At 43.0% G+C, this 72,089-nt stretch overlaps 3 protein-coding genes and 1 long non-coding RNA gene across 4 annotated transcripts; 2 read left to right on the top strand and 2 right to left on the bottom strand.

Annotated features, from left to right (window-relative positions):
• The first annotated feature begins 19,142 nt into the window (after positions 1 to 19,142).
• LOC103723079 (pollen-specific leucine-rich repeat extensin-like protein 3) lies at positions 19,143 to 19,889 on the top strand. The gene has a single exon (XM_008813885.4). The coding sequence runs from the start codon at positions 19,205 to 19,207 to the stop codon at positions 19,676 to 19,678; it is 474 nt and encodes a 157-aa protein (XP_008812107.1). The 5' UTR covers positions 19,143 to 19,204; the 3' UTR covers positions 19,679 to 19,889.
• Positions 19,890 to 22,240: 2,351 nt separating this feature from the next.
• On the bottom strand, positions 22,241 to 24,039 carry LOC120104039. Its single transcript, XR_005506440.1, has 2 exons — positions 23,863 to 24,039; positions 22,241 to 22,513 (listed from the first exon to the last, which is right to left on the bottom strand). It is a non-coding gene; the product is annotated as an uncharacterized LOC120104039 (long non-coding RNA).
• Positions 24,040 to 26,184: 2,145 nt separating this feature from the next.
• Positions 26,185 to 35,908, top strand: LOC103723077. The gene is made up of 3 exons (XM_008813884.4): positions 26,185 to 26,931; positions 31,890 to 32,077; positions 34,992 to 35,908. Exons 1-3 carry the CDS (start codon positions 26,265 to 26,267, stop codon positions 35,703 to 35,705), a joined length of 1,569 nt encoding a protein of 522 aa, XP_008812106.1. The 5' UTR covers positions 26,185 to 26,264; the 3' UTR covers positions 35,706 to 35,908.
• Positions 35,909 to 46,088: 10,180 nt separating this feature from the next.
• LOC103723083 lies at positions 46,089 to 46,381 on the bottom strand. Its single transcript, XM_008813892.2, has one exon. The coding sequence runs from the start codon at positions 46,379 to 46,381 to the stop codon at positions 46,157 to 46,159; it is 225 nt and encodes a 74-aa protein (XP_008812114.1). The 3' UTR covers positions 46,089 to 46,156.
• Positions 46,382 to 72,089: the final 25,708 nt, after the last annotated feature.

Below are 72,089 nucleotides of genomic sequence, written 5' to 3'. Positions count from 1 at the left end.
TAGTCTGCTCCCGGGATGATCATCGGGTTAGCCAGGCATCCGAGGGCCGAGCCTCGGGAGATTTCCACTCGTTGGTCGGCCTAGGCTGGCGCAAGCCGAGGCGACCGGGTCGGGGCTTCCGGCTAGTCTGCTCCGGGATGATCATCGGGTTAGCCAGGCATCTGAGGGTTGTCAAGCCTCAGGAAATTCCGCTCGTTGGTCGGCCAAGGCTGGCGCAAGCCGAGGCGACCGGTCGGGGCTTCCGGCTAGTCTGCTCCCGGGATGATCATCGGGTTAGCCAGGCATCCGAGGGCCGAGCCTCGGGAGATTCCACTCGTTGGTCGGCCAAGGCTGGCGCAAGCCGAGGCGACCGGTCGGGGCTTCCGGCTAGTCTGCTCCCGGGATGATCATCGGGTTAGCCAGGCATCTGAGGGTTGTCAAGCCTCAGGGAAATTCCGCTCGTTGGTCGGCCAAGGCTGGCGCAAGCCGAGGCGACCGGTCGGGGCTTCCGGCTAGTCTGCTCCCGGGATGATCATCGGGTTAGCCAGGCATCTGAGGGTTGTCAAGCCTCAGGGAAATTCCGCTCGTTAGTCGGCCAAGGCTGGCGCAAGCCGAGGCGACGGTCGGGCTTCCGGCTAGTCTGCTCCGGGATGATCATCGGGTTAGCCAGGCATCTGAGGGTTGTCAAGCTCAGGGAAATTCCGCTCGTGGTCGGCCAAAGGCTGGCGCAAGCCGAGGCGACCGTCGGGCTTCCGGCTAGTCTCTCCCGGATGACATCGGTTAGCCAGGCATCCGAGGGCCGAGCCTCGGGAATCCACTCGTTGGTCGGCCAGGCTGGCGCAAGCCGAGCGACCCGGTCGGGGCTTTCCGGCTAGTCTGCTCCCGGATGATCATCGGTTAGCCAGGCATCTGAGGGTTGTCAAGCCTCAGGGAAATTCCGCTCGTTGGTCGGCCAAGGCTGGCGCAAGCCGAGGCGGACCGGTCGGGGCTTCCGGCTAGTCTGCTCCCGGATGATCATCGGGTTAGCCAGGCATCCGAGGGCCGAGCCTGGGAGATTCCACTCGTTGGTCGGCCTAGGCTGGCGCAAGCCGAGGCGACCCGGTCGGGGCTTCCGGCTAGTCTGCTCCCGGATGATCATCGGGTTAGCCAGGCATCTGAGGGGTTGTCAAGCCTCAGGGAAATTCCGCTCGTTGGTCGGCAAGGCTGGCGCAAGCCGAGGCGACCGGTCGGGGCTTCGGCTAGTCTGCTCCGGGATGATCATCGGGTTAGCCAGGCATCCGAGGGCCGAGCCTCGGGAGATTCCACTCGTTGGTCGGCCTAGGCTGGCGCAAGCCGAGGCGACCGGTCGGGGCTTCCGGCTAGTCTGCTCCCCGGGATGATCATCGGGTTAGCCAGGCATCTGAGGGTTGTCAAGCCTCAGGGAAATTCCGCTCGTTGGTCCGGCCAAGGCTGGCGCAAGCCGAGGCGACCGGTCGGGGCTTCCGGCTAGTCTGCTCCCGGGATGATCATCGGGTTAGCCAGGCATCCGAGGGCCGAGCCTCGGGACATTCCACTCGTTGGTCGCCCACTTGTCGCTCGCCGCCCATCGGGGTTTCTCTGTGCCCAGCCGCGACCGTGTTTCTCCTCTCCTCCAAGCGTTGCCTGGGGGGAACACGAGAAGGTATTAAACGCTAATTAATGCCGTTACCTGGGAAATCGGATCGCCAGTTGCTGCTTGGTGAGGAGTGTTAGTTGAGCGGCCGCGATACGCGGGTTCTTCGAGGAGGATGCGGCCTGGGCGCGAGCGGAGACACGTGGACCTAGGGGTATACGTCAACCCGGATCGTCCTGCACAAAGAATGCGATTTAAGGAGAATGACGCTTAGGAAATCGCGGGGAGATACGCCTCGGGAGCCGGAACGGCTCCGGATTCAGTGCGCCTGCATTTATTGGAGCCACCCGTATCGGAACTACCAGGGGGCCGCAGCTTGGCTATAAATACAGGTGCAGGTACGATGGAATTTGCCAAGCCGGAGCTGCAGGTTGCCATGGATCGCGGACCTCCTCCTTGGCATATGACTGAGAGACTCCTGTCGAAGGAAAGGGGAGGCGCTCCCCTTACAACTTCAGCCAACTAGCCGTTTCATCTGGGATCAACAAGGAGGGTCTCCCCGGCGGAACTCCGCTCTAGGCGTTTCATCCGGGATCACATCTCCCCTCCTTGAAGTTCAGCCTCCCGGTTGAGCTCTGCGCCGGACGCTCAATCCGGGACCGCGCCTCCATATACTCTTCCCCCTTGAATCCCTTCTCTTCCCTACCACTGGGGAAGATGGGAATATCCTTTGGAGGCGGCGTTCCCCTGGGGGCAGCGGGAGCTTCTTCTGCGGCGGCTCCTCCTCTTTTTGGTGAGGTGCTGGATGGCGCCTCCGGTTAGAAGCACCCACTTCTGGTGGGACTGCAGCCGCCCTGGGTTGAGGGTTTGGGTCCCCACCTCTTCTTTACTTTCTTTACTCCCTAATTCCCCTCTGGGAATTCCTTGTAATCACACGAGCACGCCACTGTAACCAGAAATTATTGAAATGAAAAGTATTGCACCTTTTTAAATTGTCTTTCTGGCCTTGTTGTTCTACTGGTAATACATCCGCAGGTTAGCGGAATTCCAGCCCCTTGGAATTTCTCGGCCATCTAGGGCTTCCAACTGGTAGGAGCCAGTCGGTTTACCCAACGAACTTTATACGGGCCTTCCCAATTTGGCGCTAGCTTCCCACCTTCCGTAGGTTGAGATGCCTTAGCTCGCCTCAGCACCAGATCTCCAATTCTGAAAAGCTTCGGTCGACTTTGGAGTTGTAATATCGGGCCACCCTCTGCTGATACATTGCCATCCGTACCTGAGCCATTTCCCTTGCCTCTTCCAAGAGATCCAAGTTCCCTCGGAGTTGCTCTGAATTGGCCTCGGGTCGGTGCGCGGCCACCCGAGGCGAGGGGAGTCCGAGCTCCACGGGGCAACGGCTTCCGTGCCATAGGTTAGGCTGAAAGGCGTCTCTCCAGTAGGAGTCCGTTGTGTGGTCCCGATACGCCCAAAGACATTCTCGAGTTCCTCGACCCAAGCTTGCCCCGTCCGGCCGATCCGCGCTTTGATACCTTGGAGGATTGTCCGATTTGTGACCTCGGCCTCGCCGTTGGTTTGGGGATGGCGACACGGATGTGAACCGATGCTCGATCCCGAATTCCTCGCAGAAGTCCCGGAATGCTTGTTATCAAACTGTCGACCGTTATCCGAGATGAGGACCCGAGGTACTCCAAATCGGACAATGATGTTCTTCTTCACGAACTTCCGGACTTGTGCCTCCGTGATGGTGGCCAGTGGCTCTGCCTCCACCCACTTGGGTGAAGTAGTCGATGGCGACAATCAAAAATTTCCGCTGGGGCCGAAGCGACGGGGAATGGTCGAGATATCCATTTCCCCACTGTGCGAAGGGCCAGGGCGCGGTGATTGGCGCCAAGGGGACAGAGGGGACTCTCTGGACGTTGGCGTGGCGCTGGCAGGCGTCGCATTTCCGCACGTGGTCCTTCGAGTCCTCCAACAAGGTCGGCCAATAGTAGCCTTGCCTCATGATCTTATGCGCCAAGGACCTAAGGCCCCCAAGTGCGATCCGCAGATGCCTTCGTGGACTTCGCCGAGGGCGTAGGCCGCTTTCCGCGGGGCGGAGGCACCTTAAGAGGGGGGCGGTAAACGAGGTCCGATACAGCCTCCCTTCATAAAGTACGTAGTGGGCGGACTTCTTGACAAAGCCGCCGGGGCCTGATCTTCGTCTTCAGGAGGATTCCTTCGGCGAGGTAGGCGACGAGCGGGTCCATCCCAAGACGGCTCCGGATCAATTGCCATCACCGCTCCAGCCCCGTCAATGCTCGGGGCATTCCAGGGTCTCCAGGTAGATTGCCCCTCGGACCAAGTATGTGCGCTGTCTGCGTCCACTAGGCGGGACAACCTGTCGGCCCTGGCATTTTCGCTCTCGGGACCTGCTGAATGTCAACACTGCCGAGGTCGGGAATGAGTGTTTGCACCTTCCGGACGTAGCTCTGCATGGTCGGGCTCCGGCCTCGAACTCCCCCTCGAACCTGCCCGACCACCAGCTGGGAGTCGGTGAAGACTTTCAGACGCCGGATGCCGAGCTCCTTGGCGAGTTTGAGTCCCGCGACTAGGGCCTCGTACTCCGCCTCATTGTTGGTCACTGAAATCCGAACCTCAAGGCATACTCGGCTATCACTCCATCGGGATTGGTGAGGACCAGCCAGCCCCTCACCTTCAGGGTTCGACGACCCGTCAATGTGGAGCGTCCAGATCGGGAGATCGAGGCTGGTGTCTCCGGCGGCTTAGGTTCCGCCTCCTGCACAGTGCACTCAGCGAGAAAGTCCGCGAGCACCTGGGCCTTGATGGGCTGGTCGGGGCTGGTAGCGGATGTCGAACTCACCAAGTTCTACTGCCACTTCACCAGCCGTCCCGCATTCTCTGGATTGCTGAGAATCTGCCGCAGTGGTTGATCGGTCAAAAGGTGACAGAATGAGCCTGGAAATAGGGCCGAAGCCTCCTGGTCGCAGTCAGCAGCGCGAAGGCGATCTTCTCAGCCTTCGTTGTACCGCGTCTCGGCATCCCGGAGGACTCGGCTGATGTAGTATACAGGCTTCTGAAGTCTTGCCTCTTCCCGAACCAGTACTGCGCTGACTGCGCGTTGGGGAGACCGCCAGGTAAAGGTAGAGCATCTCCCCCTCTTGCGGCTTGGACAGCAGGGGGAGGAGACGCCATGTACTCCTGAGCTGGTCGAACACCGCCATGACATTCGGCCGTCCAGAGGAAGTCTTTTGGGCGCTTCAACACCTTGAAGAATGGTTGGCAGCGTTCGGCCGACTTTGCCACAAATCGTCCGAGGCGCGCGACCCTTCCAGCGAGCTCCTGAACCTCCTTCACTTTGGTCGGAGGGGACATATCTTGGATGGCTTTGATCTTGTCCGGGTTGGCCTCGATCCCGCGCTGGTTGACAATGAAACCGAGGAACCTCCCGGCCGAAGCACCAAAAGCGCACTTCGCTGGGTTTAGCTTCATGCGAAACTTTCGCAAGGTGGTGAAAGTCTCCTCCAGTATCTGCAATGTGCTGGTCTGCATGGCGGCTTTTTACCAGCATATCGTCCACGTTACACCTCCATATTCCGGCCGATCTGCTCCTTGAAGATTTTATTGACGAGGCGCTGGTAAGTGGCGCCAGCGTCTTTCAGACCGAAGGGCATTACCTTGTAACAGTACAGCCCCCGGTCTGTTATGAAGGCAGTTTTCTCCTCGTCCTGTGGAGCCATCATTATTTGGTTGTAGCCGGAGAAGGCGTCCATAAAAGACAGTAGCTGATATCCGGAAGTCGCCGTCGACCAGTTGGTCTATCCGTGGAAGCGGAAAGCTATCCTTTGGGGCACGCCTTGTTCAGGTCGGTGTAGTCGACGCACATCCTCCACTTCCCGCTCGCCTTCCGGACAAGTACGACGTTTGCCAGCCACTCGGGTAGCTCACCTCTCTTATGAAACCTGCCTCCAAGAGTTTGTCCTACCTCCTGGTCGACCACCCGGATCCGATCCGGGGCACAGTGTCTCTTCTTTTGCTTTACTGGTCGGTGGGTCGGGTCGACGTTTGAGGGCGTGAGAAACGACCTCCGGGTCGATCCCAGGTACATCGGCCGCCGACCAGGGCAAACACATCTGCATTGGCTCGGAGGAATTCCACTAACCGGAGCCGAGCTTCCAAGTCGAGGTTGGCACCGACCCGGACCGTGCGGTCCGGGCGGCCTTCTTCGAGGGGAACTTCGATTACGCCCTCGGCCGGCTCCCCGTGCCGCAAGGCCACTTCGTCTCTGGCGTCAAGTGACTCGACGCTTAGGGCCTCCATGGGCTTCTTCCCTTTGAGAGTTGCTAGGAAACACTGCGTGCGGTCGGCTGGTCACCTCGGACCTCTCCAATCCCGGCCGCTGTGGGGGAACCGCATGAGCAAATGGTAGGTAGAAACCACCGCGCGAAGGGCGTTCAGTCCGGGTCGTCCGAGGATAGCGTTGTAGGCCGAGGGGACACGGACGACCAAGAACCCGAGCCGCACCGTGGCTTCTGCGGGTGCAATGCCCGCAGTCACAGGCAGCTCGATGACACCTTCGGCCGAGGATAGCGTCTCCAGTGAATCCTATGAGGGGGGTGGATGTTTTGTGCAACAATTGTCGGAAAAGCCATCTTTTTGGGAAGGCCTCGTAATACAAAATATCAGCTGAGCTTCCACTATCCACAAGAACACGCCTTACATCATAGTCCGCCATAGTGAGAGAGATCACCATGGCGTCATCGTGGGGAGTCTGAACCCCCTTTACATCTTCATCACAAAAAGTGATTACATTTCCGACCCGCTGCCTCTTCGCGACGGCCACTCCTGATACTTCCGCCGAGCCCCCTGCGTTCCTCACGGGCCGAGAGCAGCCCCCAGTGATGGTGTGGATCACTCCCGCAACGGGTCGATTCTGCTCCCGAGGCTCCTGAGGGGCCGGGTCGGCTGGACGCGGGTCTGCGGCGGGAACGTCGGTCGTTTACATATCGGACCGAGACGCCCTCGGCGAATGAGAGCCTCGATCTCGTCCCGAAGCTGGAAGCAGTCTTCGGTATCGTGGCCGTGGTCTCGGTGGTACTCACAGTACGCCGAGAAGGCTTCCTCCCAGGGATCTTCTTCATCTGCCTCGGGACCGGGGAGGTCCTCCCGCCCCTTGACCTCCATGAGGATCTGGGCCCGGGGGCCAGGAGTGGGGTGTACCGGTTGAAGCGTCGGTGCGGAGAACGAGGGCGTGTGGCGCCGTGGTTCCTTGCTGGTGACGGGCTTCTGCGCCGGCGTTGAGGCGTCGGGCTCCTCCTCTGGGGTGCCTCTTTTCGCCTTTTCTTCCCGGGCTTTAGAGGGGCCTCGGCGGCCTCCTTGTTCCGGTGGGAGGCTGCCTCCTCGGCGTCTGCATACTGGTTTGCCCGAGACAACAGCTCCGGGAAGCTCCGCGGCAGGCGTTTGTCCAGGGAGAAGGTGAGTCTGCCCTTCCGGAAGCCTCGCTTCAGGGCTGAGAGAGCCACCTCCTGGCTCAAATTCCGGACCTCCAGTGTTGCCTTGTTGAAGCGGGTGAGATAATCCCGCAGGCTCTCTCCCTCGTTCTGCCGGACATCGAAGAGGGAGTCGGAGACCAGTCTTCGCCGGCTACTGACGGCGAAATGGCTGATGAAGAGACGGTGAACTGGTGGAAGGACTGGATGGAATTAGCCTCCAGGCCGGCGAACCACGCCCTTGCCGGGCCGCGGAGGGTCGCCGGGAAGGCCTTGCAGAGGAGAGGATCCGATGCTCCATGGAGGAGCATAAGAGTCCTGAAACTCTCCACGTGGTCCCGTGGGTCCGCCGCCCCGTCGTAGGGTTCGATCGCCGGCATTTTGAACCCCGGCGGGTTTAGGGTTCGCAGGATCCTTGAGGCAAGCGCCGGCTGGGAGGAGATTTCCAAGTCGGCGAAGGGATCTTTGGAGTGGCCCTTCAGGACCTGAGCTGTCTGTGGAGATCGTCCACCCGCCGGTCCAGGGAGCGCGACCGGTGGGTGGGAGACAAGGAGCGCGCGAGGGGGACCGACTGGAGTGCGGGCCCCTCGAGGACTGGGGTGTCTGAGAACGCGCCCGGGTCCGCCTCTCGTACCCCGCGCAGCTCCGATGAGAAGGTCCTGGCAGAATGGACCGCACTCGAGAATCCTCCCGCGCCGGCGCTCCTCTCCATGGGAGAGGAAGGAGCGCGGGTTGTGAGGAAGAGGCGAGTGCTCGGGGAGCAGCGGCTCCTGAGCCCGCTGCGGCACCCGAGAGATCACACCCTGCAGATTCTGCACTGCCTCCGCGAGGGTGCGAACCTGCTGGGCTAGCTGGTCGAACTGAGCAGGTTCGACCGTCTGAATGGGAGGAGAAGCGGTGGAATGCTGCTGAGAGTGTGTTGGGGACGCAGCAGCCTCCCGGCCAGAGGCGCGAGAGGCTCCGCGACCGGAAGCATTGGAAGCTCCGCGACCACCTCGCCGTGCCATTACGATCGTTCTGAGATTCGGCCCTTCCTCTAGCGCCAACTGTTGCTGGTGGTCCAAACCGAGAACGATTGACACGACGGTGTGAACGGGGTTCCGCCTGAGTTGTCTTGGTTGGTGCTGGTTGCGCTCCACCTTCCGCCAAGGAACCTGCAAACAAGCCTTGCACCACCACCAGGGTGGTGATGGCCCTCGACGGTCAAGTCAGAGGAGATTGGAGGAGGAGAGATGATAATCACAAGTGGGAGAGAGTGCTCTGGGAGGTATTGCTTACCCCCCCCTTCTCCCCCCAGCCGCATATATACCTGGCTGGGAGGTCTCTCAGGGGGTTTGTCGTCGTGGGGCACGATAGAATGGCCACTGACATGGCCGTTACGGGGCGTCGTGGAGCAGCGCTGGGTACGGTCATGGCAGGGCGTAGTGGAGCTCCGCTTTGTACGGTTGATACAGGAGATCGTGGGCAGCATCGGGTACAGCCGTTGCAGGGAGTAGTGGAGCAGGAGGCGGCGTGCCTCTGGAGAATAGCCTGTCGTTATCAAAAGATCTCCGACTCGGGGTCGGAATGCTGGATCATAGGGCAGCCGACCCGGGGTCGGGCTGCGAAGCCGAGGAGGTCCGACTCGGGGTCGGAGTGCTGGATCATAGGGCAGCCGACCCGGGGTCGGGCTGCGGAGCCGAGGAGGTCCGACTCGGGGTCGGAGTGCTGGATCATAGGGCAGCCGACCCGGGGTCGGGCTGCGGAGCCGAGGAGGTCCGACTCGGGGTCGGAGTGCTGGATCATAGGGCAGCTGTAGCTTTCCTGGATACGCGTGCCGATCACGTGGGGCATGGCGGCTCAATTCCCCCATAACAAACACAATGGAGAATCAGATGGAAATAGGATAAACAAGAAAAAAGATAGTGAAACTAGTTCTATTCCTACAAATTTATATGATTCTGGTCGATGGAAAATAATTGATACAAAATTTAGAGATCTAATAGTGGAAAGAGGTCCAATTAGGGATTATGATTTTCATTTTCCTAAGGATGAAAACAATAGACACTTTTCTACGATATATTATATTCGTAAGTTACCTAATGGTGAAAAACATGATAGAATATGGTTAGTGTATTCGAAAGATTTGGATAGAGTATATTGTTTTTGCTGTAAATTATTTGATTCAAAGTCTAGCACGAGTCAATTAGTCAATGAAGGAAGTAGGGATTGGAAAAATCTAGGTATCAAGTTTAAAAGTCATGAAACAACTAATGAACATATCATTAGCATGAATAGGTGGATTGAGTTAGAAGTGAGATTGCTAAAAATAATATAATTGATAAAAATCTCCAAGAACAAATAAACCAAGAGAAGGATCATTGGAAAAAAGTTCTATTTAGAATTATTGCTGTCGTAAAAAATCTTGCAAAAAATAATTTAGCATTTCGAGGAAAGAATGAAAAGATCTATCAAAGCAATAACGGAAATTTTCTAAGTTTTATTGAAACGATTGCAGAATTTGATCCAATAATGCAAAAACATATTCGACGCATTCAACATGGTGAAATTTACAATCATTATTTAGGTCATAATATTCAAAATGAATTGATTCAAATGTTAGCATCTGAAATTAAAGCTATAATACTTAAAAAGATTAAAGAAGCAAAATATTTTTCTGTAATATTTGATTACACTTCTGATGCAAGCCATCAGGAACAAATGACCCTAGTTTTAAGATGTGTAGATACTTCAACATGTTCAGTAAAAGTAGAAGAATATTTTAATACACGAATTGTCTCACGCTGGGAGAGATATCCACGAGGTAGTGAAAAAATTCCTTGGGTATAAACTTACCTTCATGTGAACCTGGTAAGAGACGAGCAATTGAGTTGGGTGAAAGCATTGACCACAAGCCACAGCCGAAGTTCTCCAATTGACCCGAGAACACAAAAGGTTGGGCGGGCGCAATCTTGATTCAACGGCAGAGGTGCACGGCCCCATTTCGACCGTCGGCAAGCAATGGTGCCGATGCCATTTTTGTTTTTTTATTGTGAAATGAGACAAGCCATGCAAAAAAAGAGCTCGACCAACAACCATCCAAACGTGCACAAAAATTACTTGTTTTTTTTAGTTAAAAATATGTATCAAAATGAATACAGAGAGTTAGGTGATGCAACTTGTTCAAACATCGGTATATTCGATTAATAAAATACATAAAAGTCTTGATGTAGACGTAGTCCCTTTTGCCCGTAACATCGTTATTTGTTTATTTCTTAGTCCTAGTTACTTATCAAGAATGGAGGTGAGATGATTTGCGAAGGTACTAATTAGCATAATTGGTTCAATCACATAGAAGTGGTTATAGTTGCCAAGAACTATTTAACACTTCACTCAAAACAATGTGACTGTCAAGATACCGCGCCACCCCACGTCATGCCTGAATTGCAAAAATCTTGCTTAAACCAAGTAAACTAACGCATGATGCCCGTGCCTATAACTCCATCAAAATTTGATGGTTCTTGGCAACACTTCTGCTTGATTGGCCCTTTTTTTGGGGATAGGAAAGGCTTGCAAATCATGAGCTCCGTAACAAGGAACATTCTCTCGAATATTTTTAACCCTCTATAATAGAAGAAATATTGAACACCTCGATCTCGGATCAAACTAACCTCGATGTAAACCGAAGTAGATAACTTCGACCCCAGTTGAGAAGCCAACCACTGAAGTGAACAGCTTCGCCTCCGACCAAGAAACAAATCGACACGTGCCAACAAAGACTGACAGTCCTGGCAATCGGCCGTCGTGTCAGTGACTGGTCGTTGCAATAGTTCTGCATCTGGCGCGCGGTCAGTACCGTACACTGCCTATGCTGAAGCTGTACTACAGGTTGCCATCTGACCCTCATACATGGTAACCCAAGTAACGACAAAACCGACTTCCCTATATAAAGGGCTGGTTCGGAGGACGTTAGGTATGCAATAACAAGCACTACGCAATATTATAACCACACCCCGCTGAAATTTCCTTTCCTTCATACTATTGCTTTCCTATTCAGACATAGGCATCGGAGGATCACCACCGAAAAGTCTTCGGTAAGAGGACTTTCTGTAGGCCATCATCAGAGGAGACTAGTGTCCGATGCCTCAACTAGCTTGCTCAGCTCGTCTCCAACCATCCTTAGGGTCGCTCGAGTTGCACTTCGACCTCAGTTCGAATTCTATGACAACAGATTGGCGCTAAAGGAATGGCTACTCCTCAGCTACTTTGATACCAAGTGAAGGGAGAGTTCATCAGCATGAGGTCGCAAGGAGCCTGTGGTGCTCGCATGCCTCGCAGCACCGTGCTTTGGCCTTCCGAGAATCACTGCAGAGCTCGAAACCTGCTCCGCTGGAACAATCCACCGTGCTAGTGGACAATGAGAAGTTCAACCTACTCATTTAATAGGTGCAGGCACTAATCGTGGCAGTCTAGAGCATGCAGCAGATAACGGTGCGAACAGGTGTAGGTGTTGACCGCGGCGGTCCAGGGCCTGCAGTAGATAATGACGGAGCTGGTCCTGCCGGAATCTGGTCAGCCTAGCTACCACTCTCGGTCGCCGGTGCGCCACATATGCCTAGTCAGCCATCGCTCTCAATACCAAGATTCGGAATGGTTTGGCCAAAGCCGGCATACTCAACAGAGCTATCTTGGCTGAGATGGGAAATGATGTACTTCAAGCCCCCAATTCGGTAAAGACTCTTGTTTAGAGCCTCTTACCTCCTCGCCACACGGATCCCCCACCTTAGTGGGATGCCGATCTCGATAGGAGAATTGAGGAGATGGGCTAGCCCTCAGAGGACTGGCTCCGAGGGTGAACAACGACCTCAGCTTCTCCTTGGAGCTTCCTTTCTCCTGGCAGATTATGAGAGAATCGATCCAATCTCGATTCAAGATGTCCCAAGTAGAGCCATAGCCCTCAGAGAATAGGCTCCAAGAGCGAACAACGACCTCAGCTTCTTCTCGGATCTCCCCTTCTTCCAGCTAATCATGAGGGAACCTATCCCACCTCGATTCAAAATGCCTCAAGTACAGCCGTACGATGGCACCTCAGATCTACTAGATCACCTGAAGAGCTTCAAGGATCTTATGATGCTGCACGGAGCCACCAACGACACGACTCTATCCATCTTTCGAGTAGCTCGCTCGCCTCAGCTGAAAACAGTGTTGCAGTTTGGACGCGCTTCTCAACATCAAGCAGAGGAAGAAAGAGTCCTCAGGTACTATGTTAGCTACTTCAACACGGCGATGTTCGAAGTTCGTGACATAGATCAGTCGATCACGATGTTGGCGATGAAGAGCGGCATGCGCCTATCGTGCTTCCTCTTCTCTTTGGAGGAGCGCTTTCCAGCCAACTTCGCTGAAATATTGGCCTAGGCAGATAAGAATGCCAATGTAGAGGAGGCCATGGCATCCCATCGTGAGTCTGCTAGTAGGAGATGTCTTCGGGGAACCAAGAGGGGGTGCGAGGAGTGAAGGGAGGTGAGGAGTGTTTCACCTTGGCACAAAAGGAACTCATGAGGACCTAAGAGCTCTCCTCGAAAGTTTAAAAGGTACACTCCTCTCACCACTCTGAGTTCTCGGATCTTTATAGAGATTGACGGCTGAGGCTACCTGCGCACCTATCATCATATGAAGGGCCTAACAACTAAGAGAGACTAGAAGAAGTACTGCTACTTCTACTGAGACCATGACCATGACATCGAAAAGTACATCCAGCTCAAGGACGAAATTGAGGTACTCATTCGACACGGGCGGCTGGACTGGTACCTTTTGATCGGATCTACAAACTCGACCTTAGGGTTGAGCTTCACTGTCTCTCCCCGAGGTATGGGCACCTCGGGGGAGACTTCAAAAACTGGGGCCTCGGCGGCAACCTCGATGGTAGCTTCAGTTTCAGGGGCTGAGGAGGACTCCACCATCGACCTTTTCCTCTAGGTGGTCTCTTCCTTGGCGGTCGCGGCGGACCTCTTCTTCATTTCCATTTTCTGACGGATTAACACGAGGTTGGTCATCATGGCAGTGAGAGCTACAAAACCGAGGATAAGGTCAGAAAAAAGTATGAGGAGGTAGAAAGATAGAAAATGTTCAGAATAAGCTTATCCTGAGGGTCAGCCGGGCTCAGACTGACATTGATCAATGCCTCCTTCGACAACAACTACTATAGGGTAGGAATCCCGGATCGAGATTGCAGAAGCTTGTCCAATGTCTCTTGATCGTCACCAAACAACCTTGGGGGTCGATTCAAGTCTCTCCAAAGTGTCCTCCACACGGTCTCAAACCGCCATGGCTATTCGGAGGAACCAAAGAAAAATCTCCTATCCCAATTGTGGATAGAGGAGGAAGTACCTCGGAGCAACTGGCGGTCTTTTCGAGGAGAAAAATACCACTAGTTGTTATCCATAGGATGCCTCTTTAGAGTGAAGCATCCTCGGAAGAGTTAAACCGAGGCTCGAATATTCCAAAGGAAGCAAAGAGAATGAAAGCCAACTAGAACCAGCCAAGAGTTCGAGACCAATTGGGTCAGAACGAGGCTGGAAGATCTCATCAGCTGGATAGAAAAGGAGGGAGAGGAAGTCTCAACCCGACCCCTCAGAGTCTCCTTATATAAGCTGAGCCAAGAAGGATGAGGGTTGGTCACCCAGTCATCGGGACCGACAAGCTCAAAGGTTTACTCGTGGGATATAAATGCTGAGTTCGGATGAGGTTTATTTCCTCTTGCATAAGAATGGATACTTCACAATCCAGGCCCGACCGAACCTTGAGCTCAGCCTCACACGGAGGTGATGACTGCCAAACGCGAGAAGAGTGGTCGGACAACCAACTCTTCGTCGAGGCGTTGACCTCGACTCCACTCATGGTAGAAATCACAGAGAAACAGAGAAACAAAGGTAGAGGCAAAGAATGGCTTTAGCGACAGTTGCACTAGTATGGCAATTAATACACGATCCGCACGGTTATCGCCAAATAGTAATCGTGGGGAGCTGTTACTATGCGGTTGAATGCACAATTATCCATTACTATGCAGTTATGGCCCTACTTGATAATCAGGTAACGAACGTCGTGTCACGCCCCCGCCTGCGCGAGGCACGTGAGGCACCCAGTGCCCACGTGGGGCCATATGAGAGGGGAAATACGAAACTCCCCTACCAGATATTGTTCGGTTCTGAAGCTTCACGCAAGCATCCTTCACCCCTCCCCGGATTTGTTTTCCTTCTAAAACGCGTCTACAGGATTTGGCCTCATATGCCCGGCTCTGGAACAAATCTTTCCGATGTGAGACTATTGGATCTCACACCCTTCTCACCATCGGACAAGAACCGTCCTCGGCTCTCATACCAAATATCACGCCCCCGCCTGCGTGGGGCATGTGAGGCACTCAGTGCCCACGTGGGGGCCATATGAGGGGAAAAATACGGGACTCCCCTGCCAGATATTGTCCGGTTCTGAAGCTTCACGCAAACGTCCTTCACCCCTCTCCGGATTTGTTTTCCTCCCAAAATGCGTCTACAGAATTTGGAGACACCCGCCTCATATGCCCAGGCTCTGTAACGAGTTTTTCCGATGTGGGACTATTGGGTCTCACACGTCGCTCTCATCCTATATATGTAGAGATAACAGGAGGACACACAAGTAAGCAATCTACTACTCCTTTGTACTCATTTTCTCTTTTTTTTTATACTGTTGCTCTAGATCTCTGACATCAGCATTGGAGAATCCCGCCTTCCACCTCGGTTTCTGAGTACCTTGGTCCCATCTGGTCTCAGCGCACTTCGATTCCGATCGACCTCAGCATACTGCAGGCAAAGTCCGACCTCAATCTGGAATCTAGCAGCAATAAGTTCTATCCTTGCTATGATACATGAATTGTCTCACGCTCGCATAGATATGCACGAGGTGGTGAAAAAATTCCTAGGATATAAACTTACTTTCACATGAACCTGGTAAGAAACGAGCAATTGAGTTGGGTGAGAGCGTTGACCATAGGCCACGGCCAAAGTTCTCCATCTGACCCGAGAACACGGAAGTCTTGGTAGGCGAAATCATGATTCAACGGCAGGGGTGCACGATTCCATCCAAATGGTGGACCTTCACTCATTTCGACTGTCGGCAAAGCAATGGTGCTGTTGTCGTTTCTATTTTTTAATTGTGAAATGAGACGAGCCACTCAAATAAAGAACTCGACCAACAACCACCCAAACGTGCGTCAAAATAACTTGTTTTCAGTCAAAAATATGTATCAAAATGAATATAGAGAGTTAGGTTATGCAATTAGTTCAAACCTCGGTATATTTTATTAATAAACTAAATAAAAGTCGCTATGTAGAAGTAGTCTTTTTTCCCCATTACATCGTTATTTTGTTTATTTCTTAGTTCCAGTTACTTATCAAGAATGGAGGTGAGATAACTTGCGAAAGTACTAATTAGCATATGTTTCAATCACAATGGGACTGTCAAGATACCGCGCCACCCCACATCATGCCTGAATTGCAGAAATCTTGCTTAAACCAATTAAACTAACGCATGCTACCCGTGCCTGTAACTCCGTCAAAATTTGATGGTTCTTGGCAACGCTTATGCTCGATTGGCCCTTTTTTGGGGATAGAAAAAGCTTGCAAATATTGAGCTCAATAACAAGGAGCATTCCCTCGAATATTTTTAAGCCTACATGATAGAAGAAATATTGGACACCTCGATGTCGGACTAAATTGACCTCGACAATCTCGGTATAAACTGAGGTAGACAACTTCAGCCCCAGCCGAAGAGCCAACCGACCGAAGTGAACAGCTCTGGCTCCGACCAAGGAACCAATCGACACATGCCGATAAGAACGGATGGTCCTAGCAATCAGTCTTCGTGACAGTGACTAGCCGTTGCAACAACTCTTCTTCGGTGTGCGGTTAGTACTATACGCCGCCCACGCCGAGGTCGTAATTTTGGCTGCCACCTGACCACTGATGTAGACTAACCTAGGTAACGACAAAACCAACTCCCCTATATAAAAGGGCAAACCGAAAGATCTCAGGTATGTAATAACACGCACTACGCGATATCATAACCACATCTTGCTGAAATTTTCTCCCTTACATATTGTTGCCTCCTTATTATGACTTAGGCATCGGAAGTTTTTTCGACGGAAACTTTATGGCAAACAGACTTTCTACAAGTTGTCCCTAGAGGAGATCAGCGCCGGACGCCTCAACCAGCCACTCAGCTCGTCTCCAGCTAAGGATGCAAATGGGTTGGGTTGTCTCGTGACCCAATCCAACCCAACTCGCTTAGACTTGAGCCAACCCATGTTAAAGAACCTGTGGGGCTGGTCGGATTCTAAGATTGGACCCATTTAATTTTTCAGATCGGATTTGGGTTTACTAAATTCGGACCCGATCCGACCCGATCCATTTGATTTTTAGGAGAACCTTGGGTTTCCAATCTTATGACCCGAGCCGACCCGAACTCGAAAAACTTGTTAGGCCCGTAAGCTACAAGGGTACTTGAGTTAAGAGTCGCGATCCATCCACGCTCCTCCGCCTTCGTCCGTGCATGTCATTTGGTTTTTGAATCGCCTCGCGCCGAATCTCTTGCTACTTTTTTTTGGGGTAATTACTCTCTTACCGCTTTATCGCCAAACTTATGGCGCCAAACCTTTCCGCCGTTCCGTAATTTCTCATCAATAAAAAATAACCAATCGTCCCACCATCTCTCACCATTTTTTCTCCTATTGTCTCTCTCTTTCTCCAATCTTTGAAGAAATAGTAGTAGCTAGGGGTGGCAATCGGGTCGGATCGGATATAAACGGATCGGGTCATATGCAGGTCGGGTCAGAAAATCATAAATCTGAACCCGACCTATTTATTAAACAGGTTAGGAATTACAACCTGAACCTATCATGTTTAATAAATAGGTAACCCGACTTGACCCGTTTAACCTGTTTAATAAATAGGTAACATATTTGCCCAACCCGACCCGACCTATTTAACTTGTTTAGCCTATAAAAAAATAATTCGAAAGCCACCTTAGCCGAATCTACTGAAATTAGCATAAAACCAATTCTAAAGATGAAAATAGATGATCAAAACCTCCAAGAGTTTTAATTAATCCGATAGAATGAGGTTCACATCTAAATGATCACAAAATTAGACACCAAGATCGCTACTGAACACAAAAGTTAAAAAAAAGACATCAGACAAAAAATCAAGAAACTAGCACAGCCGCACAAGAAAACCTTCTCTGGAAATCAGATGAAAAAAAGAATCAAATAAATCACCATCGAGCACCAGAATCAAATTAGAAATCAAAAACCATGAAAATGGAGAAGTTACCCTAAAGAAATGCCAAAACTGGGCATGAAATGAAGGATTATATATCAAGAATACAAAGAAGAAGCAAGAAGAAAGGAGAGGGGGGGGGGGGGGGGGGGGGTGGATCGCTTGTCTTGGAGTCTTTGGCTACCGGTGCCGCTGTGCACCCTGGGCGTCGTTCTCGTCCTCATGCCTTGGAGGATCCAGAGGTCGTCGGGGGACCACTGGAGATCGTCGATGCGGCCGGAGAGGATGCGGAACTCGTTCTTGAGGACACGGTCGCTATGGCGGCCGCAGATCCGGACAGTGTCGGAGAGGTCGGCAAAGGCAACCCACTCGCCATTGGGGAAGAAACGGGCAACGGTGGCCTAGGAGCTGTGCTCGCCATAGATGGATGCCTCCAGGGGGGCATCAAGGCAGCAGATGATCACCAACCGGCAGTTGGTGTAGACGATGGAGTTGGTCTTGGGGTCGCCGGAGATCAAGATCCCGCGGCCCTGCTCCGTCAAGGGCGCGCACGCGTTCGTCTCCGAGAGCTCCGCCATTCGGTGATCGACGAGAGATGGCAAAAGAAGAGTGGACTAGGAAAATATAAAAGAGCTAGGGTTTGTGAGGATCCTGCTGATTATAAATCATCTGATCGAGATGGATAGCGGCAGATCAAATTACGACCTAAATGGGTTAAATGGATCAGACATCTAAAATATATATCCAACCCAATTAATAAACAGGTTAAACATGTCAACCTGTTTACGATCCGAACCTGTTTAGGCCAAACCCAACCCCGGCGACCAAGTAAAGGTTCTCCAGCCATGAGCCCCAGTATCTAGCCTCGCTCCATTCCGACTCCTCTGAATCCGAGTCCAAGGAAGAGGAGGTGCAGAAGCAGGCAAAAGATGTTAGCATCATCGTTTCATTGTCGTCGATTGGGTCCGCTCAAAAGAGGAAGAGGGTGAGGAGGCTCGGAGATGAGTTTGATTGGACCGTAAACCCGGAGCCAGAGGCCGGACGTGGAGGAAGTGGAACTTGGTAAGGAGCCTACTGTCGCTAGGAAAGGGTGTGTGGAGAGGAGGAAGAGAAAGGATCTTCTCTTTCTCTCTCTAAGTAGAAATTCTAATTTGAAACCAAATCTACGAAACAATCAGCACAGCTAGACAGGCTACGCTTTCATTCAATCTCTCTCTTAAGTTTTTCTAGAAGAGTTATCCATTGAAAGGTTGCAGCTCGGTGTCTGGGTCAGCTGCATCACCGAATTTAGGAGGGCTTGCGCTTGTCAAATGATACAAGAAAGCTATTGGAAGGCACAATGCAACCTATTACTAGTCCAAATTGGGAATGCCATGGATGTATCCAGATGCAGACCCACGAAAATCACGTGATCACGCAACATAGGCCCCACATAATCGCCTAATCGGTGCCGTCCATTCCATGTTTCTAGATCGTCCGCCGCCTTTGTGGGTCCCCCCCTTGTACATTCCACGAGACGATGACTCGCCCACGAGCAGCCCCGGTAAGCTCATTCCAGGTAACGCCGCACCCAGCAGCTTGCCCGCGAGCAGCTAGAGACGGTGACACGTATGCGTCAATGGAAAAACTAGTAAAAATAAAACGTCACGCCATGCCTAACTACCAAGCCACCACATCATCTCTCAGCCCCCTCCTTTTGACTAGTAGCTCCAAGTGCTCGTCCAAAGAGCCGCCACGATGACGTGACCGCGGTCCCATGCCGCAGTTCCACCTCTCACATATCGACCCTTTTAAAGCAAGAGAACAGGTGAGAAAGTAGCCGGCCAAGGAGAACTCAATACTCACTTTCTCTTTCTCTAGATATGCCAGGGGCTACGGAAAAGCAGGCCAAGACGCCACCCTTCCAGGCTGCGCTCCACTCGGTGCAAAGGCCACCGGCGAAGCCGTGGAAGAAGCCCGACCACCCGGTGCCGCCCAAGGTGTACCGAGTCGACCCCCGAGACTTCCGCCAGCTGGTGCAGAAGCTCACCGGTGCACCGCAGTCCACCCCGAGGCCTCTCAAAGACACGGCACGACCACCTCCGCCGCTCCTGTTGGCCCCCAGAAATCCCCTGCCTCCGCCACCGCCACCGCCACCGCCTGTCTTCGACAATCGTAACTACTTTTCAATAGAGTCCCTAAAGCCAATGGAGCAGAAGGCTGTTTCCGGCTACCAGTCTCCGACCGGGCTCGCGGGGCTTTTCTCGCCTTCGCCGTATCCAGCATGGTGTTCGTTTCCTCTACTGAGCCCGGGATCCATTGCGATGCTGGAGCAGAGCAGTGGTACTGTGCTTTGAGCATTGGAGACTACGTTTCTTTTTGTTAATTAGTTCAGGAATTCAACTGTCCCTCTTTGAGCAGAGGCCTTGTTCTGTCTCTCTGTCAGCCCGCATATGTTTATTCTTTTTTTTTCTTTTTAATTTCTCCCTCTACTAGAAGTGGATGTATGTTGCAGAAGGGATGAATAAAAAAGAAGCCCCAAGGACTTTTTACTGGTGTTCAACATAATTACTGATTATAGCATTCACACCGGATGTGATTATTTCACAAGGAATCAGCACTCAGCCAATAATCATAGAACCCATCTTCTTGATTGTTATTTTTTAGACATGATGTGTCCAAGTTAAATAATTTTGTTAGAAACTTAACAGACAAGTATGAGAAGAGAGTCAAAACAACTGAAAAATATCTTAGGTCTCCCTAGGTTCATTTGCCAATGAGTTTGTGTGGGTTTTGATGGTTCACAATAGAAGTGATGGATACACAGATTACTGAAAAGCATAAATCACTAAGAAATTTGAAGGGCAGGCTATTGTAAGGAAGTAAATCTGTTAAACCAAGTGTTTTTGGTTGATAAGAATTTATAAGAAAATTGGAGACAGGAACTACTACTAGTAGATTAGGATGGTTGCTTAGCAAGCTATTCAGCAAATCACTGAGACAAAGTGCGGGAGAAGCTCATCTCAGCCCAAGCTTGCAGCGTTGTTGGTCATGATGTTTCACAGAAAATGCACCCACAAGCCATGAAGGTTTTCTTGGTTTGTTCCATCAAGCAAAATTGCAGGCTTTCTGAAACTTAGGTGACCTAGACTTTGGGATCACAGGGAAATACGAATCCACCAAAATCAGAATTATAAACTGAGAAGTTTCCTCAAGGTTGGCATTTGGCATAATGAACAGTTCAAACAAAGAAATTTTCAGCGACGATGGTTTTCCATGACAATTTGGATCAGTTTTATGATTTGCAAAATAAAACATTCTATGATCGAATGCCACGTTTCCTGAAGACTTTGCTCCTTTATCTGCTCTTTTGTTTTCTCAATGCAGTCTTATTCTCCTGCTTGAGTATTTTAATTGCTAAAATGGTTTCAATGGACAGTGACATCTCACACAAAGAACATAAATAATTTAAGTTGTTCCTATCCAAGTTGCAGAGTTGTGCCCTAAGAATCATCATTTTTCACTATTTGAATTAATTCTGGTTGCATGCTCAAAACCATCCTTGTCTGTAATTTGGCACCAATTTTTTATCTTGAATAATGTCTGCCCATAGATATATCATCTATATTATAACTTGGTGCAGAGAAACCGCTGTCATTGAAGCTTTTCTAAGAAGCAACTATATCGTCGACAATGACAAGTAATAAAGATGAAGCAAGCAGGATAACTAGTACTCTTCGAAGCAAAGCATCCTTTGCTTCAGCAAGCTGTATAGGTCACATCCTTTGTAATCCTCTTCTGCACTGACATATATTGCAAGAGACATAAAGTCATGCAATTGGATCAAATCCACTCAATACAAAAAATTAGTTATGCCAATCCTTGATTAGTAAGTCTGACTAATCTTCCAAGTAATCAATTACTTTTCTCTGGTCAGGTGACTGATTGTTTTTAAAAATAATTCTGTAAAAGCTCATCTCATCTAACCTTCACAAAACCTCAGGATAAGCAACTTCTCAAATTCAGAGCAAATTGACAAATGAAAGGAACATAATAACTTGGTCTTCTAGAAAAAAACAGTACAGTAACTTTAAATAACCATCTTACATCTTGCAATGCTAAGCTGGTATGTGAATCACACTGTGGGCAAAACCACTATTGCTTTTACGACGAACAGATTCCCTAGCGACGTTAGTTAAAACTATTAGCTATTATGAAAATGTTTTATCTGCAATCCACCCTCACCTGCCAAGAATTGTCAAATAATAGGTGCAGTATTGAGACAGTATGCGGCATCACCAACTTCCTACAAGATTGTTTGTCAATAGATAATTCAACAAATCATCATAGTCTGCCTAAATATGATTTCCACACTTTCAAGTGTATGGTGTCTCTGCTATGTAACCATCCATAAGACAAACACAGCAATTCGAAAATTGATATTATACATACCCACTATTCACTTATTATGCACAAGAACAAAGTCAAAAGGATGGCCTAAGTGCTGCAGTCAATATTTTCCTATCTGATCAAAATATCATGTATCATAACCACCTATATTAGCCATCCGGTCAGGATTTTATACTATAGTGAATAAGGTGGTGCACTCCTCAAAAATCTTGTTCAATTGCTACACTTGAGGGCTATTGAAGTCGATGGCCCCATTTGGACTGCCATGAATTCTCCGATGTGATCGTATGCTTTGGCATCTGAGAAACTGACTTATATTTAAGGCTGGCAATTATCAAATGGCAAACACAACTTCTGCTTGTATTTATGTGTCAGTTAGTTTCCTTGAAATATTATCATATCAGTTCACAAAAGACAGCATGACTTACAGAGGGTTGATCAATTCTAGCAGGTTTGAGATTTGGGACCACTGTTGCCAGATCCTACTAGGCATGCAAAGCAGAAGCAGATTAAAACTTAGAAAGGCCAATCCAATCAATTTTGCAAGTTGCAAATGTTATAATATCTGACCATAGGACAAGATGGCCCACGCCCCAAGGTAGACCAACAAACATGTATGTTCTCTAAAAACTAAACATACATATCTTCTATGATTTCATAATGCTCGTTAGAAGAAGAAATTTTAGTCAGCATAGGAAAGCAACATCAATTTTCACACTTAGGAGGACACTTGAGGAAAGAAGACTCCTGGCCAAGTTTCTCCATTTGGGGTGTTGAGTACTCTTCAAAAGTATAATGCAACAAAAATAACAAAAATCAGTCTGTTAGGTATTAGACCAGGAGTAACATATGCCAATAAGCATGAATTTAATAAAGACACCTGAATATTTTAAACAATTCATCAATCTCGGAATCTTCTGGGAAAAATGGTTTCTGATTCACCATTTCAGCAACAATGCAACTGACCACACATCAACAGGCATGGAGTAATGCTGAGATCCAAGTAGGATTTCAGGTGCTCTGTACCAGAGTGTCACTACCTCATGAATAACCACCTATATGAAACACTTTCAACTAGAAGGTAGAAATTTTATTTATCATGAACGGTCAATTTCCCATTGTCATTGTGATTGAGAAAATTGTTTCAATCGAATGCAAGTTTAATTGCAAGAAACCAGTATATGCGTTAGATTATAACCAAGTTTTGCATTGGCTTTTGTTTGGGATGGACCCCAGCTGAGGATGAACTAGAGGTACAGGATAGAGGAACATAAAATGATAGGGAGGGGAAATTCATCAACATGGAAAGATTCTAATCAAAACAAAAACCCCCGATATAGCAATTTTAGGTGTTTTATGAATTTTTAATACATAACCAAACACAAAGTTGTGCAAAAACTTATATTGTAATATTAAGATATACGCAAAAGCACAAAGCCCCATGACCCTGCAAAACATCCAAATGCACCTCGAGAAAGTAATTAATCTAGCTGTTACTATTGCTCCACCAACAAGCCTGATCTGGATTTATGTGATCCACTGGTTCATGCCACCATCCTAATATCAGATTTATATAGTTCATAACCTTTTACATAAAATCATTCCCTATGCACACACAAATAAAAAGAAGAAGAAGAAGAAAGAAGGAAAGAAAAAAATAAGGAACATTCTAAGTAGTCAGCAAACAAACAAACAAATGGTATGCAAGTTGGAGGTTATTTGGAAAATGGGACTGGAGAATAGCACAATTGACCAAATTTTGTTAATCAAGAAATTATTTTTAACAGCTAAAGTTTCAATATAGGGGCTAGGAAGCATGAAGACAGCCAAAAGTAACAGACACAGCTTTAGAGATCTACCATGGTTCTTACTCAAGATTCACATGAGCAATTTAAAATGTACTGTAGAAAGACAGATGAACACAGAAATCAATGAATCTACGAATGGCTGTCTCAATCTTGCATAGAAATCCTGAAATCTTTGAAAACACTACCAAAGACGTTCAAAGAATTCGGGAAAATTGGATTAAAAGGGAGAAGATAAAACAGAATCTAGCTTCCAGGAAGAGCAATAGCAACAAGATAACACATATAGTGGGACTCAGAAGAGCTTGAATTTTTGGATCGGTTACCTGTGTCGAGTAGAAGCGAAGCAGTAACCCATGGAGACGGCTCTGGAATTTGTGAAAAGAGGCCTAGGAGATGCATTGTAAGAAGAGGGGACCAAGAAATTATCGTATGGAGCCCAACTATTTGGCAACTTAACGAGAATATTATTTTAAAGTCTCACTTTATTACACATGGCTCCCCAAGCAACCAGTTTCATGGAAATGCTTCAAGGCGCCGTACGCCCAAACTGCTGATTTGGCACTTTGTACCAACCAATCCATGCGTTTGGCCACAAATCCTGCAAGTTACATTAGATCTCTCTTCAATTTTACAATAGAGAGTGCAAATCACTTACGGTTTAAACTATCAAAAAAAATTTGCTTATTGATTCAAAAAATCTTTGCTTTAGCAAGTTCCATGCGAAGATGGCTTACTTTGCTTGTAGTCTCTATGTCAACTATAATAAGGACTTGTTTCTATAAATCTTTGCATTTGCAGGTTCCATTTGAAAACTGCAAATTTTGCTTGTAGTCTCTATATCAATTATAATAAAAACTTATTTGAAAAATCATATTAAATTTTTGAATTGAAACAGAACTTTTAGTATTACAAAAAATTAGGTCTAGTCTAGTCCACGTTGACCTTGCCTCTTCCAACCCATTCTCACAGTAAAAAAAAAAAAATCTGATGAGATATTTTTCCTTTTTATAGAATTCGGACTAGTCCACTCCGATAGCTTTTATGCAAATATAGACCTAACTCAGCTTATTGCATAGGATTATCTAAACATGCCCTAAAGAAAATAATATATATTTAGTTCCAAAATAAACTTATAACTCTTTTTACAGTTTTCTTGAGTCTCTTATGGAGACCATTATCTATTTACACTTTTTTCAAATCAACTATGTCAAGAAAAAGATTATTTTCTGGATTCCCATATTAACCTTCTAGGTGCTGACATTAGCAAACTATATTTAGAGATTGCAAGCTCTTGCAGTCTCCATATGGGATATTTGCCGAAGAAAGTCTTTTGGAGCTGCCTAACTAAAAATTTGCCAGTTGCTCATAATAACAAGCCTATAACTAATAATGCAGGGAAGTTGTAGTCTTTATATGAAATACGGAGGGAGAAAAATCAATTAATGCTTCATTGTTTAGCATCTAATTACTCAAATGCTCCTATATTAGCAAGGATTGTACAGAGATTGCACATGTTTTAGTCCTTGTATAATTTGCTGCTAACTTGGAACTACTAGATGGATGGTTTCTTTCTATATTATTTAGCAATTGGTTCGATTCTAAATTCCCAAAAGGAAAATCTTGTCCAATTTTAGATCAAGTTTGCAAAACACATATTATTTTACAGTAAAGTGATATGGAGATGGCTGTACTAAATGCAAGAAACTAATTCTATACATAAGGCAACGCTTAAGATGTGACTCCATCCACTTCATACTTAAAATTTAAATAATATTTTTTTACATAATTTTGGAATTTTATACCCCCTGTAGAAGAGAACAAGATGAGCGACACCAATTGTAATGCACACAAATTACATGTCACATCCTAAATATATATTTAGGAGTGCAAATGAGTCGAATCGGGTCGGATCACTCCGACCCAATTTGATTGTTCGGTTTTTAATTTTGAACTCAGATCCGATTCGATAGAAGATTGCATTCCGCAGGCCCAAATAAGTTTATGGATTCGGATCAGATCGGATCGGGTCGTAGGATTAAAAATCCAAATTTATCCAAATTTCAAACGGATCGAGTCGAATCAGATTGAGTCTGAATTTAGTAAATGCAGATCTGGCCCAAAAAATAAAACGAGTCTAATTTTAAGACCCAACTCGGTCCAACAGAACCTCCAAAACGGATCGGATTGGGTCATAAGACAACACAACCTGCGGCTTACTAATATTATATTACTTTACCGTCTTCACGGTTACCCAATTGAGACCGCATATATCACAGCGCAGATCATCATGCAACTTGGTTCGGCCGATCAGAAGGTCATGATCTTCCGAAGTTGGGAGATCGGTGGTTGTGGTACATCACAGCGCCCACTCTGTGCTGATCTTATGTAGTTTGCCCACGCTCCAATCCATCCATCGCCGGAGGAACAGCATTATCTTCTAAAGAACCGCATAAAACGTCCCATGCGGGGCGCGTTTTCCCATCCATAATGACGCCCCAACTCATGCGCTAAGATTGATGCTATTCCAACGGACGGGATGCGTTAACTGAACAAACCGGACGGCAGACAACCTCATACGCATATAAATGTTTACGCAAGCAGACGCGTAAACCACGTTTCGCATCCACCGCAACGGCGGTATGAATATCTCCACAGTCCACACGCCCCTCGGCCAAGGCTTCCCTTCCCCGTATCGAAGAAAACGAAGGGGAGGAGGAAGACGAAGATGTCATGGCTGGCGAGGTCTCTCGTGAGCTCGCTGAGCTCCGATCATGGCGACGGTGACGATGAGGAGAAGAGAAAGGAGAAGGCTGAGAGATCGTCCCGAGAGTCCCCGTCCAAAGAAGCGGAATCCGACGAGGACCGCCCCATGGAGCCTGGAACCCCGACGAGGGGTGTCAAAGAGGACCTCTCCGAGCTCACCAAAACCCTAACACGCCAATTCTGGGGCGTAGCCTCCTTCCTCGCCCCGCCGCCGGATTCCCCGAACCCCAACGCTCCAGGGACGGATTCCTCGCCCTCCGATGGCGGCCGGAGTTCCGATTTCTCCGATCCGGCGGCCTCCGGGTACTCCGGTGAGGCTGAGGCGGCGGAGTCTCCGAGGATCGCCGGAATCCGGAGCGATTTTGCCGAGATCAGCGGGAAGTTCAGGAGCGGGATCTCGATGCTGTCGAATGCCAAGGCGGTGACGGAGATCTCCAAGATTGCGTCTACTTTGCTGCCGTTTGGGGCTGAGGAGGAGGAGGAGGAGGGGGAGGATGAGGAGGAAGAGAATTTTGAGGTTGGCGCTGTGGGTATTACCGAGGAGGTCTTGGCATTTGCGAGGAATATCTCGATGCATCCGGAGACGTGGTTGGATTTCCCATTGTTTCATGATGACGAGGGTTCCGATGGTATGCTTTCCCCCAATCTATTTCTTGATATTTGGACATATCAGTCCTATCCAATGTTATGGTTCTGTGGATAATTAAGCTTGGATGTCTTTGAGTTAATTACATGGCATTAGTTCACATTGGCATGAATCTAGTTGAACCAAATTTTCTTCTCTGAGCTTAGTTATGACCAAGATTCCAATTCTATGTTTTCCCTAACTTACATTTTGAAATTAGGAATGATCCAATTTGATTTTTGCTCTTGTTGTACCCCCTTCCTGACTCAATACCTTGCCGATATTTAATCTAGAATGTCTATGAGGTTGTGTTCATGGTGTTATTTCCCACTGGCGCGAATCCTGGTCAACTAACTCAATACTCTTTAATATGCCTTTTTTCTCCTTATGACTATTTAAACATGACTTTTCCCAAAAAAACATATGTTAACATCCATCTTTAAGATTCCTATGTTAATCAAGATAAAATTAAAGCCTCAAACTGGTGTTCTTCTGTGAAGTGGAATCTTAAGTTAGGTGGCATTTGTTGAAATTGGCAGATTAGTTTAATAGGGACCTTGTGCAATGCTGTGATTTAAGAGAAACACCAGACATCTCTGGATTCTGTTTAAAGCAAGGACTTCTGTCCGATGGTGGATCCCCTCCTTTGCCCCTCCGCACGGCTCTCTAGCCCTCTACTGGTCGGCCTCTACCTTCCTCTCCCTCTCTTTGCCTTCCTCGCTCTCTCTTTTCTCTCTTTCCTTCTCCATCTCCCTCTCCGTCACTAATTTCTTGTTTTGATTGCCGGAACCGTTCCGGTCTGCCGTCGATACGGCTCGGTATGCTGCGAATCGGGCAATTCGGAATGGTTCCACTGACCGTGGTTTAAAGATACACGAACCTTAAGATCAATAGCCCTTGTAGGAGATATGTATTGCTTGTATGGATTGGCAACACTAGATGTTATGCTCATGTTGGTTGGGGTTTCATTTTCTAATATGGCTTTCAGAAGGGATTAATGCCCTTGTGCTATCTAGCACTTGCTTGTATCTAGGTGAAATAGGAGTAGCATTGCTGTGGACGTATTCAATTAAAAGTTGAGAAATATTCTTTGCATATTCATGTAGGAGGAACTTGCTTTGCCAGGAGATTTAGAATTTCATTCCGCTTTCAGGTTCTTTAGTGTTCTTTATACCTAATCATATTCACATTATAAGAGCTCTCTCTCTTTCTCTCTCTCTCTCTCTCTCTCTGATGTGATGATGAGTAAATGGCTAGAAACTATGGGACCTTTTGAGCCTTTTGATTGTGTTGGAATATTGGATGCTTCTGAGCAATGTTATGTGGACTTGTAACATGAGTGTCAAGTATCCAAGTGTCGAAAAGAATTCGACACTAGAATCTTTTAAAATTGGACATGGGGACATTCATATATCTCAAGTGTAACTAGGTATTGGTGTATGCTTATAATGAATTATGAGCTAGATATGTGCCACTTAAATTCATGAAGTTTGATAAAGTCTTTATATAAGTGCGGAAAATAGACATGTAATAATAACGGCATCAAGATTAATGATATGAAGTGCTAAAAATTGTCATGAAGTGTCCCAAGTGTCCCAAGTGTCCCAAGTGTTCAAGTGCCCTAGTGTCTAATATGTCAATAAACCCAAAATAGTGTCCCAGTAACATTGCTTCTGACAAACTGAAGTCTTCGACCTAATGAGCCTAGTAATAAATAGGCACTTGAAATAATTTAACCAAAGTTACGTTTAGAGATTTTATGGTTTTTCTTTCTCCATCTTACTAAAAACCTTATTTCTCAACTACAAGTTACGCTACCAGCATAATTCCTAATGTTTATGGAGGATCATTTCTTTAACTAGAATAGTGTATAGAAGCAAGTTTCTCCACAAACTAAAGCATGAGTCCTCTTTTCTTCCCATGAAATTGAGTTGCTAGAAACACCTCAATCTTAGGTAACATCTCCTTTAGATTTTGAATGCTTTTTAGCATGGGCTGTTCTAGTCCAAATTCTGAACCATGAAGCTTTGCTTGCTATAGAAGACACCCTCAAGATCATCCATTCTATTGAACATAAATTTTCTTGTGCTCTTGACTTGGCACTGAGTCATCCTTGCTCTTTTACCAGGGGTTATGCAAATGGTCTACGCTTGGGCTTTCGCTAAGCTTTTCCAAAATTTTCGATAGGGCATCCAAACAACAAAACCTAAACAATGTAAAATTTGGCCCGTAAATTGGCCCATTTGCATCCTTCCTTTCATGGTGGTTTGAAGGGGTGGAAGGGAACTTTGATTAGGGCACACTAAACATATTTTCTTGTGTGTGATGAGAAGTTATTAATTTTGTGGGTGCTCCTCTCGAAATAATGTTGTGGTGCTGAAAAAGAATCATTGAAAAGCTATATCAAGTATTTAGAATATGGTGATGCCATTGCTTCTTTTTTTTTCCTTTAATAATCGTGAGGATCTTTGTGCGCATGTATTTACTCCCACATCAATTATGCGCTAGGAAGATCTTTAGTAGTTATATAGGGTCCATAAACTCAAATAACACCTTTCGGTTAGTCTTTTTGGCTAAAGGTCTTGGCTCGTTAAAAATGATATTAAAACGAATTTGCCCATGGCCCATGTGGACTAGGAACATTGTAGCACGGGCTTTTTGGATACTAATCATGGGCCAATCATAATGTTTATAATTGGTGTTGTTTACAAGTGGATTTGATTGGATTTGGGATCTTAGCCTGGCGAGGATATTATAACTTAAACAAGAAAAGTGTGTGAGGATTCGTGTGGTTGTGTTTAGTCCCACATTGGTTGTGCACCGGAGAGATCTTAAGTATTTATTTAGGGACAAGGAACCCAAATAGTACCTTCCAATTAGCCTTTTTCGGTGAGATCTTGGGTTGTTAAAAATGGTATCTGAGTGACCTGGCCAATGACCTATGTGGACTAGGGGATGTTGCAACATAGGCTCTTTTTGAGTTTGACTATGGGAAATCATGTTATTAGTAATCCTTACTATGGCAATGATACTAGGTTTTTTTTTTTTTTTGGGGGGTGGGGGGTGGGGTGGGTAAGTGGAGATCCGTGTGGATATGTCTTTAGTCCTACATTGATTGTGTGCTGAGGAGATCTTGGATACTTAGCTAAGAAAACTAAACAACTTCTAGCTAGCCATTTTGTGAGAGGTCCTGCGTTGTTACAATAACTAGCTGAAAGTTTTGTGATATCTAAATTCTGCAATGCTTGTATTGTTTTGAATGACTTCAATTATTCTTTTGAATTGGCAATTTAGCAATGATTCTCAAACATTTGATTTGGTCTGCCTTGTGTCCAGGAATTACAAGCTTTCTAATAAATGAGAAAGGGGAATGCGTAAATCTTACATATTTGTGCCTATATATGTACTGGCATGTGTATATAATGAATAACTAATTGGAGCATTTTCTTTTTAATTCTTTTGATTTTTTAAGTCCTTTACGAACAATTGTTGCAGGGAATGGGTTGCTAATATATAGAATTGTTTAACCTGTCTTAAATAACCTGCTTTGCGAATGATTCACCATGTATTTGAAACTCTTACTGATCTGTAATTTTTTTTAAGTTAAGGAAATTATCATCTGATGTTTACCTTTCTAGTTTTAATTGTGATATCCTTTTATAAGTAAGAAGAACATTTAATTATAGAGTTCCCTCTGGCAATTAAATAAATGGGAAGAACATTGTTACAGTCATTGCTCATGTTTAGTTGCCTTACTGAATTCATGTTTGCTTAACCTTTTCATTGAATTTAATCCTTCTAAGATACTTGCAGTTCTTTCTCATGAAGTGCTCAATGCAACCAATTTACATTTTTGTCCTTCTTAAAAGATTGTCTATTGAAGATGTTTGTAGATAGATATAAGAAATCTCCATGAAACATTGGATAGTTATTTGGATCAAAAAGGAGAACAAAAGAAGACAAGGGAGTCAAAGATCAGTGCAGAGAGTCAAGATGTAAAAGCTTAGATAACAATGAGGCGGCAATGGCATATTCGTGACTGAACCACTTTTTTTATTTCATAGATCTTCTCGCTCAATTTAATTATGTTTGCATAGAAGTTCGATAAATTTTGATAAATTCTAATACAACCTATTGCATTCTTTCAAAAGGCTTATTTGAGATTCGCCCCTAAGCACCGCTAGGCCCCCTGTCTGTCTCCCACAACCCCCAAGCACAAAAAATAAATAAATACATAAAAGCTTTCACCCTCATGGTTGGGACTATGAAATACATGACATATACATCACATAGGGACACTCATGCAAGGTAGACACACCTTGCACCATATGGCTATGTTTATGTAGGAGGCATACACATCAATTGGATTGGTTGTTTGATAGATTTGGAAAAAAATGGGATTGATCTTTTTTCTTTGAAAAAAAAGATTATGAGCGATCTTGTGCCAAATGCCAAGCATGAACATTTAGTTTAATCATAATGATATTTGACATCTGGCATACCAGATGTGTAAGTCTTGTTAGAATTGGTATTGAATCCTGGTGCAATACCTGCTTATTTGCCATGATTATTTTCATATGATTTTTCATAAACTTTTAAGTCCTTATTGAAAATCTGTGAGCTTTAAACCTCAGCTTATCAAGAGTCTACATGCATCCACCTTTTATGCCTCCCTTTTCTTTTCAAACATTGGTGCATCAAATCCATTTACGTCGATTTACAACTCATACATGTTCTTAAATGATTAACTAATGATTCATGATGGAAGCCTTCTAGTTAGTTGCAATTTTTATCAACTTGAATACAGTTACGTATGAAAATTATAATTGTGCTGTTATTTTTGACATAATCAGTCTATAGTATTGGTGAGAGATAAATATTGATCAGCCAAGTGTATGTTTTGGTTTATCTTTGCTTCGTGGCAAGAATTTTTTTATAGGTATTTCTTTATTCTTCTTTTAGATTTCGAAATGTCAGATGCTCAACAAGAGCATGCACTGGCCATTGAACGCCTTGCACCCAGATTAGCTGCTTTGAGGATCGAGCTTTGCCCGAGTCATATGAATGAAGGATGCTTTTGGAAAATCTATTTTGTACTTCTGCATTCTAGACTCAATAAGCATGACGCTGAACTTTTGTCAACACCTCAGGTAGGTCACCTAGTCTGTCATTGTTATCATGATTCTTTTAATTACTTCTCAGCCTATGGTACTTTCAGTACAATAATTGCAATTCATTTTGTATAGATATATGAATTAAACCATCACAGCATTGTATTCTTGGTTTTTGAGAATGACCTTGGAGGGATTTGTTGAATTTTTTTTTTTGTTGACGAAAAGCATTTACTTATCATAGCTTATTTTATTCAGTCATACGCAGTGATGGTGCAAAATACTTGGTTAGAGCAAACAAAATGAACATTAGCAACATGCCTTGATTCTCTCTATTGTGACTGTCTATATTGTCCTTTATCAGTGGATATGTTCCAGCATAGAAATATCTGCAAGATTGCAGAAAGATATTCAGCTACCAGACCATGCCAAAAAACTGTTTTTTCTTTTGGATCTAGATTATTTTTTTTGCTAGAAACTAAAGATGTCTGGAACACTGCTATATGATTTTGACTTGGTTGAATTAATTTAGTATGCTAACTCATACTTTGCTGATAGATAAGTGACAAACATGGTCACTACATAATTGAGCAAGTCTAATACACAAATTAATATGATTACTATCGAAAAAGAAATATATATATATATATATATATATATATATATATATTAAAATAGTTACTATTTCATCAAGCTTTTCTTCCAATTAATAGCTTAATAAAATTTCTTCTTCACAACATCTTAGAGAGACAGGGTCATCTATACATGAATAGATTTTAACTCTCAATTCAAAGTTAAGAACAAATGAAATTACAGGAAAAAGTTTTTTGCTTTGAGTTCAAGAGAAAGCCACTTGTTGGAAGGGAAAATAAAGAAAAGGAACGAAGAGAGATAGGAGGGTCAAGTACCCTTGCTTGATAAATTCAGCCAAACCTGGTGGGCATCTTAGTGAATATATGATTCCTGTCGGCTGAGTTGTCAAAATTTGCATTTATTGAACCTATATAGCACGTATTGCACACTCTTAAAGTGGCCAGTTGGTCATAAGGTGCTTTTATTTTTGTTCACATTTTATTTTTTTTTGTGGAGGTAGAGACCTACTCTAAGAAGGACTTCATGCTAAGGTTTACTTTTGGAGAAAATTAGTAGTGGTGGTCATGTTAGGGTGTACTGTGAGTTAGGAGTCAACCTGGAACCTAACCAATCCTGATCAGTTCTCATTTTTCAGGAACCAGAACTGAGCCAACTGATATTGGACCCAGTTCACACCAACCAAGCTAAGACCAGGTTGGTTTTTATTGGTGCTGGGTTACCAAAATACTAAAAACAGGCACATTTTTTTTAGTATATGATTTCTTATTCAACATAATTTCTGCTTATTTTTTGTAATACAATTGTAAGTCATTGTATCATTTCTTTCATGATGATATAAGGTTGGCAATTTTCTACTCTTTACCAACTTGAACCCATTTTGGATTTGCACTCGAACCAATTTGGACCCATTGTGGATTGAGTTTATAGTTCTTTGTGTGAGCATTGGGTTTCAATCGATTCTTTCTGCTGGAAATTTTATGTTGTATGGATTCAACTAAGCAGTCATTACTTGAAGGCTTTGATCTTTAACTGCCAAGTGGGATCATCCCAGCAACTATACTTGCAGGGCAGCTCAAGTTGATCAAGATATTGTTTAGATCTTCTCATTGGAACGACTGGAAACCCTCTTTCTCTAAAATGATGCTTGCCTCCAGAAACCCCTGCTCTTTGTCCCTTTCTATTCAATGCTGATGATTTGTCAAGCTTTGACCCTGCTTGGTCCCTTGATATTAGATATCTAGAAATATGCTCTCTCTCTCTCTCTCTCTCTCTCTCTCTCTCCTCTCTCTCTTGCCCGCCCCACTCTCTCATCCCTTGAAGTGGATCAAGCAAAGTTTGTTTTGCTTTTCATCACTTTTTTCCCTTGGAGCGCTCAAGGATTTCATTACAATTCCTTATCATTTATTTAATGCTGAATCTAATTTTGAATTTATTTTTAATTCCTCTCAGATATATTTTTCCCTTTTCTTTCCTTTGTTTGTATGTTTGTCAAGCATGAGAAGGTTTTTGGTTGATGTCAGTTGAACAGTGCTGTAAATAGGTCAGATTCATGTCAGTGAGGAGTTTCAGGTGAAAAAAGAATCAAGATATTAGAATATACTATTTTCCATAGTATTTAATCAGTGTAATGAAAGCCAGTGTGAACTGTAAAATTAAACGAGATAAAAAGTTGAACCACTGTGTTTCTGTCCTGCTTATTGGATTGGCCAAGATTTATCTAATCACAACCAAATTAACCAGTGTCAAACCATTCACTGAACTGTTTGTCTTCTATCATGAGTGGATTTTCCAGGTCATCAGGGAGACTCTATTGGCCAGGTCAAACCGTTGAGAATAAGTGGCCTGAAAAAGCGACTCTTTTAGGTGTGCTGGTGATGGGCTGGAGGGTTATGAGGCGTAGATATTAGAATATAAAATTCTCCATTGTATTTACATCAGTGTAATGAAAGCCAGCATGAACTGTAAAATCAGACCAGCTAGAAGTTGAACAAATCTGCTTCTGTCCTGCTCACTGGATTGGCCAAGATTTATCTATTCACATGACCAAATTAGCCACAGTGGCAAACCATCCACTAGACTATTTGTCTTCTGTGATGAGTGGTTTGTCCAGGTCATCAGATAGACACTATTGGTCAGGTCAAACCCTTGACAATTAAGTGGCCCGATAAAGGGTTATGAGAAGTAGAGAGGTGATGTGTGGTACTGGAGCAGGAGGGTGAAGGTGCTGGAGCTAATTTTGGATGTTTATGTATCTTTCTGATTTTTATGCTAAGTATGGATCTTGCATTAAACTATCTCACTTGAGTGGCTATTGTACATAGATATTGTTAACATGTTTCATTGTCTCGTTTGCATGCAGATCATGGAAACAAGATCAATGTTGTTACAGGATCCACAGAATCGGACAAAGCCTGGATCTGAGAGGTCTGGAAGGGAGACATCATATAGGAAAGAGGATGCTGCTTCAGTTCCAATTGAAGACAATGTCATAGGACCATCAAAAATAATCAGTGAAACTGCACCATCCAAAGCACCCTCATTTGGAGAATCCACTTCCGATCCCTTGGCGGATGTTGAGACTGAAAAGCACCCTGTTGCACCCTCATTTGGAGAACCCACTTCTGATCCCTTGGCAGATGTTGAGACTGAAAAGCACCCTGTTCAAACAACTGAGGTGAAAATTATTGACAAGTCTGTCATTGAAGAACAGCCACCTGTGCAAAGTAAGACGAAGTATTTGCCTACTGAGACATCGAAAGTCGTGATTGAGAAGGACGAAGAGGATGGTGATGACTGGTTGGAAGAGGATACGGGTGAAATGGGTGGCACGGGGGGTGCTGCTATCCCATTAGGACATGAGGAAGACGTATCATTCAGTGATCTGGAGTATGATGATGATCGAGGCACACTTTCAAGCACCAAGGCCCTTGATGCAAACAATCCTCGAACTGAGGACTCTAGAGGCTGGGTTCAGCTAGGCCCTGGGGCCTCTTCAAAGATTGATGACTCCACTTGCCTGCAAACCAAGGAATCCAATGATTGGCTAGATGTTGAAGATATTGATGTGGAATGATGGAATATCATTTCTTTGGAGTATGTGTTGTGAGGTATGGGCTTCTATGTCTATTAAATCTCCCTGTTCTATTTATTATTGTGTCGTAATGTGGTTATGACCGATGTTCTGTATATAAAGACCTTTCTGGGGTCTTGTGGATCTTTCTGCTGCAAATTGCATATAGTTTTTCAGTCTCTCTCATGTTTCTTTTGTGATAATCAGTGATCTCATTCTGTTCGAATAAAATGTAGGCACGTATTGATCTTGGTGTCAAGAAAGATTTTGACCAGATAGGGGATCCAGCACTCCACTTCTTGAATGCATACATTATGTGCCATTGTTGCTATTTTTTGTTCTTTTTTATTTCATTAGACCTGGCGTATTCTTCATTTATATGACTGGCATTGTATTCTGCTGCGTGATCCTGTGTTTCCAAACTGGAGCTGAATTTTTTGCGGTCTATCACTGAAGTTTTTGTTCAAAATCCATCCTTGGAACTTACAGATTTAGGGGAAGAAAAACACCCTCACATACTTGATCAGTTGGAATGTTCCATTCCAAGTTGATTTTGCAGACTTCAGGCAGATTGGTGCCTGGCGACCTCCTTTTTTTTTTTTTTGTGTGTGTGTGTGTGTGTGTGTGTGTAATAAACGGCTACTCATTCATTTAAGTCTAATATGAGTACAACTAGCCACGTCACGGGAAAGAAAAGATAACAAAGCAACAGGAGCATCTGAAGCAGACGTCCACAAAAAGTTCCCGGCATTCCGGGCCACAAAAAAGGTGACCCAGTTTGCGGCCCTGTTCGCCTCCCTAAATACGTGAACTGCCTGAAAGCCGCTCATTAGCTGAGCCATCCTGCGAGTCTGGTGACCATCACCATACCTGTTCGCCCTCCGAATCCAGTTGATCACCACCGCAGAGTCTCCCGCAAGGTACACCCGTTCAACGCCAGGTACCTGCCTGGCGTAGGATAAACCCTTCCAGGCAGCCCGCAGCTCCGCCCCAACTACAGTAAGCCCTGGTGTACGCCGCCCTCCTGCGGCAAGCATCCTACCACAGTGATCCTTGATCACAAATCCTACCCCTCCAGTCACACCATCCATTGACTTGCTGCCATCGAAGTTTACTTTGAGATAGCCAAGGGGTGGGGGTACCCAAGAAACAAGGGCAAAGCGTAGCGCTGAAACAGCGTGAAGAGTGCCCTAGGTGTCCCTAGCCATCTTAGAAGAAAACACGGTGGCAGCCTCAATAACGTCCCTCGCGTGTCGAGCCGCTCTATCCACCACCATCCTCGGAGGCGACCGCCTCTCCTCAAAAATGCCAGCGTTCCTGTCCAGCCAAATGTGATAGAACAGGTATGCTCTCAGAATCCCATCCACCGCCGATCTAGGGCTACGCATAGAGTCTCTCAATACCTGCACAAATCCTGCGCTGAGGCCACCGCGTCAGGTAGAGAGACCGGAGACCTCCTCCATATCTCTCGGGCCCTAGGACACTGCATAAGAACATGCTCGGTGGTCTCCACGGTATCACCACACGCCTCACAGCACTGAAGGACCCGCATACCACACTGGGCTAGCATACTCCTAGCAGGGAGGCAGCCCCAAGCCACCTTCCAGATGAAGAGTGCCACTCGGGGATGAATCCGTAGCCTTTATATCCAGCCACCTGCAATCTGTCGAACTGGCGCCTTGCTGAACAAAGCGTGAAGATCTCTGACCCGCACCTGCGCCAAGTAACCTATCAGACTCCCCCCAGCAGGGACTGGCAGGGCCAAAACCAACTCCGCCAGCTGTTCCCCAAACGCCTCCCGAATCATCCCCACCCTCCAAACCCCCCTCTGGGTCCAGTAAGTCGCTAATCCTACACCCTGCTAATCTCGCAGAGTCCACCATGGTCGGCATGCGGCACATCGGCCACTCGGTCACCCAACTGTCCTCCATCACATCTATAGAGCGACCATCACCAATGGCCCATTTGATCTCCGGAAGCACCACCATAGCCCTAGCACACATCTCTCTCTAGACCGGGGAGTGGTGTCGCCCGGCTCGCCCCCCAGGTACCAAAGCACCATACTTGGCCCTCATCAGTGAGGACCACATACTCTCGGGCTCAAGCACAAATCTAACTGCATGCCTCGCCGCTAATACCTCCCGTCTCGCCACCAAAGATTGCACCCCCAAACCTCCAGCATTGATCGACTGACATACAACCTTCCAAGCCACCAGATGGATCCCGCCTCTACCACTGCTCCTTCCCCAGATAAAATCCCTAAAAACTTGCTCAAGGGACCTCAGAACTGCCACCGGAATAATGGCGTGGGATGGTAGATAAATAGGGACTGAGGTAAGCACAGAGCAAACCAGAGTGATCCTACCCATCATAGAAAATGTGTGTATCTGCCAGCCCTCTAGCCTGCATCTGATGCTGAGCTCAAGGGAGATGCAGTCCCTAATCCTCAGACACCGGCCACATAGTGGAACTCCCACATATGTCATCAAGCCCACCTGCTCACCCACTCCCAGGACCTCCAATATAGAGTGCTTCAGCGCCGGTCTAGTCCTCGGGCTAAACGTAACAGCTGACTTGGCCAGGTTGACCGCTTGACCCGACACAGCACGGTAATCTCGAAGAATTCGACCTATCGTCTGGGCCGCCTGCCTAGACGATCTGGCTAAAAGCAGGCAATCATCCGCAAAGAGCAAGTGAGAAATCGCAGGTGCCCCCTCCACCGGTCTGTAAGCCTCCAACTCCTGACTGGCCACTGCCTGCCGTAGAGAACTAGACAGAGCATCCGCATATATAATGAATAGTAGTGGAGAAAGGGGGCAACCCTGGTGCAACCCCCCCCCCCCCCCCAATGATGTAAAGAATCGGGATGGCGTGCTATTCACCAGAATGGCAAAAAAAGGAGTACTAATACAACCCATAGCCCACCTGATCCATGTCTTATGAACCCCAAACCCCCGCAGAGACTGCTGCACAAAGTCCCACCTCATCCTATCATAGGCTCTCTTCATGTCAAGTTTGATCCCCATCAAGCTCCTCCTCATCGGAGCCCTACCAAGATCAAACATAAACTCTTGAGCAATAAGTACATTATCCGATATACTCCTCCCCTCCAAGAAAGCCCCCTGCTCCGGGCTAATGAGCCTAGGAAGAACATCCCTCAACCTGACAGCAAGAATCTTCGTCGTCACTTTGTACAAGGTCGTGCAGAGGCTAATCGGACGAAAATGACTCGGCTCCGTAGCATCCTGCCGCTTCGAAATCAGGGTGGTGAAAGTCCTCTGCCACTCAGCCGCCATCACCGCCGTGCTAAAAAACTGTTGTATAGCCTCTGTCACGTCTCGCCCAACTATCATCCAATAACGCTGAAAGAACACAGGTGGGAACCCATCCGACCCTGGAGCCTTGTCCCCCCCAAGGGACCACACTGCCTCCCTGATCTCCTGCTCCGATACCGGCCTAATCAAAGCTATAGACTGCTCCTCTGTAACCCCCACCTCTGGCGGCGGGATATCTGCTAAGTTTACATCTTTGGTCTGCTCTGTCCACCTAGCCCTAAAGAAACTCACCAAAATCCTCTGGATCACATCCGGGTCCTCTGATTGCTGCCCATCCTCATCCCTGATAACTCTGATTCTGTTCTGATGCCTCCTAATCACTGTCGCCTGGTGAAAAAAAACTGGTATTTCTGTCCCCCTCCATGATCCACTGTACCCTCGCCTTCTATCTCCAGAATATCTCCTGCTGTCTGAGGAGGGCATCATGCAAAACCAATAGTGATCTGAGCTCCCCGACCTCCTCATCCAACAAACCCCCTCTCGAGCCTCCTGAGCCTGTAAACTGGCAATGGCCACCTCTGACTCCTCAATCCTCCTAAAAATATCACCCACCTCCTCTCAATTCCATCTCCTCAGCCTCCTCCTCACCAACTCCAATATGCGGGACACCTGATACATAGCATCACCCCTAACTGGAATGCTCTATGCCTCCCTCACCATCTCCCAAGAGCGTGGATAACAGAGCCACAGCTTCTCGAATCTGAAAGAGGGTGCACTGGAACATATGCATCTGTACTCAATAATAGAGGGCTGTGATCGGACGCAATCCTAAGCAAGTGACTTACACGGTGATCCGGAAAGCTCTGGACCCACCCAGCTGTCGCACAGGCTCTGTCAAGTCTCTCCCAAACTCTGGCCCTACCTGCTGATTGTTGCACCACGTAAACCTAGGGCTCGAGAATCCCAAGTCAATCAAGCCATTTGTGGTCAAAAAATTCTGAAATTCCTTGACCTTCCTCTCGTAAGAGAAAGGCTTACCTCCCATCTTCTCCTGAGGATCAACAATACAATTGAAATCACCGGCCATCAACATAGGGTAGCCCTGATCAATCAACTGCAATGCCTCCTCCTAAAGCCTCCGTCTCTCCCTGAAGTCCGTACTAGCATACACCGCAGCAAGAACCCAAGGAGCGCTAGTGCCCTCCGAGATCACCATAATCACCTCTTGGTCACAAACATGAAAAATATCCAGTCTACATGAACCTTGCCTCCAAGTGACAATAATTCCACCCGACAGCCCATGAGACTCCACTGCATAGAAACCCCACGACCTGGGGATCGCTCTCCTAGCCTTCTAAAGGCCCTTGGCGACCTCCTTTGGAGGAGGCAATAACACACCAAGCTTTTCTCAAATTTCTTTGGATAAATTGGCTCAAGAGGAACTTCCCAAAGAAGGTGTGACCTCTAACTCTTATGTTGTTTGTTGCTTTTGCTTGGGTGTGTTGGAAGGAGAGAAATGTCCGACTATTTCTTAACAAGAGATGCTCGATCGCCTTTGTTGCACTAGAAAGATTGCATTTGTTCAAGGACTGGTCCGGTCTTTGTGATCACAACAACCTTCTCTCTGAGTTTGGCAAAGTATGGCCAAGAGCTAAAACGATAATGTCTAACATCTTGGCTGATTGATATATTGGCCATGCGGCTCCTTAGATATGTCAAAATTTGGCTCTGTAGCTTAACTATAAGATTTTCTTATGAATAAATGATGGGTGGTCACCTACCTCCCTATTTCCTCCAGAAAGAATATAAAAATAAAATAAAGATGAGAACAAGAACGGCAAAGAAGCACTGTTGGAGACAAAAAGGCAAAGTGAGGATCCTCGTTCTGACCAATGAAGGAGAGAGGTATATCAGCAATGCTCTGCTAGTTCCCGGCCTGAGGCAGAATTTCTCAAGTTCGGGTCATACGATACGAAATAATACTCTCTCCAATTTGACAAGAAGAATAAGATCAAGAGCTAATCAAGCACACATGTAGTGTTTCGTGTGGAGAAATGGCTGACGTGGAGAGTAATTCATATTGTACATTTAGACAATGCACTAGTAACTTCTCATGAGGATCAAATTAGCAAAAAAAGAAGCTAGGGACAGTTGCATGTTTGTTTGCCAAAGCTTAGGATGTGGCAGCATCAGGCACAGCATGTTAAGCTATTTGGCTAGAAAAAGATATTTCAAGGCAAGGGGGAGCAACAGGACTAACATATTAGAAATCTCTGAGACAAGAATTAACAAAACTAATAGTAAATAATCCAGTAGCACACAGCAGAGCTTCTTCGCTTGACTTGCTGGTTTGGATATCTTTACCTTAGTGATGTGGAAAGCTTGGAAGAAATCATGTTTAGGCTAGGATTCTCAAACTGAAGCTTCTTCAGATTTTATTGCAGAGTAGTTTCGCAGGAATTCTCAAAAAACCTCATAACAGAATGAAGCATGTTGCAGTCAAGTGCCACCTGATAACGTTAGGAGCAAATGGATATAATATCCTTATGAAGGTGAAACCAAGATAAGACTTCGAGATAATCTTAGAGAAGTGTATTAAGGGGGGATATTAAGGAAAATAATGCACTTTCTAACAAAAGGACTTATGAAAAAGAGTAAATTACAAAAATTCCTTTAAGATTTATATTTATTATACTTATACCTAATAATTTGTAAAACCTACACTTATGTTCCGGTTAAATTAATAGTGTTACTGAGTTCGGTTATCTTATATGAAAAATCAAAATTGCTTTAGAATGGGAAAGAAGATGCATACATTTTTTTTTATATTCTTGGATGGCGGTTATGTCACGTAAAATTATTTTGATTATTTTAAATTTTTTTTGATGTGATATTTGGTCCCATTTAAAATTAAGGGTTTGACTAACATTTTGATAAATTATGGATTAACTTGTTAGACAAAATAAATCTCAGAAGGGTGAGCATAGGTCTTTTTCATACTATTCGATATAATTATAATTTAATTCTAATTTTATAAAACTTTTTATAATTTATTAAAAAAACAAACTAGATAGTGTATTAATAGTATCATAAAAGATGTTGTACCTTTTGGATAGAGATTTTTGGTGATATTTAGAGCAGTGATCCCTAGAATATGGTTTCCAGGAGATTTTAAAGAGCTGAATGATGCCTATGAATAATTTCAAAGGGAATCTACTGGGGACAGTATAACCTTCATGCAAAAGACTTTTGTGTCATCCATTTATAAATCTCATCCTATATATTTTTTTAAAAAAAATGTGCCTAAAAACATGGTAGCCTTATCCATCTTCGGAGGAACAGTGAGAATAGAAAAGTTTGGAAGACAAAATTAAAGAGAAAGAACATCATATATATATATATATATATATATATATATATACACACACACACACACACATATACATACATACATACAAACATATGTACAAACATATATCCGCAAGATTAAGTTTGACGGTTGTTAGATTCTTGATGTAAACTAACAAAGCAAATGTGAAGCATTAACTTCGCATGGAAAGGATGACCTTGACTATAGTTATTTAATATCCGTAAGTAACCACTTCCCACTTCTATGAAGGAAAAGGGAAAAAAAAAAAAACCCTCCCATTGCTCTCCTTTTTCTTTTTCTTTTTTTTTTTTTTTTTTTTTTTTTTTTGCTTGAAACGGGTTGTTCAGACAACGCGTGTCCGAATACACCCAAGAACATCAAAATACAAAATCTCGCGTAGTGCCAATGGCAACTCCCGCTCTCCTGCCCACAGGGCGTATCCCGAATGGTGTGCTGCATATGCAGCTACCCAGTCAGCCGCCCCGTTGGCCTCCCTGAATACATGCTTGGCCTCAAAGGCCACAACATCCCTCATCATCATCCTAATATCCCGGATCAGAGGATGGTCAATGCTCTCCCGCCGAATCCACCCAATAACAGTGGATGAGTCGCCCTCCAAGATGATCGAGCTAGCCCGTAGTACCCGCCGCGCATGGCAGAGGCCGGCCCAGGCAGCTCGCAACTCCGCCGCTGGCACTGATGTGTCGAATAGCCGGCAGCCGCCCGCTGCCACTACCCGAGAGTGAGGGTCTCGTATGACGAAGCCGGCACCGCCTCGTGTACCACTGTCTAGTACTGAGCCATCAAAATTGACCTTGAGGAAACTCGAGGGTGGGGGCTCCCAGGTGAAGAACACCGTCCGAAGAGCTGCCTGAGCAGAGAAAGAACCCCAGGTGTCCCGAGCTATCAAGGTCGTATCTGAAGGGCTGGTAGGTCTGAACTCCATCGCCAATACTCGAGCGGACTCCGCAACAAACCTCGGCGACATCCTACGCTCGCCAAAGGTGCGAGCGTTCCTTGCCAACCAGATCTGGTGGGCGGTGCAAGTCGCTCGGATAGCCTCCTGACATGTCCGGGGACTAGCCAGCCACTGACGTATCATCTGTAGAAACAGTCTCCTCTCCCGCCAAACCTCCTCTGGGATACCCGTCCACTGCCATGTCTGCCGCGCCCAAAAGCATCCAAATAGTACATGATCAACTGACTCATCCGCACCGCAGGCCCCACACTCCGCAGAGATCCCCAGACCACGTCGGCTCAGCACAGCTCTCGTCGGAAGGCGGTCCCACGTCACCTTCCATAGAAAAAGTGCTGCTCTCGGGTGGAGCCTAGACCTCCAAATCCAGGCACCGTCCCATCCACTCTCATGCTCGCGCTGAATCACCCGGGCCAAATCACCCAGCCTCACACTGGCCCTGCATGAAGTGCTCCAAACCCTGACATCTGGGCCCTCGCATCCTGGTACTGGCAGAGAAAGTATCCTCTCGGCTAGATGTGCCCCGAACAACTGGTGGAGTCTGTCCACGTCCCACTCTGCCCTCCCTGGTGCTAGGAGGTCGCACACCCGGAGCCCTACTGCTGCCTCGAAATCCACCGTCGTCGGCCAATATCTCAAGGGAATGGTATCTACCCACGGGTCATCAGTCACAACAATGGTCCGGCCATCGCCCATCAGCCACCTGGTATGGGCTAACACGGTTGGCAGGTACCTCCCAATCTCACGCCACATGAAAGAGATGCGGCGACCGCGCCGTGCCGCCTCGGGGCTCCCTCGGCCATATCTGGCTGCCATCACCCGACTCCAAAGCCCATGTGGCTCCAACAAGAAACGAGCTGCGTGCCGTGCAATGAGTGTCTCACGCCGCTCCAGAAGGGACTGAACTCCCAGACCACCCTCACTGGTGGGCCGACATACCCGCTCTCAGGCCACCAAATGTACCCCACGACCCCCACCATGGGACCCCCAGAGGAAGCTCCGGAGAAGACATTCAATCTTCAACAGAGTCGTCTTAGGGACCACAGTGTTGGCCATGAGATATACCGGCATGGACCCAAGCACCGATCTGACAAGTGTCAGCCTCCCCATCATGGATAGTGAAGATGCCCTCCATCCCTCCAGCCTACTCTCGACCCGCTGCACCAACCCCGAGCACTCCGCCACTCGTAGCCTCCGGCCCGTGATGGAAACTCCCAGGTAAACCAGAGTCCCCTCCTGCTCGGGCATCTGCAAGATACTCCTGATCTCCTGTCTGACTCTGCTCTCTGTGCTGGGGCTGAACTGGATGGCTGACTTCGTGAAGTTGATTCTCTGTCCGGATGCCGCACAGTAAGCTGCCAGCACTCTGCGAAGTACACGTGCCTCCCATTGCTCTCCTTCACTATCCCACAATTGCTAGCTTGTCCACTATAATTATTTACCAAACTTTATATATATATATATATATATATATATATATATATATATATATATATATATATATATATATATATATATATATATATATATATATATATATATATAAGATACACTGGCAAACACAAAAATAAAGGCATGTTTCTGTAGAGCTCTCCATTCATGGTTGCTAATATTAATAACATTACTAATAGAGCTTTTTATTTTAGATAATAAGTAGGGTTTTTTAATACATTCTTTAATAAGAAGTTTATTAGCTTAATAAACCATATTAAATAAACAACTTTCTAGTAGTACTCTAAATTAATATAAAAATTAATGGCATTATTATTACAGTATGCTCATATTAATGAAAATACTTTAATTTGTCCCATGCACGTCATTAGATTACACCAATATTCTATTTATTTTTTGGCATTTGTATGATCATGATGTCACTCAAAAGTAGAAATACAATGAGCTTTCCGTTCATGGGTGCCAGTATTAATAACAAGCTTATCTCTTTATTTTGGATAATAAGTATATTAGCTTCAAACCATATTAAATAAAGTTCTTTTTTTTAGTACTCTAAATTAATATAGAAATTAATAGCATTAATAATAAAGATATGCTGATATTAATGAAAATATCTTTCATTAGCTCATACCATCATTTGATTACACTAATTTTTTATTAATTATTATTTATTTTTATGATCATGTCTTACCTAAAAGTGAAAAATACAACTATTAATTACCCTACCATATTGCATTTAAATATTTGTTAGATGCCATATTTTTCTATTTTTTATTATGCGCAGCTCAGGTCACGATCTTATTATTTTGTAATAATATATTGTTTATTATATCGATAAAAACACATATATTATTAGAATTTTGTATGTGATAGTATATCATAATATTAATATCAAAAATTTATTGTAGAAAATATCTATATTCAATTTTATTTCTATTATCTACTCTATTATATTTATTCTATATTATATTTCAAAAATAGTTAGAAAAAAGAAAAAATATTGGATCCCTTGCATCGTGCAGGTATATACTGAAAAATTCAGAAAATGCTGGGCACTTAACACTAGATATTTTTGCATGCTAGATACTGTCCCAAACTCAATCTTTTGTTTCCCGTTCTAAGATCTGTCGTTGATGGTTTTCACAAAACATACCAAGCATTTGCAAGCTTCTGCACCATGACTGAATTGGCATCAAAATGGTGTAGAAAATAAACTAATGATCAAAAAGTCTCTTCACTGACATCTCTTTCTTTATTTCCTTTTCAAAGTTAGAATAGAGCGGACACACATAGCATGCTCAAATATCATCTTAAACACATCCGGAAGATATTCTTTGATAACGAAATGGATTTGTTTGAGAGAGATTAAATCAAATGGAAATCAGGAGGGAATGGAGGTCTTGCCGGGGCGATCGGCGGCCTGAAGCGTCTCATCGATGAGTTTTCGGGCCTTCCGGCTTTGGATCGCGGCCATCATGCTGGGGCTCTTAGCCATCTTCACGTACGTCTTCTTCTTGTTTTTGTTCTTGGCTTTCTTCACCCATCTCACAGTTGACTTTATGGTCTCCATGAAGCTCTCCAGCTGCTGGCCTTCCATCAGCCCCATTAGTTTCTCCTCCAGTGGTTTTCCTTTCTTTCTTTTAACTTTCTTTGTTTCACGGTTTGCACCTCTCTTTTTTCTTTCCTGCCTCGTCCTTTTATGGTGGTTGTAAAAGTCTGCATGGAGAGAATGCCCTTGTCTTACATCTAAATTTATGAATTTGCCTCTGGATTCTGTAGCAATGTTTGGTGTTCCATGTGGCATGAAAACAAAAATATAGTATGATATATAGGAATGGCATGGTATATAAATAATCTTTGCACACAAAGTGGTGCGGACACCAGTACCAGGTCAACCATTACTCGAGTCGATGGTCGCTACAGAGTTCAGTCAGCAGGTCCAGCCAGTTCAGCCAATTCAGCCAGTTTAATTTTATTTGGATTGATTTTATGTTATTTTATTTTTATGTCGACTGGACTTGTTTGCGTATTATCATTTTAGGGCTTTTATGAGATTGTTTTCTTTATAGGGGTCTTTTTATTATTTTGTGACCTTATATATAAAGATCCGTATATTGTTTAGGACTATATTATGATGAATGAATATTAATTCTCCTTCTTTGTGCTCTAGTGTGTGAAACCTTGAGCAGAGCCAAGTGAAAAGTTTGGTTCTTCCTCGCCCTCTCCCTTCTCTTTTTCTTCCTCTTTTTCCTGCTGTCCTGCATCACTAAGTTACCCAAGCTCTCTCTGTTTTGAGATTGAACTAGAGAGGCTAATTCTTAGTCACTAGTCCTGCTCTCTCGATTACTAGTTTGTTCATAGTACATGGATGGTTGGCAATTGGGATTTGTCCTCTCCAGTTTAATGCTAGACTGGAGAGGATGTGAAATCTATGCAATAATAGGTGCGCCCAAGCATTTGCCTTTTTCCCCTTTCTTGTTGGGAGTTGATTTAAATCTTAAGCGAACCTCTAAAATCTTGTCATTATAATGTTTTAATGACCCCCGTAACTCTTTTGGAGGCCTATTGGAAACATAATCTAAAAATCATTCGATTGTGTTTATGATTATATTATGCTAGGTTACTGATATTTCAAAATGATTGAACTCGCTTCACGGGATCATGGTAGATATTTATGTTGATGATTCTATTATGATATTATCATTTATTAGTGTAAGTTTTGTAATTGCATGCCACTAAGGAAAATAAATATAACTTTTGATGCATCTTAGAAAATGTTTAAATATGATATCTGCAGTTTTCGAGTGTCTCTTATGTATTTCTTGCATCAAGAAATATATAAAAAGTTGAATTATGAAATAGCAAATGGCTATTAATCCATTGAATACTCAAAACATACTTTAACAAACATGGACTTAAAAAATAAATGCTACGAGCATCCCAACCATCATGAGAAATTATAAATAATATAATGTTGAAATAACATCTCTACTATTATAAAGAAAATTTTGTAGATAGAATCTAATCCTCTTTTTGTCACCATTTTTGTGATAATTACTACATCGCCATTCCATCTCCATGCATTCCAAATGCTTGAGAGTGAGATCCACTCAATGCGCCCGATTCAAGAAGAATTCTGAGATTCCAGGTGTTCCATGGTTCCTTTCCACATCAATTGCCAATTCTTGGTTATTGAGATTCACGGATAATTCATCTAATAACAATCTAATAACAATAAATAGTAGCTATAATTTACAACCATTAAGATCATATTTGATTTTAGAACAAATTTTTGAAGGAATAACAAAACCTTATCCGAATAATTTTTAAAGGCCATGATTTATTCCGCAAAATAAGAATTTTATTATTTGATTGGAGAGATAAGTATTGGGGAATGTGCATGCATTTAATATGCATTAAATTTATGATGATTTGAATTGTACTATAAAGAAAAAGATATATACTATTCCACTTATATATATATATATATATATATATATATATATGGGGATTGATAACCTACTCTCTGTTATGGTAGGTTATCAATCTACCCATTTTTTCTAGACAAAAAATACTTTTACTTTTTATAACTCTTAAGGGTATTTTATGTCTTTTTACAATCCCACATTAACTCACCTTCTCAACCCCCCAATTAATACTCTCTCCCTCTAGCATACATATATGTATATATATGCATCCATATATGGATATATATGCATATACATATATACATACATACATACATACATATATATATATATATATATATATATATATATATATATATATATATGCATATGTATATATATGAAAGAGAGAGAGTATTAATTGGGGGTTGAGAGGAAGAGTTAATGTGAAATTATAAAAAGACATAAAATATCTTTAAGAGTTATAAAAAATAAGGGTATTTTTTGTCCAATGAAAAATGGGTAGATTGATAACCTACCATAACAGAGAGTAGGTTATCAATCCCATATATATATATACATATATATATATAAGATAGCGTACAAGCATGTAAATATAATATAATCTCTTTTATTTTAATAAATTTGGTGGCTGCGGTGAGATAGTCCTAGCAGTCTCCTCATTAATCAAATAAATAAAAAGGGACAACTTTTCTATTCCATGGTATAAGTCTATTTCATCAAAATAATCGAATATTGATTACACCCTCTATCCCCTACTTTTTTCTTGCTCGATAAAAATATAGTAACCAGTGGATGGAACATTAAAAAAAATACTATTGAGAAATATAGTATCAAAGTAAGACCCTTATTTTTTTAAAATTTTGGTCAAGATTAAGTGTCCTCGACCCAAAATCGTGAGCCAGAGATCGTGATAATTGTCACATACTCATAACGATATCATAAAGCAAACAACAAAATAAATTTAAATAACCAATGTTTAAACCAAAATTTTGTTAGCCTAGATGCACAAATATAATTGATAAATCAATAATTAAATATTTTTAATATTCAAAAATAGTAAATAAAAAGAATAAACTAGCAAATAATTAACTTGATAATAGAATAATAAAATGAAGAAATGAAAGAAGATGGCCTGTGGATCGAAACACGCTGATGCGTTATCCCAGAAAAGTTTATGCCCCCCACGCACGGATCTGTTGACACAGATCTTCTAGAAATATGACGATCCAGTACAAAACTACGTCTTTCCCGTCAATGAACCTCTAGGAAAGAAAGAAGAGCACGTTCACGCTTGTAGATAGCTCAAAAAAACTTAGAAAAATTATAAGGAGAAGATTTTTTTTATTCTTTTCTCTCCAATGATCTCTAGAACCCTTTTTATATAGGCTCTTGGAATAGGAAGAAGAGAAATTTTTTATCGTGTCTGAAACGATCTCTAGAGCCCTTTATATAGGCTCAGGCACGTCAAAAGAAGCAGACTCTCCTCCCGCGGATTGATGACATGTCTTCTTGTGCTTGTTTGATCTTGTGGCTTATTGCATCTTGGCCGTCCATACTTCCTTCCTTCTTCAAGGGGCCTTTCCATGCTTGCTTTTATGTGTGGATGCATTACACTTGTCATGGCCTGCTTTCTTTGGGGATTTTTCTATGTTTGCTCCCTTGCTTGTGCGCGGATGCTTGCCACTTGGCCGTTGACCAAGTCAAATGTTTGGTTTTTAATTTTTAAAATATTTGATTTAATTCAACAATCCCCCACATAAATTAAATATTTAAAAATTTTAAAATTAAAATAAATTTAAAAATCAAAACAAAGTGCTGGGTATCTTATATTATGTAATAGATGTAGGTACCTTTCGGTTTGAACATTCACTTAGTAACAATTGATTACCTCTATGGAGCCAAGGTGGATTATGCCTTGAACCTTAGTCCATTGCTTAGATTTCATCAATAGCACACATAATATAGCGCGAATAATGCTCGAAGCGGATTTGCGCTTTATGGCTATGCGCAGGTATGTCTTCATGTGTGTTATTAGAGAACAACCCACTTTCCATAGTCACGGCCTCACGACTATGTCGTGGTTACCCCCACACGTGTTGCGACGATCGCAGCGGAAAGACACGCGCAGGGTCGTTCATCTCATGAACATCCTGGGAAACGTAGATTTCAAAAAAAATTCTGAGTTCTTTAACTCAGAAAAATATGAAATCTAAAGAAAGATAAAGACTAAAGACTAGATTAATTTCAAATCTACTACAATTTTGAATTATAAAGGATCGCAAAGATCCTATCTTTACCTTTGAGCGGGTAGATCTTCACCGTTATCTGATGATCGCTATATTTGGTTCGTTTGAAACCGCACAAGTATTCGGCCTCTACAGGTATCCACACGAGGTAGATCGCTCCAAGAACCTTAATCTTACCAGGGTGCTAGCTCCCTTACAGAGATGCTCTTTTGATGGCTAATTTTTTTTTCTCTTTCAATCAATTCTTTGATTGTTTTGAGAGGAAGAAGGAGGAAGAAGAAGGACGAAGAGGAAGAAGATGGCGTCGCTTCTCTTTCCTTTTTCTTGCTTACACCAGAAAGGATAGGAGGAAGGGGGTGGGTGGTTGAATCAAGGCACATCCAATGTTTCTAAGCCCTCACGCCACCCCTCCTTTTATAGGCATCTCATGCCTATCTAAACAAGAAATAATTTCAATGAGAAATCACTCCTTGATTCATCCCCCCAAATTCTACCACCCCCTTTACTTAATTTTTGCACACTTCCTTACTTAATTTTTCCACACCCCTTACTTAAAAGGGATTGGAGAGAATCGAGGGCTCTCCTTGCGCTGTGTGGCAGCCCAAGGGAAAGAGGAGAAAGAGGAGGGGTGGATGCCCCTCCCTTGTGGCGTGTGGAACCAAAAAAGGAAAGGAGGAAGATGCCCCCTCCTTCCTTTGGCCATGTGACAAGGAGGAGGGGCGGATGCCCCTCCTTGTTTCCTCCCTTGCTATGGCCCGCATGATCCCTTCTTTTCATGCTTAAATTTTCTAATCCAATTAGAAAACATTTGGTCCCTCTTGATTAATTGAATCTTAATCCAATTAGGACCCAATGTGTCCTCCAAATTGATTCATGTGAATCCTACTCCAATTAGGATCCAAATTAGACTTCATGAATTATGCTCCTTATCTAATAAGAAGTTCTAATTGATTAAGCCCAATTGAATCAATCAAAATTACAATCCAATTGCAAATCCTTTTTCTTTAACTCACAAACTCTTAGTGGGTTAAACCAATCATCAATCAAATTGACAATCAAGATCTATTGCGATTCTAAATCGCAATCCAAACGTTGGAACGATCAAAACCTCCAATGTGTGTGACCCCATAGGCTCTATTCTATCTGGTAATGAGATATATTGTGATCTCCATCATTGAAACTCCTTTCAATGGGTTGAAACAATTTCAACTCTTTTCTTCGAAGTTCACTGATCATCAAGTGAATGCCATTGAGTCCCACAATCTACTAGTGACACCTAACAGCATATAGTGGCAACTCAGTAGAACAGAATAGATGAACCTCTAGGTGCAGTTAGCGTATTATACAATACCTCTATCGTGGATACTGACAAGATGGAGGTTGTGGATAACTCGTCAAACCCCATCGTCTGTCATATGTCAAATTTATTTGATTCAAGTTCGAGATTGAAAAACTCTTTTCCAAAACTGCCCGGACAAGGTCTTTCGAACTTAGTCTCACAAATCACATCGGATCACTCCTAATCTATCAAGGTCGATAGATCCCATCTTGATACAACCCTAATCCGACAGCGAACCTACTGCAGCCAATTTGCCCCACAAGGACCCTTAGGGCCCATGTTTATGTGCTCGTCAAACTACAGCAACCTCACCGTGATTAGCTGAGGCATCGTAGGTCTAAGTACTAGTCATACAACTGCAGTATCAAGAAAGTCACTGACGAGTGGATAGACATCTAAGTGATTTTTTGCTTTGGTCACGCTCAGTACCATTGTTCTCTATCAAGCACTTGCACAATCACTCCAGTGTCCCTACATTGTGGACTTAAGACTCGTCCATCAAAGAGAGCGATTCGTGTACTAATCTCATCGGATCGATCACCGTCTTTCGTGATGATCCATCGATCAGGAGCATTTCAAGAATTAAGTACATAATGTCATATATCTTAAATTCTCAACTCTTGAGAATATGTGTTATCATCTTATTAATTTCTAGGACAATTCATTGACACACAACATGAATGAATAAAATGCTCGATTTTATTAATTAATAAAAAGGTCAAGTACAAATTTTATGTTCCAGAACAATTATAATGCGTCTGCCAAATTGGCTTCTAAGGCATACTTCTAACAGACTACACGCATATAGGTAAATTCTCAAAAGGGTACGACCAAGTAGGTATCCTACCTCATGGGTTTCGAATTCATTAAGAGTAAAAACTCATCCTAACTTTTGCTTTTTACGAGCACTATTGCCCTAGAGATGGAAAAAACAAATAGTGCTTCTCATTAGTCACCTTTCTAGTTTGTTTCTACCCATTAAACCTTTTCAGATTGGGTTACCATCATGGTGACTTTACTTATGGGCTTAGCCCCATCCCCCTCGATAACTCTAGAACCATTGTTCTAGACAATCCTTTGATAAGCTGATCAGCTAGATTTCTTTCGGATCTTACAAAATTTAGTGCAATCAAGTTATTCTTTAATTTGTATCTCAATGATTTATGGCACACTTTCAAGTGCTTATTCATTTTTACATTTGCATTTTCTTGATTGCATATATCTACAGTAGATTTGCAGTCATAATGAACAGATATAGAAGGTAATGGTGAAGTCACAAGAGATAAATTTACCAGTAGATCTCTAAGCTACTCGACCTCAATGCTAGTGGTATCTAGGGCAATCATTTTAGATTCTATGGTGCTCCTAGCCACTATAGTTTGTTTAGTAGACTTTCATGATACAGCTGCACCTCCTAAAAAGAAGACAAAACTAGTGGTGGATTTGGTGTCAACTGTATCACTGATTCAGTTGGCATCACTATAGCTTTTCAGAACAGCAGGATAACCACAATAGTGTAATCCTAGAGATATGGTACCCTTAAGGTATCAGAGAATTCTTTCTAGAGCAGTCCAATGATCATTATTAGGGTTGAGTATATCTATTCAGTCGGTTCACAGAGTATGCAATATTATGTCTGGTATAATTTACAAAAAAAATCCTAAAGAACCAATGATCTGGGCATACAAGCTTTGATTGACTGGATTACCTAAGTTCTTTTTTAAATGAAGAGATGGATTATAGGGAGTATACAAGATGACAGTTAGAGTAGTAAAACTTTTTAAAAATCTTCTCCATATAGTGGCTTTGGGACAAAGTTATTCCATGTTCATTCCTTATGATTTTAGTATTTAGGATTAGGTTTGCTTCTCCTCGATCTTTCATATCAAATTTTAGAGATAAAAATTATTTTACTTCGTTAATAATTTCTAAGTCTGTTCCAAAAATTAGGATATCATCTACATATAGACATAAGTGATGCGGGATGAATGTGAGGGATTTAAACATAAGGATTGTCGGTAAGTTATGTTGATTAACTAGCCTAATAACAGCAGAGAATTCAGTCACATATGGGATAAGAAAATATTAACATGAGCATAGTAATTTCAAGACTAGTTACCCGCATGTACTAATTCATTTAGGACTTAGAAGAATGGACCGTTGTGGTTGAGAAACCACTTGATTAGGACACTTCCTTCAATAAATCAGATCTAGAGTTGAGGTTTACCAAACATTAAACTTCTGAAATTTTTCTGGAGGAGGATCCTTGATCTCACTCTCGAAGGTTGATGATTGGATGACCAAGCTTCATCTTCCGTTGCAACAGGGCCCTTTTGCTATTGGTGTGGAAGGTAATTGACCCAATGACATAGAGTACTTTAAGGACCTACAAAGAAATAAGGATTAGAACTTTGGCGTGAGAGGAGAATGGAAATCACAAAAGAAAAGGGAGGCGAGAGGAGGTAGGGCAGCGGTGGATGTGGTAGTGGCTTTAGGGCCTCACGCCCAACTTGGAACAAGGGCCTCACGCCCAACCTTCTCTCAAGGTGACAAAGCAAAATTGCTAAGGAAGAAAGAAACTCTTTTTATTCATTCATCAATTGAAATTACAAGATATCATGAGGAGGTATTTATAGACTTTCCTCATGATTTGAAATTTAAACACATAATGAATGGCGCTCCACATTTGAAGGCTTGGTTGCTAGAGAAAAGGAAAGAAAGTTGGCCGGCTTTAAGGGGGAGGATTTGAAAAGTTGTTGGCTCCCATTTGAAATTTTCTTGCATTTAAATTGTGGCCGACCTCTTGGACTTTGAATTTGGGTGACGTGTCAACTTGTATGAGGTGGCATGGTGATTGGTTCTTCTGATGAGGTGGCATGACGTTGCATTGGTTTCTTTGATGAGATGATGTGGTCGGCTCCTTATGCTTGACTTCATCCTGGTTGACGTGCTTCCATTGGTTGCAGTGGTGGTGAGGTGGCCAGTTGATGTTGATGTGGATGCCGAGGTGGTGCTCCAAGGGTGTGCAAAGGTGGTGGTAGAAACATGCAACGTGTCCTGACTTGGCTTGCTTTCTGACTTATTGAGGCTTGCTTTCTGACTTATTGAATTTATTTACAGGACTCGATCAAAGCCACAGTGACCTTGAGTTAATTGATTGGAGTCTTTTCTGGATTCTGGTGCCCGCACCAATTCTCCCGGGGTGGGAAGAATTCGACTCTGTCGAACAGGGGTTGGTTTGGCTGTGGTACTTTTCTAGGAGATCTGGGTTGAGTCTCTGTAGGTCCTCTCGAGTAATCCATGAATCATCAGATTTTGGTCGACCCTCCCAGTGAACCAAATAGCGTTGGTACCCTTTGTTCCGGGTGGTGATAGCTTGATCATCCAAAACATGTTCAACCCTATCTCTCGATTCTAGAAATGTGGCTGGAGGGCACTCAGGTGTGGGTTCACTCTCAATGGGAGCATGATCAAAAGGCTCACTAGGTATCAATGTTGGTCCCTTATACTCTATAAGGTCTGAGATGTTGAAGGTCGAGCTAATACCAAAATCAAGGGGTAAGTCAACCACATAAGTGTTAGGTTCAATTTTCTTTAAGATCCTAAATGGACCTGCACTGCGGGCATGCAATTTTTTCATAGTTCCTGGGGGAAACCTTTCAGGTTTTAGTTTAATCATTACATAGTCTCCTTCAATGAATTCCTTAGCCCGTTTGTGATGATTAGCTGCTTGCGCATAAGCTTTGTTACTCATGTCAATTTTCTTACTGATTTCATTATGTAAATCCCTGACATGTTGTGCATATGATTCTGCTGTCTCTGAGACTCGTGCATGTGAGGGTAATGGAATAAGATCTACAGGTTTCCTAGGTTTATATCCATGGACAATCTCAAAGGGACTCTTTCCTGTGGATCTATTGACTGAGCTGTTATAAGCGAATTCAGCGCGTGATAATAGGAGATCCCAGTTTCCTAGGTTGTCACCGACAAGGCATCTCAATAAGTTTCGTAGACTCCGATTAACGACTTCGGTCTGACCATCAGTTTGAGGGTGGTAGGCAGTGGAGAATTTGAGTTTGGTTTCTAGCATATGCCAAAGGGTCTTCCAGAAATAGCTAGTGAACTTAACGTCTCTATCTGATACGATGGTCTTGGGTAAACCATGTAGCCTAACCACTTCATTTAGAAAAAGTTTAGCTATTTTTGAGGCATCATAAGTCTGGGAACAAGGTATGAAATGTGCCATTTTGGAGAATCGGTCTACCACGACATATACTGAATCATGTTTTCTCAGGATTTTGGGTAATCCTAACACAAAGTCCATGCTAATATCTTGCCAAGGGCATTCGGGGACTGGTAGGGGAGTGTATAGACCGGTGTTTTGTCGTTGTTGCTTTGCTGTGGTGCAGGTTCGACATCGGGCTACTATTTGGGCAACGTTTTTCTTTAGACCTGGCCAAAAGAACTGGTCTTCAACTTCTAAGATGGTTTTGTTCCTACCAAAATGACCAGCTAGGCCTCCTGCGTGGATTTCCCAAACTAGAAAGTCTCAGGTGGAGGTACGGGGAATGCACAACTTATTTCCTTTGAAGAGGAATCCGTCGTGAATGGTAAAATCGAGAAATTGGCTCGAGGGTCCTTGACGGATTGATTGGTAGGTTTCCTTAAAGTCGGGGCAATGTTCATACTCCTCCTTGAGCCTTTCAAAACCTATGACTTCGGTACTAACAGAAGTGAGGAGCATAGATCGTCTACTAAGGGCGTCGGCAACACGATTTTCTTTTCCAGCCTTATGTTTCAGGACGAAGGTATAGGCCTGGATGTACTCTACCCATTTCGCATGTCTAGGGTTCAACTTTTTCTGAGAGTTGAGAAAACATAGGGCTTCATGATCGGAGTATAGGACAAACTCTAGTGGCAGAAGGTAGTGTCTCCAGTACCTTAGGGCTTGGACCACTGCATACAACTCTCTATCGTAGGTAGAATACCTTAGCTTGGCGTCGTTTAATTTCTCACTAAAGAATGCTACTGGGTGGTTTTCCTGACTTAGAACGCCTCCAATCTCGACTCCTGATGCGTCACAGGCAACCTCGAAAACTTTGGAAAAGTCGGGTAATCTCAATATAGGTGCTTGTGTCATCTTGTCCTTAATCTCTCTAAAGGCCTTTTCAGCTGCCTTGGTCCACTCAAAATTTCCTCTCTTAAGGCAATCAGTAATGGGGGCGACAATTGTGCTGAATCCTCTAATGAATCTCCTGTAGAATGTGGCTAGACCATGAAAGCTACGAACGTCATGAATGTTTTTGGGTACTGGCCACTCGATTATGGATTTGACTTTTTCGGGATCGGCAGATACTCCTTCAGTGGTCACGACAAATCCTAAAAAGATAGTCCTATGTGTCATGAATTCACATTTCTTTCGATTAGCATAGAGGCTATCTTGTCTAAGTGATTGACAAACTTGTCTAAGGTGATTTAAGTGGTCATCTTTTGTTTTGCTATATATGAGAATGTCATCGAAATAGACCACTACAAACTTTCCAATGAATGTCCTTAAAACTTGGGTCATGATCCTCATAAAGGTACTAGGTGCATTGGATAAACCGAAAGGCATCACTACCCATTCAAATAAGCCGTCCTTAGTCTTAAAGGCGGTTTTCCATTCATCCCCCGGCCTAATTCTTACTTGATGATAGCCACTCTTAAGATCGATTTTGGAGAATACCGTGGCTCCGGCCATCATATCTAACATGTCGTCTAGATGGGAAATAGAGAAACGGTATTTGACGGTAATCTTATTGATGGCACGACTATCTACACACATTCTCCAAGTGCCATCTTTCTTAGGAGTCAGAAGGGCAGGTACTGCACAAGGACTTAAACTCTCCCTAATGAACCCTTTCCTAAGTAACTCGCCAACTTGCTTTTGCAATTCTTGGTGCTCTGAAGGATTCATCCTATAATGGGGTAGATTGGGCAAGGTGGCTCCTGGAACTAGGTCTATGGCATGCTGAATGTCCCTTAAAGGTGGTAGGTTGTCAGGAAGATCTTTAGGAAATACATCTTTGAACTCCTCTAAGATTTCAACCACTTCTTGAGGGTGTGCTACTGGGGTTTGGTCCAGGGTCTCCTTAACAGCCAACATCCAAATGGGTGAACCTTCATTGATCTCTTGCTCTAATTCCTTAGCATTGATTAGGTTCAATCCTGGTTTCTTTTCCTTCAGACTACTACTAGCTCCCCTCTTAACGTTGTCCTTAGGTGGGGTAGGGTGAACTACAATTTTCTTTCCATTATGATTGAAGGAACATGAATTTGATCGTCCAAATAGGGTAGCATCATGATCGTATAGCCATGGTCTGCCTAGGATAATGCTACTTACTCCCATAGGAGGACATCACACCATACCTTCTCCTGATAAGATTGGAATTGTATCTGGACTTGGCATCTAAGTTTAATGGGTATTGAGGTCGAATTTATCCAAGATACCTTATAGGAATTGGGATGGGGTACGGTAGGCGACCCTAAACTCTTGATGGTGTTGGTTGATATGGCATTGACACAGCTTCCACTATCTAAGATGATTTTGCAGGCTTTTTCTCCTATTTTGATAAAGGTTTGTAGGATGTTGGTCCTACGCTAATCTTCTTGTTCTTTAGCCTGGGTCAATATACATCTCACAACTCCTAGAAATTCAGACGTCTCAATGATTTCTTCCTCTTCTTCATATTCATCTACCAAATTGGTCTCTGCTTCGTAAACTTTTTCTCCATAATTCTCTAGGGTCTCAGGATCTTCTTCTTCTACTTCTCCTATGTGTAACGCTCTAGTGGGGCATTGGCTTGCATAATGTCCTATTTTATGACACCTAAGACAAGGGACATTGTTTTCCTTTCTACCTTCAGGGGCTTTTCCTTTGTCGTCCTTACGAGCCTGTGGAGTGATAGGATTGGGTCTGTGTGATGGGTTTGAACTTGGGTTTGGCCTGCTTCCAGGGTTGCTAATTTTATTGGGTTTAGGTCGTCGAAAAATGGGTCCCCTCTGGAATCGTTTGCAGTCTCTGGCAATCTGGTAGGCTTGGTCTAAATCATGAATTTCCCTTAAGAACAATTTCCTTTGAATGTCCTCCTTAAGACCAGCTCTAAACCTAGATAGGGTTACGGCTTCTGACTCGACTATGTTGCACCTCATAGCGAACTCATCAAATTAGGCAATGTACTCAGATACAGTTTTCCCTCCTTGATTTAATCTTTGCCATTGATCTTGTAACCTCTGTTCGTAGGATAATGGGACGTATTTCTCTCTTAGCTTAATTTTCATCTGTCTCCATGTATTGATAGGTAGTTCTTCTCTTTGCCTAGTGATCCTCTCAATATTTCCCCAGTATAACCTTGCATGTCGTGTCAACCTAAGCTTGGCAAATTTGAATTTTCTTTCTTCCGACATTTCATACCATTCAAAATATTGATCCATGTCATTTTCCCAATCAATGTATACCTTAGGGTCTAGACTTCCTTCGAAGGAGGGTGCATCAAGTCTGATACTCCTAAGGGCTCGTTCATCCTGGTCTACATGATCCTGATGTGGTCGTCGCTGATTATGTTCAGGAGTGAAAAGGTGGCGATGGGGTTGGGGTGTCAATTCAGGTTCCACGTGGGTCTGTTGATTTTCCTCTAGGGTTCCTAGCCTCTCCTCAACTTGATCAAACCTATTGTTCAATTGTTTGAACTGCTCAGTCATAGTCCTTAGGATGGTCTCAAGATTGGGTCCATGGCTTCAATGGGTTGTGTATGTGATGGGTTGTAGGGTGATCTTGATCTAGTTGTCATACAAGGCTTAAGACAAAACAAAATGACTAGCCTATGCTAGGGTTTGCTAAATCTAAATCAAAGACTTATCTTATCAAAATTGGTTCACCACTTGCCCAGGCCAGTTGGACCAAGAGTTCGTGTAACCGCCATTAACCATACTTAGCTGACACCAACCGCTTAACGGGGCTGGGCAGATAAGATGGTAGCCACGACCCTGATCGGAACTTTTCTAGACAGCAAGGAATTAGCCAAATTCAATTAGCCTAAAGACTCGTTGTGGTTTCTAAGTTAAGTTGGCTAGTTGAGTTTTAAATTAGGCTTAGGTTCTAGAATTATGAGGGTGGTTGTTTTGGGCTAAGGAAAGGTGATGAAATCCTTCTCTTATGTTGCAATTAGAGTGCCCTTAATATGATTTATGATGGATGCAACTATTTTAAATGTCCACACAAGTTGAGATTTAAAATTTCAAATTTTAAATTTCGAATTTAAACTTTTGAATTTTGAATTTCAGATTTGAATTTTAGTTTTCAGCTTTTGAATTTCAAATTTCAAATTTCAAATTTAAATTTTGAATCTCAAATTTTTTTTTTGGTTTCAATTTAAGTTCCCATTTTTAATTTCGAATTTTGAATTTCAAATTTGGATTTCAGATCTAATATTTCAAAATTTCAAGTTTTGAAATTCGAATGCAAAAGTCATATTGGAAATTTCAGATTTGAAAATTTTAGATTTGAAAATTTCAGATTTGGAGCCCAAACCTAGAATTTCAAATTTAACTTTGAAATTGTTAACTTCAAATCCTTAATTTGTGGAGATCAGATCTCAACTTTAATAACTAAAATTCGAAATTAAAATTTGAAATATTCAGATTTAATTCACAAACTTAATAAGGCATGCAAACTAGAATTTTGGCATCAATGGATTTCCGGAAAGTGCAGAAATTTCAGCAAGTGCAGAATTTCAGCATAATCAATGTGCGTATCCTAATTAACCTGGCTCTGATACCAAAAATGATGCGGGATGAATGTGAGGGATTTAAACATAAGGATTGTCAGTAAGTTATGTTGATTAACTAGCCTAATAGCAGCAGAGAATTCAATCACATATGGGATAAGAAAACATTAACATGAGCATAGTAATTTCAAGACTAGTTACCCGCATGTACTAATTCATTTAGGACTTAGAAGAATGGACCATTGTGGTTGAGAAACCACTTGATTAGGACACTTCCTTCAATAAATCAGATCTAGAGTTGAGGTTTACCAAATATTAAACTTCTGAAATTTTTCTGGAGGAGGATCCTTGATCTCACTCTCGAAGGTTGATGATTGGATGACCAAGCTTCATCTTCCGTTGCAACAGGGCCCTTTTGCTATTGGTGTGGAAGGATAATTGACCCAATGACGTAGAGTACTTTAAGGACCTACAAAGAAACAAGGATTAGAACTTTGGCGTGAGAGGAGAATGGAAATCACAAAAGAAAAGGGAGGCGAGAGGAGATAGGGCAGCGGTGGATGTGGTAGTGGCTTTAGGGCCTCACGCCCAACCTTCTCTCAAGGTGACAAAGCAAAATTGCTAAGGAAGAAAGAAACTCTTTTTATTCATTCATCAATTGAAATTACAAGATATCATAAGGAGGTATTTATAGACTTTCCTCATGATTTGAAATTTAAACACATAATGAATGGCGCTCCACATTTGAAGGCTTGGTTGCTAGAGAAAAGGAAAGAAAGTTGGCCGGCTTTAAGGGGGAGGATTTGAAAAGTTGTTGGCTCCCATTTGAAATTTTCTTGCATTTAAATTGTGGCCGACCTCTTGGACTTTGAATTTGGGTGACGTGTCAACTTGTATGAGGTGGCATGGTGATTGGTTCTTCTGATGAGGTGGCATGATGTTGCATTGGTTTCTTTGATGAGATGATGTGGTCGGCTCCTTATGCTTGACTTCATCCTGGTTGGCGTGCTTCCATTGGTTGGAGTGGTGGTGAGGTGGCCAGTTGATGTTGATGTGGATGCCGAGGTGGTGCTCCAAGGGTGTACAAAGGTGGTGGTAGGAACATGCAACATGTCCTGACTTGGCTTGCTTTCTGACTTATTGAGGCTTGCTTTCTAACTTATTGAATTTATTTACAGGACTCGATCAAAGCCACAGTGACCTTGAGTTAATTGATTGGAGTCTTTTCTGGATTCTGGTGCCCGCACCAATAAGATTATAATTTTGTTATTCTTTTTTTTATAATATACACATTTATCTGTGTTATTAATTTTAAATCCATTAGTTAGGATTATTTTATCAAATTTGAGGTGCCATTGTTTAGGGGCTTGTTTTAGACCATAAAGAGATCTAATCAACCTATATACCTTTTTCTCTTGACCTCGGACAATGAAACCTTTGGGTTGGTCCATGTAGATCTCTTCATCTAGGTCCCTATTCAAGAAAGCAGTTTTAACATCTATTTGATGTATAAAACTAGCTTATGAATGGAAGCCAAGGCAACAAGGATCCTAATGGTAGTGATTTTAGCTTAAGGGGCATAAATATAAAAAAAGTCAATCCCAGATTTTTGAGTAAAACTTTTGGCTACTAACCTATCCTTGTATATATCTACAGTTCCATCTGGCCTAAGTTTCTTCTTAAAGATCCATTTACATCTTATAGGTTTACTTTCTGGGGGTAAGTCTGACAATTCCCAAGTGTGATTTTGAACTATGGATTGCATTTCATTATCTATTGCTTCTTTCCAGAAGGGGGCATCTAAAAATTTCAAGGCATCCTCTAAAGAAGTAGGAGAGTCTTCTATTAGGAATGTGTAGTAGTCTTCTCCAAAGTTCTTTTCAACTCTAGTTCTTTTACTTCTTCTAGGTTCAGTTTCTTCTTCTTCTTCCTCTCTAAATCTAGTTCTACTTGAACTAGTCCCTAAATTATTATTGGTATTTATTTGATCATTTATCCTTGTTTTAAAAGAAAATATACTTTCAAAGTAGATTGCATCTCTTGCTTCCATTATGGTGTTGTTATTATTTGAGAGTTAAACACCAAAAATCTATTAGCATTATTCTCAATTGTAAATCCTATAAATATTATATCTACTATTTTGGGTCCAATTTTTTTCTTTTATTTTCTAAAATTTTTACTTTAGCTAAGCACCCTCACACTTTTAAGTATTTTAAGTTAGGTTTTCTATGTTTCCAGATTTCATATGGGGTTTTATCATCATATTTGAATGAAATTCTATTCAAGATATAAGATGTAGTTACTAGTGCTTCCCCCCAATTTTTTTTTTTTGGTGTATCTGAACTAATTAGCATAGAGTTAACCATATCTATTAAGGTTCTATTCTTTCTTTCACCTACTCCATTAGATTGGGGTAAATAAGGAGCTGTCACTTCATGAATTATCCCATGTTCTTCACAGAACTAGGTCAGCTCAAATGAGGTATATTCACCTCCTCTATCAGACCTTAAGATTTCAATGTTTTTATCTAGTTGGTTTTCAGCCTCTGCTTTATAGACTGAATTTATTTAGGACCTCATTTTTAGCTTTGATAAGATAGAGGTGACAGTATCTAGAAAGGCCATCTATGAAAGTTACAAAATATTTGTTTTCACCCCTTGAGGTTCTTCATGAGTCACATACATCACTATGTATGAGTTCAAGGAGATCAAAATCTCTACTTACAGAGTGGAAGGAACTTTTAGGTAATTTGGCATCTACACATATCTCACATTGGTCATTATTCTTAAGTTTTCATTTTGGGATTAAGTTCAAGTACATTAAAGAGCAAATACAATGATCAAAAATATATAGACCTAAGACTCATGTGCCATACATGGCTTATTGGCGGGGTAATTGAAACTACTTCCTAATCAGCCGCATGGGGGGAAATTCAAATTCAAATTCAAACTTCTCCCATGCCAGAACCGTATTTGATTCTGTCACCTCCTAAAGTTTTGACCATTAAACTTTTCAGGTTTAGCACTAAGTTTTTCAGATATATAGAAAGTCATTGATTTGTAGCTTAATTAACACAGTTTTGACACCTGTGAAAATGAAAAGGTTTATGTCAAATTATTGCACTAATATCTAGTTTGAAATTTAGATATCTAGTTGAAAAATTTAAATAATAACAGCCAGATTAGCTTCAGATCGGTGGTGGAACACTTGGCTTATTTAAGTATCAGTCTTTCTTAGGCACATAGGCCTTTTTGAGAAGCTTTTCTTAGACACTGTTATTCAATGGATAATTTCACTAGATATCGTTCAATTTCATCCTAAGTGCAATATTAAAGTAGCTCCTATGAATTAACCAATTTTCGAATTTTCGTTTGAATAGAATTTGAAAATTACTCCGTGAGGAGTCCAAATTGAGGTATTAATAAACCTCTTGGAGGTTAGGCAATTTAATATTTTGCTTGAAAAATTAAACACTAAAGTGAAGCTAGCATAAATGTGTAACAGCTAAAATATAACAATTTGCAATTATGCAACAAAATGTATAATAAATATTGCAATTTAAAATCTAGTACTAATATTACATAAACTTTTCTGGATTGTTTGTCTAGATGCACAAATATAATTGATAAATCAATAATTAAATATTTTTAATATTCAAAAATAGTAAATAAGAAGAATAAACTAGCAAATAATTAACTTGACAATAAAATAATAAAATGAAGAAATAAAAGAAGATGGCCTGTGGATCGAAGCATGCTGACGTGTTGTTCCAAAAAAGTTTATGCCCCCCACATACGGATCTACTGGCACAGATCTCCCAAAGATACGATGACCAAGTACAGAATTACGTCTTCCCCGTCAGTGTGCTTCCAAGAAAGAAAGAAGAGCACGTTCACGCTTACGGATAGCTCAAAAGAAACTTAGAAAAATTATGAGAGGAAGAAAAATTTTCTTTATTTCTTTTCTCTCCAATGATCCCTAGAGCCCCTTTTATATAGGCTCTTGGAATAGGAAGAAGAAAAATTTTTCATTATGTATAAAATGATCCTTAGAGCCCTTTATATAGGCTCAGGTACGTCAAAAGAAGCAGACTCTCCTTCCGCGGATTGATGACGTGTCTTCTTGTGCTCCTTTGATCCCGTGGCTTGTTGCATTTTGGCCGCCCATGTTTCCTTCCTTCTTCAGGGGGCCTTTTCATGTTTGCTCTTGCACGTGGATAGATGACACTTATCATGGCCTGCTTCCTTTGAAGATCTTTTTATATTTGCTCCCTTGTTTATGCACAGATGCTTGCCACTTGGCCGTTGACCAAGTCAAATGTTTGGTTTTCAATTTTTAAAATATTTGATTTAATTCAACAATTTTAATATCTCACGGAACCATCAATATTCAAAACATCTTGCATCAAACTCTAGTCAAATCTTAGTTTAAATTAAAGATGTCAAATTCAGCTTCTAGTCACTCTCCTGATCATAACCCCGTACCATCTTAGTTCTTAGATCTATAAAAACAATAAGATATGGAGTACTGAGCTAGACAACTCAGTAAGTAATAAATATTTTAACTAGATTAATCAGATAATAAATTAAATAATTATTTATGGAAAATAAGCATATAAAATTTATCAATTCAAAACTAAATATTTTAACTAAATTCTAATTCAATACTAAATTCAAAACTAATTTAATCTTTCTCAAAATTAAATTTTGTATATAAATCCAAATTCTTTTAAAACATCAAATCCATCTTTATAGTCATCAACTATGACCACATCGAAGTTCCACCACATAACTCCAATGCCAACGTATAACCCCTATTGGCAGGATATCGGAGTGCTAATGTACAACCCCCACTAAAAGAGTATCGAAGTACCAACGTACAACCCTCACCGACAGAATATCGAAATACCAACGTGTTGACCCAAAGATTGATTTTGATGATCACAAAACCTTAAAGGATAATTACTAATGTTTGTGTTGCAAGAAGAAAGATGATTTGTTTTGTAAGGAATATAGCAAGTTGGAAGAATACAAGAAGGCCTCAAAAGTTCTCAAGAAAAGTTGGAAAAAAGCCATACTTCATTGACCCAAGTTTCAAGTATAAAGAATTCAAGTTGGAGGAACAATTCTAAAGAAAAATTCAAAAGAACAGTCCTCGAGTCGACTCCTAAAGCTTAGAGTCGACTCTGACACTTTGGAGTGCCATGGCATAGCGTTACAATGCTCGAGTCGACTCCAGCTACAGTGAGACGACTCCAGCTACAGTGTCGAGTCGACTCCAACTATTCGAGCTGACTTTCTCTCAGTCATGACAAAAAGCAGTTTTCAGCGCTACAGTGCTCGAGCCGACTCCAGCTACACTGCTCGAGCATACTTCAGCTACAGTGAGCCGACTCCAACTACAGTGCCGAGCAGACTCCTATTCACGAGCCGATTCCTGCTTCAGCCGAGTCGACTCAAAATCTGCGCGAGTCGACTCGAGCACACTGGGAAGCATAACGACTAGTTTTTCACGACTCCAATAGCTAGTTTTTCATCTCTAACGGCTAGAAGAAGCTTCCCACATGTTCTTAAGGCTATAAATTCATGGAAATACCACAAAACAAAGTGAGGAAGAGCTCCACAAGATCAAATCTTTTCAAGAACTCCAAAAGAGAGAGCATAACGCCAAATCCACAAAAAGGGCAAATATTTGAGCAAGAGAAGAGCTATTCAAGTTAGGATCAATCAGAGCATCTACCAAGAGCCTCAAGATCACATCCTTAACCTCAATCAATTGGTGAAGAGCTTCAAGATCAACCACTACACCAATCCGAGTTTTGCTCTCTTTTCATTTGTGCTTTAAATCTTGAGCATGACTCTAGTGTACTTTAATTCTTTCAATTCTTGCACTTATAAAAGTTCTTCCAAACCTAAATTGGAAGTTGTTGAATTAGGGGGATTCAATAAAGAAAAAGGTTTTAGTTGGTGAGCCTTGGGAAAAACTAACTGGGTTGTTTGTAAGCCCGGAAAATAAATGTTGTAAAGGTTTTGGTTGGTGAGCCTTCGAAAAACCAACAGGGTTGTTTGTGAGCCCGAAAAAACAAACGGTATAGGTTTTGGTTGGTGAGCCGGAAAAAACCAACTGGGTTGGATTGTGAGCTCGAAAAAATAATCGGTTTGGTTCTAGTCGGTGAGCCTATGAAAACCGACCGAGTTTGTAGTGATCTCGTGAAAATAATAAGTTGGTTGTGAGCTTGTAAAACATCTGGACTGTAATCGGTGGAATTATAGTGAATTCCTAAGAGAACTTGGGGAGTGGATGTAGGTGCTTGGGGTGCACCGAACCACTATACATGCTTGTGTTTGTATTATTTTTCTTGTGCATCTTGCTTTACTTTCATACTTGCATAGTATAGTTGCTCTAGCTTAACTTTCTACTGCTTTACTTGTAATTACCTAGAGCTTAAGTAAGATAACACTTTATCATTCCGTTGCATTCAATTCAAAGTAAATTTGGAAACATAAGTTTTAGAAAACCCAATTCACCCTCCCTCTTGGGTTGTCAACTTGGGCAACACAACGTACAACCCCTATTGGCAGAGTATCAAAACATAGTCTAATTGTGAGTCTAAATCTATTTCGAATCAAAACTTTTTTTCTCAAAAGCACGTTCGATGCTCAAAATTTTAATATACATAAAATCATAGGATATTGAAATCAATCGAACATAATTCATATCAAAACTAATACATTCGACCAAGCATCATATATTATTCTAGAAAAAGTCATATATAATAATAATACACTATGCATCAAGTTTATCAATTAAAAATAATTCGATTAAAAAAATATTTATAATTTTTTAATAGAACTAAAAAAATGGTTACGTTACTTTGCAAGCGAAACCAAACTATAGGTCCAAATAATTTTGAAAATCTTTCTCAGTATCTAAGACTCCAACGAGCACTCAACTGAAATCTTTGGTAAGTACTATGAGTCAAGACTATTGGAAATCAAGAGGAGAAAAAGAAGAAATCAACGATGATTTAGTGGTGGTAATCGGCAAAATCTATCGGTAGTGAGGCAAAAGAGGGTGTGGGGGTTCTTTTTTTTTTTTTTGGTGACCCGGCGTCCCACTTACACAAGATGTGAGTACGCCCCGAGGAATTAAAAGACAAAACACGATCGAGGCCCTATGGGATGGAGCCACTGCCATCCCATATAAGGGCCCTGGAATAATGAGCTACGGAGGAGGCGACCCAGTCCGCTATACTGTTCGCCTTTCGAAAAACATGTGCGACCCAAAAGAATCAAAATTGTCTAGAAGATGGCAAACATCCCTGACTAGTAGGTGTAGATCTGGCTGGCACGCCCGCACCTGATCCACTCAATCACCGTTTCAGAGTCACCCTCCAAGAATATTCATTAGGCCCCCAAATGTACACTAGCATATATGAGATCCTCCCACGCCGCGCTCAGCTCTGCCACTAAGATGGACTCATCGAAAATGCGTCGTCCCCCTGCCGCAATCAACCCGAGCTCCTGGTCTCTGATCACAAAGCCTACACCACATCAACCGTCGCCCTATAAAATACTGCCGTCAAAGTTCATCTTGAGAAAATCAGAGGTGGGGGCTCCCAGGATACCATGGGTACCATAGCATGTTTGGGTGCTATAAGAGCCAAAAGGGGGCCCCAAATGTCCCCGTCCTCTCCAGGTGGAAACTCTACCGCAATGCTTGCCAGCTCAGCTGCATGTGCAAATACTCTATCCACCACTGATCTCGGATAAAATCTTTTGCTCTCGAAAATCCTCGCATTCCTGTCCAACCAGATGTGGTATGCCATATAGGCCCATATTGTCCCTCTCTCTGCTCCGCCAGGTCTCCGACCTAAGTCGATGGAAGCTTGGTTTCCTAGCTCCCATAGAAAATTGAGATAGAGGAGAAGTCTATATCCTACTCTAAGTCGAATAGGGCTCTATTCCTTTTTTTGCATTGGAAGCTAGATTTTCTAGCTCCTGTAGGAAATTGGGATGGAGAAGGAGTCTGACTCCTACTCTAAGTCGAACAAGGCTTTTTTTTTCACCTCTTACTCCAATTCTTACATTTGAGCTAGTCAAGTAGACTAGGCCCAGTACTGTATTAGATAGGCTAGGTGTGATAGTAAGGCTCTTATTCAATAATTATGTCACCCACCTTTCATGTTCATCTCAATATTTACAATATACTAGTATACTTATTTTTTAAGTTAAGAGATTGATGAATTTTATAAGTAGAATTTTTTTATTTCTATTTAATTTTTATTTTTTTTTAGAAAAAATAGATGCAATAAAATATATCAAAAAACAATTTCCGTCCCATATCTTTTTCTACGCTGCCCGGCCGGGATGACTTTTGTTCGGGTTATCCGTGCGAAATGGTCGGGAAGTGCTCACAGGGAGCGACAATGATGGAGTAAAAAGCTAAGGAGGGTAAAGCTTGTACATTTCTTTGCCACGTCAAGGAGATAGTGAGGAAGGTCCAGTGGGTACTTCGTCACCGGTTTCACCAATCTCAGTTTTTATTAAAAAAAGATAAATGGATAAAAGGCTTAAAAGCCTCAAATGAATAAACAAAGACTCCACAATATCCAGCCAAAAGCCGGTGGCCACCGTCCAAGGATTCATAGTCGAAACCAGTAGTTTCTCCGCATTTGCGGTGCACCTCCGACGGGTCAACTAATTTGGACTTCGCAGCTCGTAAAACCTTGGCTTCAGAGAAAGGAAATGGGCTACGGTGATCGAGTGGCTTAAAGACGGTTGTTGCTCCTCGATATCTATAAAATTTTGAAAAAGTGTAGCTTCTATCAAGCCATACATATATATAGAAAGGTAAACGATGCTGCCGGCTGGATTGCCATTTTTACTGCTCAAAACTCCGAAATTTTTTTTGGACAGATCACGACTCTGTGCTTGATCTTTTATTTTCTGATCTTATTGGCCACGTTCACACCGTCGCATGTGAGCCGCTGTTGTACCAAAAAAAAAAAGGAAATGGGCTTGCTATCGCGTCACCCTAACCTCTAATCCTCTGATTTTTCTCAAGTCAAAAAAGAGTATGCAAACATCTCAATCATGAACCTTCATAAGCCTGGACTTCTTGTTTGATGGCGGTTTATTTTTAATAACGGCAATATGTAATTACACCGTACTCTATGATGCTGCTCGCTCAATAATCCAATATGGCTGCTTAATATTTGGTTGAGCTGAGGGTGTCCACTAACTCGATTGATGGTCATTGGGGTTGGCTATCAATAACTTTGGTTTGAGCCCTACCTTTATGAAGGTTCATGATCTCTATGAATTGGGATGAGCTTTGTCAACCCAAACTAAAATGATTAAAATAAATACATGGACATCCATGCTATGGGTGGGAACTTATATATGAAATTTAGATAAAGCTCATCTTTTGATGTAAATATATATGTAAATATTCTTTTGATCTCCTAGTTTCTCTAAAAAGGGAAATTCATTTTAACAAAGTCCTTTTAGAAATTAAATTGGTTGGCCAATTTTTGGTTGCTCTTACACCAAAATTAGGCCTGGTCCATCTGAGCCATTGAATGAGCTAACCCAAGTTTCTCTTGTAAGAGAGATGGCCCATGGCCTGGGTTGGACCACGCTGACTTAAGAATGGGCTCAATCAAGCTGAAACCAAGCCTTTTATATGATGGATCAGGGATTAGAACAAAGACCATAACCTTTATAATGTTCTGGGGTTTCATTGCTTGATACTAGGCAAATGGGCGAAAGCTAGATCTAATGATGAGAAGGGGAGTCCTAAGATATTATGTATTGCTTTTCAGGTAATAAAACGGAACTATCAGCTATATATCATTTGAAAGCACACCATTCTGCAGGGATTTAGTTCTATTTCTTTCACTCTTTGCATTATTCTAGTGTTCTCTTTTTTTCCCTCAAATCCAACTGCTTCCTCGAGTGAAATTACTATTACAGAGAACAGAGCAAAATATGAAAGAAGCGGAAAAAGGCAGGGCACTGAGTCACGCACCTGCTTAGTTTTGCTTGAGCATAAAAATAAGATAATTATTTTTTATTATAATGATGTGTTCTTTTTGTTATTTAGATTTTTGTCTAGACGTTGATTTATTTTTTATATTTCTCTAAATCTCAGACCTTTTTTTCTTCCCCAAGTTATTCTCCCATATCAAAATTAGAAGGAAAATTTCTGCGACAATATATGATGCATTATTTGCAGTCCTTCTATGCGTTGACAAGCGGCAACAATTGACCCCACTCGATCCTACCCTATTTGGGTGAGGTTTTTGTCAAAGATTTTTCAATCAGGATTAGGTGCATATCAAAATTTCTGTCCCAAATTTTATTAGGTTGAGCATGATTCGGACTTTTGACTCAACTTGGAAGATGAGAGTACGTTTTTATTTGAATTGATTTTTGAAGGATAGTTCTTCTTAATTAGGTTCGATCTACGAAGATAATTAGGTTAGGATCAAATAGGTGATTCAGAATGCCCAATTTTGGGTGAAAAAGATACAGGTCAAAATTTTGTATAATACTGGTCTTATTTGACCTAACTCGAACCCAAATCGATGCCACCATAGCTATCCATTTTTGATGGCCGAAACCCTTCCATGCCAAAACTACTCTTTTGTGTATGGATGATCATGATTATTGTGAAATATACGCTTATTATCTTGCTCATCTGGGATTGTGAGACCCAATCATGGAATTCAAAAAAGGTCCATATTTAAAAATATTATTAGATGGACTAGATTCACCGTAGGTTTTAAATAAAATCATCTTAAATCATGTTGCTATAACATATACAAAAACATCAAAAATAGAATAATTTTATTTTAGATCCACGGCTAAGGCGCGTGGAAACATTGTAAGGTTGTGATGCAGTGCTCGAATCTCCATTTAACACATGGTAATGGTAATGAAGCTTTTCCTAAGTACTGCGGTTGCTCCATAAAACTATTTTCTTTTAGACATTTATTCATCGTGGTAACCTAAATACTTCCAAATTGAATGCGAAGAGAACTTCAAAAGGACATCAAAAGCTACCATAATTTGACTTTCTTGGCCGTGCAAAAAAACCCCTACCATAATTACACGCTTTCGTATCTTTCCTTCTTCTTCTACTACTACTACCTTTTTTTTTTTTTTCCCCTTGTATGTTATAGCCTTCCTTCATGACCATGCATTATGGCTACATGAAGCTATTTAGAATCGCATCTCCCCTTGCTGTTTTAGGACATCAACTATAACATTTAAAGTCCACGGCCAGGATCCAACTTCTAACTTCTAAGTCCTACCCAAGTGGTTAAAGCCGGTCGGCAGCCATCGTTCCCATCACATGGGCCATGTTAATTGAGTAACTGAGAACTGATAGGTGTGTTCGCTGTTAAACTGACACCACGACAGCGTCTGTGGATCTGAAACATTTATATATCTTCCTAATAAATGATATAATTTTGAGTTCCTGAACAGCTTTACCTTGGGCTGATCGATGTACTGAAGCCAATTAG

Source organism: Phoenix dactylifera, chromosome 16 (assembly GCF_009389715.1).
Source record: "Phoenix dactylifera cultivar Barhee BC4 chromosome 16, palm_55x_up_171113_PBpolish2nd_filt_p, whole genome shotgun sequence".
In the NCBI taxonomy this organism is placed as follows: domain Eukaryota; kingdom Viridiplantae; phylum Streptophyta; class Magnoliopsida; order Arecales; family Arecaceae; genus Phoenix; species Phoenix dactylifera.
The sequence above is the reverse complement of the archived record's forward strand: the minus strand, read 5'-3'. Positions and strand labels throughout refer to the sequence as shown.

Excerpts from the sequence above, each read along its gene's own strand:
- LOC103723079 (XM_008813885.4), top strand. The coding sequence starts at position 19,205 with ATGCCAGGGGCTACGGAAAAGCAGGCCAAGACGCCACCCTTCCAGGCT.
- LOC103723077 (XM_008813884.4), top strand. The coding sequence starts at position 26,265 with ATGTCATGGCTGGCGAGGTCTCTCGTGAGCTCGCTGAGCTCCGATCAT. Across the intron at positions 26,932-31,889 it reads TGATGACGAGGGTTCCGATG|ATTTCGAAATGTCAGATGCT; the intron begins GTATGCTTTCCC and ends TTCTTCTTTTAG. Across the intron at positions 32,078-34,991 it reads AACTTTTGTCAACACCTCAG|ATCATGGAAACAAGATCAAT; the intron begins GTAGGTCACCTA and ends GTTTGCATGCAG.
- LOC103723083 (XM_008813892.2), bottom strand. The coding sequence starts at position 46,381 with ATGGGGCTGATGGAAGGCCAGCAGCTGGAGAGCTTCATGGAGACCATA.